Here is a 72089-nt window from a genome sequence, read left to right as displayed (position 1 = left end):
CTGATCATGTTTTAAATCTAGGAAGCGCTTCCCTCGTGGTGTGACATCAGGATCGGAAAGAGTTGCAGTCACAGGCCACCTCTGTTCAAGCAGGCGGCTGATCATGTGTAAAGTACTGTTCCATCTTACGGATACATCATTTATTAGTGTGTGCTCAGGGGTACCCATTTGTTGCTGCTTTGCTTTAAGCTTTGTAGTGGCCAGCTCACTTTTTTTAAAATGTTCCACAAGGCACTTTGCAGCCCTCAGGGTCTTGCTGATTTGGGGATCATCCCTCAGGGCATGGTTGACAACTAACTGCAATGTATGACCAGCACACCTGAGAGAAGAGATGCCATGCTTTTCTTCCAAAATACGCAGAGCAGCGACAACATTTGCAGCGTTATCATGGACAACTACATTTACATTGGCCATGGATATCTCAAACTTTTCAGCTGCTTTTTCCACCCAGTTAGCAATGTTTTCAGCTGTGTGCCGATCTTCAAGTGGCATAGTGGTCAGATTGTACGATGTAAGATTCCAGTCTTCATTGATGAAGTGGCATGTGACACCCAAGTATGCCTCTGTGGCAATGCTGGTCCATGCGTCTGTGGTGAGAGCTATTTTTGATTTCACATCTTTGAGTGATGCTTTCAATCTTTCAAAATTCTCCTCATATTTCTTCTCCATCAGCTTAGTGAAATGGGACCTGGAGGGAAGTGTGTATCCTGGGTAAAACGTGTTGATCATCTCACGAAATCCTTGACCGTCTACAATGGAAATTGGTCTCATATCTTTTACAATCATGTTGAGTATGCTATTGGTATATGCAACGGCCATTTGGGGTGAGCAAACAGTGACATCCTTTTTATGGAAGAAGAACTCCTGTACACAGCTTTGCCTCTTCCTGAGAAAAAAAAAAAAAAAGACACAATAATAATTAACATTTAGGAACCTGAACCAAGTTTAACCAACATGAATGCTCAATGCTGCTAATAATGTACTTGTACTGCATATTTAAAAGAGGGCACGGGTAGTGTAGTAAATGTCTGTCTGCAATTAAATTAATATTATATTGTTGCTGCTCTGTGTATTGGAAGAAAAGCATGGCATCTCTTCTCTCAGCTCATACATTGCAGGAAGTTGTCAAACCATGCCCTGAGGGATCCCCAGATCAGCAAGACGGCTGCAGTGCAAAAAGTGCCTTGTGAATGTGAAACATTAAAAAAAAACATGAGATGGCCACTAAAAAGAAATTAGCAAAGCAGCACAGCAACAAATACCCCTGGCCCCTGAGCATGCACTAATAATGATATATCTTACTTACTAGCAGTAGCAGCATGAGCGCAATAATATATTAATAAATATTGACCACAAATTACTCCCAAAATGAACAAAATACTAGTAAGTAAGTAGTAAGTACTTACAAAGATGGCTCGTCCGTTTGAGGCCGTAGTGCGCCAGGATGTTTTCTTCTGAGGTGCTCGTGCATCGCAGTAGTGCTGCCGTGGTACGCCAGTTCGGTTTTGCAGAGGGAACAAAGGACCATTTTATCTGGCCTCTGTTTAAAGAATTCCCATACCTTTGAAAGTCGTGGTCTGGATTTTCGTGCTGCACCGGAACTTTTTTCCCCATTCCCGGGAGTGGGAGTGGGAGCAGGAGCAGCAGCTGCCGCCGCCATTACCGCCATTTACCCACGAGATGACACGTGCGTGACGCGTCGACGCCATTTACGCACGTCGACAAATTTTCTTAGTCGATTAGGTCGACGCGTCGTGGCAGCTCTACTGGCTACGCCTACTTTCTTCAAGTCTACTGTGGTGGAGATTTTGAAATATAATATTTATAGCAAGGAGCTTAAAAGAAACCATTCTGAAGACCTTCTAATTAAATCTCCATGCCCCGTTTTATATGTATGTGTATGTGTGTGTATATATATATATATATATATATATATATATATATATATATATATATATATATATATATATATATATATGTGTGTGTGTGTATATATATATATATATATATATATATGTATGTGGGGATATATATATATATATATATATATATATATATATGGGAAGGTATGACTTAATATTTTCAGGTTTATGTGTAGGTGTGCAGAGGTTTTTTACTGTCTCCTATCTCGTGGGAACCATTGAACGTCCCCAGGTGTTTATTGTATAGTTTATTGTACTGTTTATTGTTTAGGTCTATTGTAACCATATGGCCTAAATTATCTTTGCAGCCTAAGCAACACTGTACTTGTAACATCACTTGAGTTATATGATAAGTTCTAATTATTCTAAAGGTTTCTTTTCTGTATAAATAAATGTAATTGTTTATCTTTTCGCACTGTTATCATTCGTTTTTATTCTTATATAGACAAAGGTTTAATCACTTATTTCTTGTAGCATTAATCATTTAAGTGAGATATAAAAATAGCCAGAAGACTACCAACAGGAATTCTTATATTCCCTGGCTTAAGTCGGTTCCAAAGAGCCAATATACGAGGCTCAAAAGGAACTGTTCTGATCAGTGTGAATTTCTTGCACAAGCTGAGACCCGAACCTAGTCTAGTGAGTCTTTGACTAATACATTGGCATCTGTAAAGGCCATGAATAGGGATGACCTACTCCTAGGCCATCGTGCACAGATGGATCTTTTTCTACAATGGCTCAAAAAAGCATTGGACAACCCAGAGTGAAGAAATTCAGTGGTTGCCAATCTGTTATCTTTAATGGGGTTATTGGTCAAATATCTTTTAATTTTGAATTTTCTTACAAATTTGTGCACATCCATATAAATTTGAAATTTTTTTTTGTTCAATAAGTTTTTATTAAAGGCATAATGTACATCACAGTAGGATACAACCGACCAATTCAACAGAACATTTGTGTACATACAACATTATGGCATTTGTTTACTGGCAACGATTATAAACGTATTGACTAGGTAGGCAGCTCCTCTAAAGAGCTATGTAGCTCAACGAGTCATGTTATTGACCGTGCCCTTATTTGTAGAAGAAAAGATAGAGAGAGAAGTGCAGAATCAAGAAAAGTGTGGAAAAGCAGGGAGGATGGGGGAGGGAGGGTGGGGTAGGTGTCCAGCCAAGAGTGTGCCTCATATCCCATACTACCAAACTTTGTTTATTGTTCCTAGACTTATTTTATTTTTGGGACATTATTTCGGCATAGGTGGCAGAAAACTTGAAGATGAGCCAGCAAGACCATATCTTGGATGCCAATTCAGTTTTGTTCCTAAGTTTAAGTGTGCTATTTTCCATCTGGTATATCTTATCCACCACCATCAACCACAGTCTGATGGAGGGGATTTTCCATTGTTTCCAGAATTTTGGAATACGGGCCTTTGCGGCATTCCGTAAGTGGGGGGGGGGGGGGGGTGATAGATCTCTTATATGATCCCACTGGCTCATCTGTACAGTGGAACAGTATCTTCCAGGAATCATTTTGCAGCTTACTTCCCTGAATATTCTCTATCCAATAGATGATATTGAGCCAATACGGTCTAATGAATGGACAGGCCCACCAGACATGGGTGTGAGAGCCTATGTACCCACAGCCCCTCCAGCATAGCTCTGGAACAGCTGGAAAAGTCCTATGGAGAATAGCTGGGGTGTAATGCCACCTTGTTAACATTTTATAGTTCATTTCCGTTGTCTTGGAGGATATAGATGAAATGTGGGACAGATGTAGAATCTTGGCACGTTGGTTGGCTGTTAGATGGCCTTGTAAGTCCCTTTCCCATCTATCTAAGAACAAACGTTGAGGCGTAGAGGTTATCCTTAATAAGGCCTGGTAAAAGTTAGATATAGTTTTGATGGGGGGTCCCCGGCAAATATCTCCTCCACTGGGTTCAAATCCTCTTTAGAATGCAAGGGTCTGGGAAGGGAATTAACAAATTTCCTTAATTGATGGTATTTCCAACGACTCATGAATGAGAATGGTTCTTTCGGGGCAATATCTGAAATAGGTAGTAGTCCCAAGGTATTTACCACCTGAAAGAACATGAGGGGTGAGTCTGAGGTCCAGTTATTAAAACTTGAGTCCAGCTTTCCCAGTGGAAAGTAGTCGTGCCCTGTTAGCTGCATGAGTGGAGAGTTGTGGGGCCACTTATGTGTTCGGCACAAGGAGTCCCATGCAGCGAGGGAGGATTTGGTAAGAGGAGAGGCAGTCGATGGCAACTTGTGGTAACTGTTGGGTATCCATATTAATGGATACAGTTCTTTTCCACACAAGTCTATTTCCAGCTTCACCCATAACTTTGACTCCCGGTGGTGTTTCCAGTCCAATAGGCAATTTAGAATTTTAGCAAGATAGTACTTTTTAAAATCTGGGAGTGCCAGACCACCCGTTCGTTTAGTTTGTATTAACCATGAATAGGCTATTCGCGGTTTTCTACGATTCCATATGAACCTACCTATTATAGATTGAATACGTTTAAAGAGTCCCAAGGGGACTCTATATGGGATCATCTGGAATACAAAGAGTAGCCTGGGCAATATGTTCATTTTTACTATCGCAATCTTCCCCAGCCAAGAATGTGCTAGTTGAGACCATTTTTGCAGGTCAGACCTAATTGCATTCAGGACAGGTATGTAATTTTTGCCAAATAGGGAGGCGAGGTTGGGCGTGAGATATATCCCAAGGTACTTTAGGGCTGACGGTTGCCATTGAAAGGGGAGTGTAGATTGTAAGCTCACTGCTTGCCTATGTGGGACTGATATGTTCAGTCTTTCTGATTTTGATAAATACATTTTAAAATTAGATATTGCGCCGAATTTGTGGAAAGCTACCATGAGGTTGGGAAGTGAAAATTACTGGTTGCTGTACGTAAAAGAGGATGTCATCCGTGTATGCAGCGTATTTATGTTCCGTCTGTCCTATTTTAACTCCGTGAATATTAGGGTCATTGCGTATTATGTTTAAAAAGGGTTCTAGTGATATCGCAAAAAGGATAGGGGACAGGGGACAGCCTTGCCGAGTTCCGTTATGTAAGAAAAAGGTGTCGCTCAGTGTGCCATTGATTCTCAATTGTGCTGAGGTGGTTTGGTATAGTGCAGCTATTTTTGTTAACAAATTTGGTCCTATCCCGATATGTGAAAGTGTGGCTAATAGGTACTTCCAGTCCACCCTATCAAATGCATATAAGTTTGAAATTTATTCAAACTCTTGGGTGGCAAAAATTTGAGGCCCTTATCCAGAACAACTTTCTCTGGGTCTTTAGTGATTTAGTCCTGATAAGTTTTTCGTCAAGATAGGGGGTTGAAATGGGGGCTAAATATACCCCCAGCTTGGCAAACCTTTTTATGGCCAAGTGGGAGGAGTATGTCATCTATGCTCAGCATAGACCTCAATTAGTCTTGTGGGCAAGGTATATTGATGAGATCCTCCTCCTATGGGATTGTGATTGCCTGGAATTGCAGGAATTTATTATTACATGTCTGAATGTCAACCATAGGGGAATACACTTGAGTTATGAGATGAGCCATAACTCTGAAAATCACTGTCAAAGGGGATAGACTGGCCACGCCTACTTTCTACAAGTCTACCAACAGGAATTCTTATATTCCTGTCGATAGTTGCCACAATGTTTCCTGGCTTAAGTCGGTACCAAAGAGCCAATATATGAGGCTCAAAATGAACTGTTCTGATCAGGGGGAATTTCCTGCACAAGCTGTGACCCGAACCTAGTCTAGTGAGTCTTTGAATAATACATTGGCATCTGTAAAGGCCATGAATAGGGATGACCTACTCCTAGGCCATCGTGCACAGATGGATCTTTTTCTACAATGGCTCCCTTTGTGACTACTTATTCTTTACAACATAGGAGCATTAAGCAGATAATCTATAGTTATTGGCATATTGTGAATAAAAAATAGAATTTTGAAGGCAGTGTTACCTGCTAGACCACAGGTGGTGTTTAAAGAGGCTCCTTCAATAAGGAATAGAGTGGCCCCAAATAGCCTGAATCCGCCCACTAATAGAAACAGTTTTTTCCATCAATTAACTGGGTTCTATCAGTGTAAGAAATGTAGGGTGTGTTCTCTGAGCGGTTGTACTCAAAGAAGAACCACCAGCTTTATTTCCACCAGTACATGGATGATGCAATATACGATTAAACCATTTATTACTTGCTCCACAGTGGGGGTGGTCTACTTATTGCAGTGCCCATGTGGCCTTCAATATGTAGGGAGGACTAAACGCCCCCTACAGGTTAGTCTTAACCAGCATATTACCAATATCAAAACTGGATTTAAAAATCACTCAGTGTCCAAACACTATTTGCTTGTACATAAAGACCCTTCCAAGACCATTTTTTTGGGCATTGGCAAATTCCGTCCCCACTGAAGGGGTAACTCACTAGTGAGGGAAATATCCAAATTAGAAATGTCCTGGATTTACAAGCTCAAGACTTATGCCCCTTATGGGTTTAATATAGATGTTGACGTGGATACTTTCACAGACAATTCATAATGTCTACAGTGTAAACTTATTCTGAGTCACGTGTGTAGCCCTGATTATCTAGGACAGTGATGGCGAACCTTGGCACCCCAGATGTTTTGGAACTACAATTCCCATGATGCTCATGCACTCTGCAGTGAAGTTGAGCATCATGGGAAATGTAGTTCCAAAACATCTGGGGTGCCAAGGTTCGCCATCACTGATCTAGGATATTCATTTAGTTGACTTAATTTTATCCTATATTAACACATTTTTGGTATATTATTATTTATTTTATATTTCATGGGGGTACTGGTCTTATTATCACACATTTAATTCACTTAATATTTGAATTTTTAATTATATTCAATTCATATTCCACATTCTATAGAATTATTCACACTTAAATCCAATATTTGGTCTTCATATAAAATATTTACATCATGTTAGGGTTGTTTTATGTTGCATTACTTATATAATTCACATACGGTAAATGTAATAATTGATTAACATTGGGTAATTAAAAAGTGTATCCATATTATTTATCCATATTATTTAGAAGCTACACATCCACCTATCATGGTCCGTGAAGGGGTTAATGAGGTGGATTATTGCTCCTCATCAGGCTATGTTTTCTTTTGGTGGTTTAATTTGTTTAAAGCGGTAGTAAACCCGCAATTTTTTTTTTTTTTTTTAAACCTGCAAAGCAAAATGCATAATGAGCTAGTATGCACCGCATACTAGCTCATTATGAAATACTTACCTTAGAACGAGGCCCCGACATCTGGCCCGAGGGAGCCGACATGCTCCCTCGGCGTCTCTTCCGGGTATCGCGGCTCCGGCGCTGTGAGTGGCCGGAGCCGCGATAACGTCACTCCCGCGCATGCGCGCGGGAGATTTCAGTCCGGCCGCACGAGCGCTGCCGGATTTTCACGGAGAGAACCCCCTTGTGCGCATGCGCCGCTGCAGTCAGCGGCGCATACCGAGGGGAATATCTCCTAAACCGTACAGGTTTAGGAGATATTATTTTTACCTACAGGTAAGCCTTATTATAGGCTTTCCTGTAGGTAAAAGTTAAAAAATTGACCATACAACCACTTTAAGGTGAGGTTTTTAGTACTCTTATTCATTTTTAGTTCTGTTCTATATTTGTATATATATATATATATATATATATATATATATATATATATATATATATATATATATATATATATATATATATATATATATATATTTTTTTTTTTTTATATATTTTTAAAACCAAGTAAATGTAAGCGCATTACTTTTCATATTTTTAAAAAAGCTAGACAATAGTACACTATGACCAGTTTTTCTTCCTGGGTCTTTTGCTGAAATGCATATGGACTACACAGTGGTGCCAGTGTGTGAAAGCTGATACAGTCATCTAGCCTGTGATATTCGTTCCTAAGATCATCCGTGCACATAAAGGCCTTGGCTGGGCTATAGCCATATGCCTATTTTGCTTGCTATCTGGTAAGCAAGTCATTCTTAAGGTGACGGTGTAGTTTTTTTTTTATGTGGTGCCATTGAGAAATCTTACCACTCCGAACATAGATATATATTGTGATGATATTCAATCAAGGTTCCTCTTATAATAATTGGGACTATTCCTAGCTTGGCTTCTCATATTTTTTTATCTATTGTTGTGCATCTCACTTTAAGCTGCTGCCTTCTTTGATTTATGTGTTAACACATTAGCGCTGTCTTTTAGCCTATTTACAAACACAATTTCAATTTTTGTTAAAATATAAAAGACGATGTTACGTCAAGTGAATAGATACCAAACACATCAAGACTTCACACGCCTGTGAAATGGCAACAAACTAGAGTACCTAAAAAATTGTCCACAGGCGGCACTTTAAAGGCCTTTAGGCCCGGTTCACACTATCACCGCATCTGTCTCACAGCAGGGGTCCAGTGTCTCCTGGTTCACGGCTTCAGGTCTGATTTCAGACCGTATATTGGGCTGAATTCGGACCTGAAACGGACCAAAAGACACCTTTTTGTGCAAAACGCACCAGACATGCTGCAAAGTGATGTGAATCAGCTCCAATTGAGAGCCGGTTAAAATCTCCTGCTATTGCGCATTGGATGCGGGGAGTAATGGTGAGAACCTAGTCTTATAGTTTAGAGCAAATCGTGAATTATGGCTCTAGAATTATTGCTCTCATTCCGGCATTCACAACAATGCCTTGTATAAGTAGTACAATCACTGTTTACAGTGCCTTGAAAAAGTATTCATACCCCTTGAAATTTTCCATATTTTGTCCTGTTACAACCAAAAACGTAAATGTATTTTATTGGGATTTTATGTGATAGACCAACACAAAGTGGCACATCATTGTGAAGTGGAAGGAAAATGAGAAATGTTTTTTTTTTCCACATTTTTTACAAATAAATATGTGAAAAGTGTGGGGGGTATTTGTATAGCACCCCCCTGAGTCAATAATTTGTAGAACCCCCTTTCGCTGCAATTACAGCTGCAAGTCTTTTTGTGGATGTCTCTACCAGCTTTTCACATCTAGAGAGGGACATTTTTGCTCATTCTTTGAAAAATAGCTCAAGCTCTGTCAGATTGGATGGAGAGCGTCTGTGAACAGCAACTTTCAAGTCTTGCCACAGATTCCTAATTGGATTTAGGTCTGGGCTTTGACTGGACCATTCTAACACATGAATATGCTTTGGTCTAAACCATTCCATTGTAGCTCTGGCTTTATGTTTAGGGTCATTGTTCTGCTGGAAGGTGAACCACCACCCCAGTCTCAAGTCTTTTGCAGACTCTAACAGGTTTTCATCTAAGATTACTCTGTATTTGGCTCCATCCATCTTCCCATCAACTCTGATCAGCTTCCCTGTCCCTGCTGTAGAAAAGCATGCCCACAACATGATGATGTCACCATCATGTTTCACAGTGGGGATCATGTGTTTAGAGTGATATGCAGTGTTTTCTGCCACATATAGCGTTTTGTTTTAAGGCCAAAAAGTAACATTTTGGTCTCATCTGACCAGAGTACCTTCTTCCACATGTTTACTGTTTCCCCCATGTGGCTTTGCAAATGGCAAAAGGAACTTCTTAGGGCTTTCTCTCAACAATGGCTTTCTTCTTGCCACTCTTCCATAAAGGCCAGATTTATGGCGTGCATGACTAATAGTTGTCCTGTGGAGAGATTCTCCCACCTGAGCTGTGGATCTCTGCAGCTCCTCCAGACGTACCATTGGCCTCTTGGCTGCTATTCTGATTAAGGCTCTACTTGCCCAGGCAGTTTAAGTGGATGGCCATGTCTTGGTAGGTTTGCATTGTGTCATACTCTTTTCATTTTCGGATGATGGATTGAACAGTGCTCTGTGAGATGTTCAAAGCTTGGGATATTTTTTTAATAACCTAACGCTGCTTTAAACTTCTCCACAACGTTATCCCTGACCTGTCTGGTGTGTTCCTTGACCTACATGATGCTGTTTGTTCCCGAAGGTTCTCTAACAAACCTCTGAAGGCTTCACAGAACAGCTGTATTTATACTGAGATTAAATTGCACACAGGTGGACTCTATTTACTAATTAGGTGACTTCTGAATGCAATTCGTTCCACGAGATTTAGTTAACAAATCTCTGAGGACTTCGCAGAACAGTTGTATTTATACAGAGTTTAAATTACACAAGTGCATTTCATTTACTAATTAGGTGACTTCTGAAGGTAATTGGGTCCACTAGATTTGAGCTAGGGATATCACAGGTAAGGGGGCTGAATACAAATGCATGCCCCACTTTTCACATATTTATTTGTAAAAAAAATTGAAAAACATTAAATATTTTCCTTTTACTTCACAATTATGTGCCACTTTGTGTTGGTCTATCACATAAAGTCCTATGTTTTTGGTTGTAACGTGACAAAATGCGGAAAATTTCAAGGAGTATGAATACGTTTTAAAGGTACTGTACATATATGTGCTGGACCTACGCTCATGTTTGCATTTGAGCATATGAGGGGATGGGGGTGTTTTTACTTTTTTTTTTATTATTATTATTTTCATCAAATTTATTTAACTGTACACATTTGTTTTATTTATTTAACTTTACTGCTAGCCTACCACAAGTGGGCTAAAAACTGAGCCGGTGACCTTTTATGGAGACATCGGGGTCTATTAGGCCATATTAGGTCAATGATGTCACCAGCATTTCTTCCCCTTTGTGTACATGCAGTTGCGGAACAAGGATGCTTGTGACATCATTAACCTAATATGGCCACTTGGTCATATAAGGTCAAGGCACCGACCTCTATGTTAATCCGCTTTTCCTACTTTTTATTCCTCAGACTTCCCAAATCCTGCAGTGATGTAGGGATTGAAGAAAGAAACCAGTACAGGGCAGACAAAGCACTCCCGAAATGTCAAAAAGGCGTTTGATATTTTTGTGTCAAAACACAATACCTTTACTTATTTTGTTAGGGGTCACGTGACTTTCGTAGTGCCTCTTTTTGAACTTACTGAAGGGGTGGGCGATGGTAAGTACTTCTGGTGACTTCACTCACTTGTCTCAAAGTTGAATCTTCTTCCCTCTACTAGTTGAATAGGTCTGTGGTCACAACATGTGTCTCCACAGCAGCCTGAAGTTACCCAGTGATAAGTTGCCTATGCCATGGGTGAGCTCTGCCACACCTTACATGGAGATGAGTTCAATTATATTTAAAATATAAACTCTAAGCAACAGCTAAATACATAGATAAAATACATACAGTATTAGGGAGCTGTTTTACATGCTAAATGAGTTGTATTTCTGTCCATCAAGTAATGAGATCAACACTGCACTTCCATATACATATGTACAAAATAAAATTACCAGTTACGCTTACCGGAAACTGCATTTCTAGGAAATCTTCCAGGACGGCACACCTGAGAGATGAGAGGCTCCTCCCTACAGGAAACACAATCAGTTGACAGCTGTTTTAAATCCCCACCCTTCCCCTTGAGCCTTAGTTTGTAGAGAAGAAAATCCTGAACCCAGTTTATCAGGGAAATCATTCCTCATAGGCACTCACCATTTAGTATTCAACAATTCGCCCTCCTCCAATGGGTGGGGAAGTAGGCCTGCCGTCCTGGAAGATTTCCTAGAAATGCAGTTACCAGTAAGTGTAACTGGTCATTTTCTCTAGTCATCTTACAGGGCGGCACACCTGAGAGGATATGCAAGTAACCTCAGGCCTACCTTAGGGTGGGAACACTGCCGCCCGCAAGACCTTCTTGGCAAATGCTCAGTTCTGCAGTGAGCTTTACTTTCACTCCATAATGCCTGATGAAGGTATCTTAGCTGGATCATGTGGCTGATCTGCAATTCTGCTCCACCGATGTCCCTGCCTTCTCCGCTTTGGATGCAGGATCTAGGTGGAGTGGGCTCTTAAAGATGGAATCAGAAAACATGTTAAACTTGTAGGTTAGCAATGTTGCCTGTCTCAATCATCTAGCAACCATGGCCTATTGGGCCTATAAGTGCTACTTAGAGCCACTAAAAAGACTAATCAGAGACCTGTCTTGTAAGACAAGGACACTGCATTGATCTATAAGAGGGTCTGTCTCAACACTACTCTGTTCAGGGGAATAAATCTAAACAAGGGCTCCTTGACAGACAACCCTTATTATCTTCACATCAGTAAAGACTAAAAGGAAGCTTACTTAAAGTGGAAGTAAACCCTCCTATCATTTTCAGCCAAGGAAGCTGCCATCTTGGCCTCTGTTTAATCTTCAACTGCCATGATGCTGCACATGTGATCAGTTATGACACCAGCCATTGGATGGTGTGACAGTTTGGTTGAGGGCACAGCCAATGTGACAGTTAGCATTTCCGAATGTAACTGTTTTTTGAAACTATTAAATCGTTGGGTTTACTTCCGCTTTAAGTGTAATAGATTAACAGAAGCTTGATCCCTGCATTTGGAAGTCACGCCCAACCCATGGCTTCCCTTACACCTGAATGTCTACATCAGGAGATGAAGTCCATGGCAGGAGTAGTACACTCATATTGCTACATCTGGTTCTGCGAGGAGGGTGATATGAAGGTTTTGTACTGAGCCGTAACCTATTCGGTCAGGACAGGTATACAGGTCAGGTGATAAGTTCTTAAACTTCATCCTCGGGCCATAATACTCCTCTGAACAGAACTTCCCAAGTTCTTACTAAAAAGGGCGATTTTTATAGCCTTCCTCCAGTGACCTATAACCCAACCAAGCTTCAACCTCAGGAAATGATTCTTGCATCTCTGAATGTAAGGGGCTGGGGCTTTCTGATGTCTGCAGCCATAACTCCTGGCTCCTCCATTGAAAAGGAAGGTCTGCAATAAAAGGCGATAGATGTGTTATTAATATCACAAATATAAAGGCCATAGATTGTGCGCAAAGCACAAGAAATAGATTTCGACAGAAGGGACATCAGCAATAGACAACAGTGTTGTGTATCTGAGTGCGGCTAGCTAAACCGACATATCAAATATGAACGTAAGAGACCCAAATCTCAACTTCAAGGCTGTGTATCTGTATATTATAACAAGCTAAAGCTGTATAAGCGATATGACCTGGTGTCACGGTCTGGAGTCAAGCTCAGAGGCCAGTAGCTATAGCAGCAGAGCAGGTATTCACACAGGCCACCCTGGCTGATGACACGGGTTCACCTGAGGTGCGGGGTCTAAGCACTAACCGGTATTCACCAGAGCACCTAATGGTGGAGATGGGCTTTGCTGCGTGTTAGTGCCAGGTCACGGTCCTCTGGATAGCCCCACCAGGAGGTGAGCATGCCGGGGTCTGGTAGCAGATATAGCAAGTAGGGATCAAGCAGAAGCGTAGTTGAGAAACAAGCCAAAAGTCGATAACAAATAGTTGCAGGTTGGGATTCAGCTGAAGCGTAGTCGAGGAACAAGCCAAATGTCGGTAACGAATAGTAGCGAAGATACGGTTGGCAGCAGGAGAGACAGGAGCAAGAAATTGACTGGTGAAGGCACAATATTCTGGCAACCAGGAAGTGCAGAGACATGGCTTAAATCAGGAAGTTCATGGGAGGAGCAAAGGGTTCCAGGTTCAAGACAAACAAGATTTAAGACATGATCATTCAAGGAATTGTCCAAGGAGCTGTACAAGGAGCTGTCCAGCATTCCAGGTGGCTCAGCAAGCAGGGTCACTGCCAGACACACCCGAGGTCCCAGGTTCAAGCCTAGGTCCTAACACCTGGAAAAAGACACAAACAGGTCTTCACTGTTTGGTTTTCTGATGTGCGGCCAAAATGTAAAACCTAAAAGACACAAGCAAACCTTAATGCTGCGTATTTTTGAAGTGCAGCTAGCTAAGCCATAACCAATATAAATGCAGAAGGGATGGGAACCACCTTTTTTCACTGTAGTATTTCACTGATGTACAACAAAATAAGACAAGAAATATAAGACAGAAAAACACAACATAACCTTCAATGTTGCGAAAAGACACCAACTCCCATGTTGTGCATTTCTGATGTGCAACAGGGTAAAATAATATGAAACACAAGACACTGTTTACTGTTATGGAATTCTGAAGTGCAGTCAGATAGAACCAAAACTGAGAAAGGACACAAGTAACCTGCAGCATTGTGTTTTTCTGAAGTGTAGTAAGGTAAGGCAATATGAAATAGAGGCCACCAACAAGGTTCAATGTTGAGTATTTCTGCTGTGCAGCAAAACAGAAAACAGAAAAAAAATCAACCTTCCCAGCTGTGATTTTTCTGGTGTGCCACAAAAAATGCAATAACTCAATGATGTCTATTTCTGTTGCACAGGAAAACATAAAACAAAAGGGATAGATAACCTTAAGGCCCCCTCCACACCCACGCGTGTTGTCCCGTGACTTGGGACTAAAAGTTTCATGACCCCCACGCCATTTTGGCTCATCCCTAACCAATACTGATACTATTATCAATATCGGTGCAACCCTAGCAGCAATATAATAATTCTGAGCACAAATGTCACTGCCCTCAATGTGTATCTCTGCTGTGTCGCAAACCAAACCAGAAAGGATAACTGACCTTCACTGCTGTGTGCTTTTTGATATGCAGCCAACAAGGCAGTAAATCTATGAAGTAAAACACACAATCTTCAGATGCCACAACCCTAAGCCTAGGTTCACACTGAAGTGACTTGGCATGCGAATCGACATGTCAAATCACATGCTGGCAATAGCACCATCCGAATCGGCGTGACGCAGACTTTCCGGCGCCGCACCAATTCCCAAAGACAGTTTCTATACTACCCCTGGTCCAGGACTCAATGTGTATTTCTGCTATGCAGCAAAACCAACCACTCAGGACAAACAACATTCACTGCTGTGTTCTTTCTGATATGCAGCCAATAAGGCAGTAAATACAGGATAAAAAAGAAACAGTCTTCAATTTTATGTATGTCTGGTGTGCAGGAACAGGGCCGCTGATAGAAATCACAGGGCCCCGTACAGTCTACCTGATGGGGCCCCCTTCAGCCCCACCCCTGGTCCCTCATTCAGCCCCACCCTGGCCCTGCCCCTGACCCCTCCCCAGACACCGCCTTGAAACAAAGTGCAAGTTTGTCTTCAAGTGATATCTTTTTTTCTCCAGCCAGTTACAAGTTTTATTATCCAAAATAAATACTGTGATTATACAAGAGATGGTCAGAGACTGCAGACATGATACAAGAGATGGTGTCACATACCTTACAGCGGAGTCAGACTGTTGAGGGTGGCCTCTTGCACGGTTCCAGTCTCCACACCCCTGGAGAAGGGAACAGGGAGCGTGAAGACGGCGAAAGGGTGCAGGTGCCTGCAGATTGAAGTTGAAGGCCTGAAGATGCTGGGTCCTCACGGAGGAAGAGGTGCAGGTTGATCACCGGAGGAATACAGCGGAAGCCAAGCAGGTGTAAAGGAAACACTGCACGTCTGGAACAAGCAAGGTCGGCAACTGGCTGGCAACGAGGTACAGGAACGAAAGGCAGGTGCGTACTCAAGGACGAGCAAGGGTCTGGTAACGTGCTGGCAGTGAGGTACAAAATCAGGAAGCAAGCCGAAGTGGAAAGTCCAAGCCGAGGTCAGTAATAGTCCAGGAAATAGTAAACCAGGAGTATCCAAGGAATAGGCGAATGTGCCGGGTGATCAGGAACAAGGTCACAGGAACCAACAACGATCAGGTGTCTCAGGAATAGCTGAAGACGATCCAGCACTGGTATCATGCCAGGATCCCGTTTATATAGGGTGAGATGTGCCAGGATTGGTGGAAGTACGTGAGTACGTACATACGTTACGTTGGCACGGGTGCGTCCACGTGTTCGGATTGGCGTGCGTCCGTTCGTTCCGGAACTCGTACGCCTCTGACGGGGACACCGTGCATGGCGCCTAGAACGAAAGTGAGCGGCTGCTACACGGGGACGGACATTCACATGGTGAGTTCCCTGACAGATGGTCAGAGACTGCAGGCATGATATCAGAAATGGTCAGAGACTGCAGACATGATACAAGAGATCAATGCAGCCTCACCAGTGCCCATCAATGCAGCCTCATTGAGCCCATCTTCACCCTCACTGTTCCCATTTCAGCCTCATCAGTGCACATTAATGCAGCCTCACTGTGCCTTCAATGCAGCCTCATTGTGCCCATCTGCAGCCTCACTGTGTCCATCTCCAGCCTCGTCAGTGCCATCAATATAGTCTCACTGTGCCCATCTGCAGCCTCACTGTGCCCATCTGAAGCCTCACTGTATATAACAAAATACGGGTCCCTAAAGACTGGTGACCCAAAGAAGAGTGAGGCTCACTGAGGAACAGAACACCAAAATCTCAAAAATAAGATTTCATTTATTGAAAGTTTTAGAAGACTTAATTTAATATAATTTACAAAATACACCTATAAATCACTAAAACACGCTTGGAGGTCTAATAAAAAAAAGCCACCATTAAATAACTATGATGTGTCCGCTGTTATTGATCGAATAACATTGTTCGATCCCAACAGGCACAGACAGAGAGGAAACATATACACAAAAAAACAGTGCTTACATCAAAACATAAAACAAAAAACATACACGTCCAGACGCCAGTGGGATTGGAGCTGGTCCAATGTTGGTGCTGGTACTGTGCAACAACTGTATGCTAATTAGCAATGTGGGACCAGCATCAAATCCCCCCAGTTCCTCAAGACAAATAGAAGATAGAAATAGCCAGGAAGACAGCAATTTATAGCAAAGCCATAGAGATGGTCTCAATGATAATAGTAATCCCACCCACTGGAATCCAAAAAGCAGAGTTTTGAAATCACTAAAAGTCATTAATCATTCGCTGTTCATGAAGGAACAGCCTATTCATATAGTATGGTGAGTCTGTCACAACAGCACGGATAATGATTAGACAATCCAGTGGAAACACAGAGGGTGTGCAAAGTATCAGTGGTACTGAAAGTCAATGCGGAAACTTTTCATATTGTTAGCTTTTCTTTTTCAACATCAAGCACTTTTAGCAGTAATAAGCTTATTACTCAACTTCTTGTATATAGAGTCTTTTATGCTGAGGGATATATAGATGTATTGACAGTGCTATTTAATACCAAGCTGGAATGGGATGTACTTACAGAGCTGGAATCAAAATCATGTTGCTCCGCTTAGCCAATATATGTCATCCATAATGTAAAACAACACAGAGATAACTCAACAGGCTGTGGCTCTGCGCGTGCTGGTCACGTTATTGGCAACAAACTTTATCCCATGCAGCTTCCTGTGTACTTGCCGTCAGCTCGCAACCCAATCAGGGATCCTTGCTGCTGCACCGCAGCATGGCGTCCAGGCGGAAATTAGGTCAACGCGTTTCACAGTAAACAGTGTGTAGCTTCATCTGGACATGAGGACAGTCCCATGCAACATCTATTACATACATAATTAGTAGACCTCTTTTCCCTTTTTTTGAAGCCTCACTGTGCCCATTTCAATCTCCTCAGTGCACATCAATGCAGCCTCACTGTGCCTTCAATGCAGCCTCATTGTGCCCATCTGCAGCCTCACTGTGCCCATCTGCAGCCTCGTCAGTGCCATCAATGCAGCCTCAATGTGCCCATCTGCAGCCTCACTGTGCCCATCTGCAGCCTCGTCAGTGCCATCAATTTAGCCTCACTGTGCCATCTGCAGCCTCACTGTGCCCATCTGCAGCCTCATCAGTGCCATCAATGCAGCCTCACTGTGCCATCTGCAACCTCACTGTGCCCATCTGCAGCCTCACTGTGCCCAACTGCAGCTTCACTGTGCCCAACTGCAGCCTCACTTTGCCCATTTGCAGATTCACTGTGCCATCTGCAGCCTCACTGTGCCCATCTGCAGCCTTGTCAGCACTCTGATTACACAAAGCAGTTATCTCCCGCTGTGTTATGGATCTGGGGTCTGAACTGTTCAGTGGCCATCCACTCACTGTAACAAAGCCCGCCTCCTAGACCGTGATAGATGGAACACTGATCCAATTTCCCGGCATTGGATCAGTGTTCTGTCTATCACAGTTTAGGAGGCGGGGCTTTGTTACAGTGAGTGGATGGACGCAAAACAGTTCAGACCCCAGCTCCATAACACAGAAGGAGATTCCCCATGAATGAGTGGAGAGAGATAAATCACTCCGCCAGAGAGTTGAGCTGCGACTTGAGCCAGCACTGACATGCGGAGGTGACCTTCCACCCGAAACATAAAAAATAGTCCCTCCTACACAACCACAAGAACATTTACAGAGGGACTCAGAAAGTAAAAAAAAATAAAAGCCCGCAAATAAGTCGGAGTGGGGGGCGCTGGTTGGAGATTTTTTTTATTTATTCTGCATGCATTCTGCTGTCAGCGGCCCTGTGCAGGAATATAACATAATATGAGCAGAGATGACACAGATCTCAATGATGTGCATTTCTGCCGTGTAGGGAGCTCATGTCGCATGATGTGTGAAAAGCAATGTCTCCCTATGGGAGCCATCTTAACTGGACTTTTGCTAATGCTCCCTGCACTACTTTGGTCCGACCTTGATCCTACTTCAGCATGACAAACTTGACAAAGGAGCGCGGCTACCGTACCATTCGTAGTGCACACGCTCATAAACACGTTGCATTCTTGTGACGTCACAGCCCTGTGCCACGCTGTTTTATGTCTAAGCCTCATTTTGTAATCCACACCGCTCGACTGTTTCCCATCATCGCGGTCACCAGACAGGATTTTGGAGTTGCAGCGTCGTTATCCACAAGCTCTTACGGTTCAATGCCCTACTCTTCCCTAGGATCTGATGTGCTGCACTTTGCCAGCGAGAAGCGGACTTTCTGTGACCTGTAGTCCCACCTGCTCAGCCCAGAGATGCACCCAGCTAAATTTTCTTCCATGTGAGTGGATATTGTTTTAATAATAAACTGTTTTTGATATATACTCAGAGGCACCCCTCTCCTTGTTTTCAACATGTATCAGTCTGGAAAGGGTTACAAAGCCATTTCTAAGGCTTTGTGACTCCAGGGAACCACAGTGAGAGCCATTATCCAGAAATGGAGAAAACATGGAACAGTTGTGAACCTTCCAAGGAGTGGCCGGTGTACCAAAATTACTCGAAGAGCACAACAACGACTCATCCAAGAGGTCATAACAGAACCCAGAACTACATCTAAAGAACAGCAGACCATGCTTGCCTCAGTTAATATCAATGTTCATGATTTAACAATAAGAAGGAACAAGAAAGGCTTGTCTCACATTTGCCAAAAAACATCTTGATTATTCCCAAGACTTTTGGGCAAATATTCTGTGGACCGATGAGACAAAAGTTGAACTTTCTGGAAGGTGTGCATCACGTTACATCTGGCGGAAAATGAGCCCAGCATTTCATAACAAGAACATCATATCGACAGTCAGACATGGTGGTGGTAGCATGATGGTCTGGGGCTGTTTTCCCGCTTTGGGACCTGGATGACTTAACATCATTGCTGGAATCATTAATTCTGCGCTGTACCAGAAAATCCTGCACTCTCGCCTAGCAGTAAGAAGGGTCGCTGGTTCGAATCCCAACCACGACACTACCTGCCTGGAGTTTGCATGTTCTCCCTGTGCCTGCATGGGTTTCCTCCCACAATCCAAAGACATGCAGGTAGGTTAATTGGCTTCTGTCCAAAATTGGTCCTAGTATATGAATGGGGACCTTGGATTGTGCGCTCCTTTAGGGTAGGGACCGATGTGAGTGTGCAATGTACAGGGACAATTGTAGACACTCACTCAGGTTGAACTGGATGGACTGATGTCTTTATTCAACCTTACCAACTATGTAACTATGAAGAATGACCGGCCATCAGTTCCTGACCTTAAGCACAAGTGAACTTGGGTTATGCCGCAGGACAATGATCCAAAGCACACCATCAAGTCCACATCTGAATGGCTCAAAAAAAAAAACCATTAAGCCTTTGGAGTGGCCTAGTCAAAGTCCAGACTTAAAGTGGTTGTAAACCCTCTACTATACCCAGTGAAGTGAATAGCCTCAGATGATACACAGAGATGAAACAAATCCTTCTACATAAGTTTTCATCTATATCTGCCGTCTTTCTCCCTTTCTACACCCTTTGGAAAGTGCAGCTCGTGTTAGTAATCTTGTTTCCTCATTCAGTAGTGGGTGTGGGGTCTGGGCATAAAGGAACATGCAGGGATGTACTGTGAATAGATCAGCTCTCTGCTAATCTACCTCTAATCTCTGCTTAGAGCAGTGATTCTCAACCAGGGTTCCGTGGAACCCTAGGGTTTCTCCAGAGTTTGCTAGGGGTTCCTTCAGCATTGGGCAATTTCTGCCTTTCAGATAAGTTCCCACGGACACCATTGATCTGTAAGGAGGTAATTCTTCCAAATGACCACAAGTGTAAGGAACATTCTTTCCACTGACCATCACACTGATGTATCATGAGTTATAGATTTCAAATTTTTAGCAGGGGGTTCCCTGAGACCGGAGAACTATTTCAAGGGTTCCTCTGTGTTGAAAAGGTTGAAAACAGCTGGCTTAGAGGAACGGAGCAGTAGAAAGTAATGGCACTTAGCGCTTTGGAGAACGATAAGTAAGCACTACAGATATATTTGACCAGATCAGATTCCATGAATGAGGTTTACAACCACTTTAAGCCCTGACATTAAGGAAAAAAGTTTTTTGAGAGAGAAGGAATCTGAACAGCACGGATACCACGTCCCAGTAATTATGAAAAGAAGAATAAAGGGCCAGAAAAGGGGCTGGGGAGTCACCAACCCCTGGGACTTTTAGGGTATCAAATCACATAACATTACTAACATTACTGGGGAGTCACCACCAGGGGTTGGTGACTCCCCAGCCCCTTTTCGGCACTTTAAGCCCTGGTTCACATTGATGCTACTTTGAAATTGGGCTACTTCTCTTGAAGTAGTCCAATTTCAAAGTAGCAAGGTCAGTGCGATTTCAGGTGCTACTTGATAGACATCTGTGTGGCTTCACGCACAGATGTCTATTGAAGTCGCACCTGAAATCGACAAAAGTAGTGCAGGATCTACTCTTGCAAATCGGGTGAGGCGCCACAAAATCAATGTTTCACCGATTGGAACAGTGCCATTGCCCCCAGTAGGCTTGCGACTGATCTCTCAAATCACATGACAAATCGCTCCAATGTGAACCTAGGCTCAATCTGATTGAGATGCTGTAGCATAACCTTAAACAGACCGTTCGTGCTGGAAAAAACCTCCAATGTGGCTAAGTTAAAAACAATTCTGCAAAGAAGAGTGGGCCACAATTTCTCCACAGCGATGTGAAAGACTCATTGCCAGTTATCGCAAAACGCTTGATAGCAGTAGTTGGTGCCAAGGGTGGCACAGCCAGTTATTAGGTTTAGGGGGCAATTACTTTTTCACATAGGGCCAGGCAGGTTTGCACAGCTTTTTTTCTCTTAATAAATCATCATTTTAAAACTGGTTATTCTTTTTACTTGGGTTTTTTTTTTCTTTGTGTAATATTAAAATTTGTTTGGTTATCTAAATCATTTAAGTGTGACAAATATGCAAAAACAAAAAAATCAGGAAGGGGGCAAATACTTTTTCACAGCACTGTATATGTGATTTCAAGTTTCATCTAACCGTATTTTAATTTCCAGAATGTCTTAATCCGGGAGAGGAGAAAAAAAAATACATTAAAGCATTGTTTAATGATGACTAAACGTTCGAAGCATTATATTTCAAGAGTATGTATAGATAAACCTAATCCCGTTGACTGTGCGTGTACAACATAAATGTAAAGTCAAAGTCACATGCAACATCTTTTCATGTAAAAATGAATGGATATTGTTAGAGCGGACAGGATTACATTATGCTAATATTGTCGCTCATAACGTGTGAACCGCTCATATAATTAGCGTTATTGAGCAGAGTTTTAAATGTAAAAGATTATAGGCAACACGAAATAGGATACCAAGTCCGTTTTGTTTTGTGATGTAGGTATGAAAGCTGTAAGAAAACTATGGTGATAATAAAGGATAAATTACACTTAAGAGTCAGTTAGTTATAATATTCCTAACTGCATTGAAATTTAGCTTAGGGGAGGCATGATGACTAAAGAAAATGTTATGACCTTTAGAGGAATATTAAAGAAAAGTTGTACTTCTTCTTACCTATATATGCAAAATATATACAGTGGTGTGAAAAAGTGTTTGCCCCCTTCCTCATTTCCTGTTCCTTTGCATGTTTGTCACACTTAAGTGTTTCGGAACATCAAACCAATTTAAACAATAGTCAAGGACAACACAAGTAAACACAAAATGCAATTTGTAAATGAAGGTGTTTATTATTAAAGGTGAAAAAAAATCCAAACCATCATGGCCCTGTGTGAAAAAGTGATTGCCCCCCTTGTTAAAACATACTATAACTGTGGTTGTCCACACCTGAGTTCAATTTCTCTAGCCACACCCAGGCCTGATTATTGCCACACCTGTTCACAATCAAGGCATCACTTAAATAGGAGCTGCTTGACACAGTAAGGTCCACCAGAAGATCCTTAAAAGCTACACATCATGCCGAGACCCAAAGAAATTCAGGAACAATTGAGAAAGAAAGTAATTGAGATCTATCAGTCTGGAAAGGGTTATAAAGCCATTTCCAAAGCTTTGGGAATCCAGCGAACCACAGTGAGAGCCATTATCCACAAATGGCGAAGACATGGAACAGTGGTGAACCTTCCCAGGAGTGGCCGGCCGCCCAAAATTACCCCAAGAGCGCAGCGACGACTCATCCAAGAGGTCACAAAAGACCCCACAACAACGTCCAAGGAACTGCAGGCCTCACTTGCCTCAGTTAAGGTCAGCGTTCATGCCTCCACCATCAGGAAAAGACTGGGCAAAAATGGCCTGCATGGCAGAGTTCCAAGGAGAAAACCACTGCTGAGCAAAAAGAACATCAAAGCTCGTCTCAATTTCTCCACAACACATCTTGATGATCCCCAAGACTTTTGGGACAACATTCTGTGGACCGATGAGACAAAAGTGGAACTCTTTGGAAGGTGTGTGTCCAAGTATATCTGGCGTAGAAGGAACACTGCATTTCATAAAAAGAACATTATACCAACAGTAAAATATGGTGGTGGTAGTGTGATGGTCTGGGGCTGTTTTGCTGCTTCAGGACCTGGAAGACTTGCCGTGATAAAAGGAACTATGAATTCTGCTGTCTACCAAGAGATCCTGAAGGAGAATGTCCGACCATCTGTTCGTGTACTCAAGCTGAAACGAACTTGGGTTCTGCAGCAGGACAATGATCCTAAACACACCAGCAAGTCCACCACCGAATGGCTGAAGAAAAACAAAATGAAGACTTTGGAGTGGCCTAGCCAAAGTCCTGACCTGAATCCTATTGAGATGTTATGGTATGACCTTAAAGAGGCCGTTCATGCTCGAAAACCCTCTAATGTAACTGAATTTGGACAATTCTGCAAAGATGAGTGGGCCAAAATTCCTCCAGGACGCTGTAAAAGCCTCATTGCACGTTATCGCAAACGCTTGGTTGCAGTTGTTGCTGCTAAGGGTGGCCCAACCAGTTATTAGGTTTAGGGGGCAATCACTTTTTCACACAGGGCCATGATGGTTTGGATTTTTTTTCACCTTTAATAATAAACACCTTCATTTACAAATTGCATTTTGTGTTTACTTGTGTTGTCCTTGACTATTGTTTAAATTGGTTTGATGTTCCGAAACACTTAAGTGTGACAAACATGCAAAGGAACAGGAAATGAGGAAGGGGGCAAACACTTTTTCACACCACTGTACAGTGCCTTGTGAAAGTATTCATATGCCTTGAAATATTCCACATTTTGTCACGTTACAACCATAAAACATAAATATTTTATTGGGATTTTATGTGCTAGACCAACACAAAGTGGCACATAATTGTGAAGGAAAATGATAAACGGTTTTCAATTTTTTTTACAAACAATCATCTGAAAAGTGTGGAGGAGCATTTGTATTCAGCCCCCTTTACTCTGATACCCCTTAACTAAAATATAGTGGATCCAATTGCCTTCTAAAGTCACGTAATTCGTAAATAGAGTCCACCTGTGTGTAATTTAATCTCAATATAAATACAACTGTTCTGTGAAGCCCTTAGAGGTTTCTTAGAACACCTTAGTGAACAAACAGCATCATGAAGGCCAAGGAACACACTAGACAGGTCAGATATAAAGTTGTGGAGAAGTATAAATCAGGGTTAGGTTTAAAAAAATATCCCAATATGGAGCGCATCCATCACACTATAATGGACACCATGCACAAGCATACTGCTAAATGGGCCAAGTGGCCCACCAACAATGATTCCGCTAGAGTGGGGCCTTTACAGGGTCCCCCTCCGGTGATGGTTTAAAATCTGGATGGAGCTCACTACCGGCGGGATGGAGCATAGTCACCTTTTCCCTCCGCTTTAATTTCTGAATATGCACTGTCACCTGGGGAGGGCCACCGTTATTCACTGAGCAGTACTTAGACGAGTTATTGAGATGCAGAGAAACGATTTGAACAGGCTCATATTTGAATAGTCAGCGGTTTAGTTTACCATTTATTTCAAGTTAAGTTAATTTGAAGCGGACAACCCGTCCTTTAATATCGGCAATTCTGTAACTTGACTGGTTAGAGCTAGTCAAGTAGGATCAATTACGGGTTTTCCTTATGGTTTCTTTTTTTTCTTTGGTCGTTTATTACTAATGATGCTGCTTAATTTCTTTTGTTTTCTACAATGGAATGTACCAGTATTTTGATCTATATAACAGCATTGTATCTGCCTTTGTTATATTGTTTGCTGCATTATGATAAAATAAAAACGTTTGTAATAAAAAAAAAAAATATCCCAAGCTTTGAACATCTCACAGAGCATTATTCAATCCATCCCCCGAACATGGAAAGAGTATGGCACAACTGCAAACCTACCAAGACATCGCCATCCACTTAAACTGACAGCCTGGGCAAGTAGAGCCTTCATCAGAATAGCAGCCAAGAGGCCAATGGTACATCTGGAGGAGCTGCAGAGATCCACAGCTCACGTGGGAGAATCTCTCCACAGGACAACTATTAGTCATGCACGCCATAAATCTGAAGAAACAAAAGTATAGCGCTGACACAATAGTTCCAAAAACCTTACACTGAATTTTAGATTTAAAATAAGTGAAAATACCTAAAAGAAAAACTTTGCACTCTTTTAGGTATTTTCACTTATTTTAAATCTAAAATTCAGTGTAAGGTTTTTGAACCTATTGTGTCAGCGCTATACTTTTGTTTCTTCACATTTATTATAACTTTGTTTGTTTGAGTATTAGCTGCTAGCCTTTTCTTAGTAGCAGTGTTTTCGCTTTTTTGTATTTACGCCATAAATCTGGCCTTTATGGAAGAGTGGCAAGAAGAAAGCCATTGTTGAGAGAAAGCCCTAAGAAGTTCCTTTTGCAATTTGCAAAGCCACGTGGGGGAAACAGTAAACATGTGGAAGAAGGTGCTCTGGTCAGATGAGACCAAAATGTTACTTTTTGGCCTTAAAGCAAAACGCTATATGTGGCAGAAAACTAACACTGCATATCACTCTAAACACATGATCCCCACCGTGAAACATGGTGGTGACATCAATCTCCCTGGTCAGGATACACCAGTCAGAGACTTGTAATAAATGCCGGTGACGTCATTTATGTTTCCAAACGAGGCTTGAAACACACGCCGGCGGCGCCATTTTACATCACCCGGAAATGAGCTTAATTGATTGCTTGGAGCCATAATTTAATGGGGGAGCCCACTGCTGTATATATAGGCAGTAAAAACAGTGGATCAGTAGCCCAGATGATGTCTCATAGGATGAAATGCGAAGGATTGCTGATGCCACTGTTACTGCCCTTGTGTAAAGCGCTTTTTCATCACAAATGTGAGTGTAACTCTTTTATAATAAATAAGCCGGGATTTTAATAGAATTACGCTATGTGTCCTCTTATTCTTTTTCCTCCTTGGCAATTAAACTTTCAAAACATGTTATTTGGCGTTTTATAATGGTTTTCCGGAGTCTGTCGCTGTGGAATATTGATACTATCCAAGCTTGATCGACCCAGTGGGTATATGCCCATTTGTGTTCAATTGTTCCGGTAAGCCTCTTAAATGTCTGTGGTGGAGGATCATCTACTATTTTCACCTACTGAACAACACTAGCCAGATTATATCTTCACGGGTTGATTCACCATCTCGGTTTTTCCCTTTGGAGTGATTTTGGATTTTTTATTAATGGGATCTTGGTTATTTCTAATCTCTTTTTGACACTTATTTTGGTTTATGCTAATTTCATTGTTACAATTTGTGTTATATATAACACATGCTTCATTTGTATTTTTATAAATTTTATTGGTCGCTATTGATACGTGATTTTTTGAATGAGCGCTGCACTTGTTTATTTTCACAACATACTTTGCAACATTGATCCTTTGCTGTGCCGGCTGCTTGTGTACAATTTAAAAGGACAGCGCAATATATTTAGTATATATTGTAACGTACCAAGACCTGGCCGTCCACCTAAACTGACCGGCCGGGCAAGGAGAGCATTCATCAGAGAAGAGCCAAGAGGTCCATGGTGACTCTGGAGGAGCTGCAGAGATCCACAGCTCAGGGGGGAGAATCTGTCCACAGGACAACTATTAGTCGTCTCTCCACAAATCTGACCTTTATGGAAGAGTGACAAGAAGAAAGACATTGTTGAAAGAAAGCCATAAGTGGTCCTGTTTGCAGTTTGCGAGAAGCCATGTGGGGGACACAGCAAACATGTGGAAGAAGGTGCTCTGGTCAGATGAGACTAAAATTTTACTTTTTGTCCTAAAAGCAAAATGCTATATGTGGTGGAAAACTAACACTGCCCATCACCCTGAACACACCATCTGTCACGTACCTGATCGTAGAGCCCGGTATGCAGGGAAAGGCTTTTCTTACACCTCTGACTTGAGAACCCCTGATAGAGCAGACAGGAAGCTCGGGAGTGCAGATTGACACAAGTGCCTGCAGGATCGCTGATGTAGGAGCTGGTCGGAATTTCCAATGAGGCTGTGGAGAGACTCTCAGCAAGGAAGATGGCTGAAACGGCAGGCAGGCTTGAGACTGGATGAGACTGGAAGCGGGACTCAGCAGGAGGTGTTCTGTAGATGGGAACACAGACAGGTACAGACAAGCTGGGTCATACACTGGCGGACAGATCAGGAAAAAGTGCGGTACCTGGAGCACAGTCAAGGTACAAGCTGAGTCGGTAACATGTGGACAGAAGAGTGACCAAGGGAGAGACAGGAGCGAAGTCAGAAAAAGCTGGGATCAGAGGCAGGCAGAAGGCAGGAGTAGTTAGGAACAAGCCAAAAGTCTACTGGAACAGATTTTCAGGATCAACGGGTAGCAAGGGTCACAGGGAATGCTTTAGACAGCAAAGAACCTTGGCATCAGTCTCCTTTAAATAGTGCATCTTGCTCCAAGAACTGTCACAACATGCGTGAGTGCTTGCCCTTCCTGACACCATCCCAACCAAGAAACATGGTGGTGGCAATATCATGTTGTGGGGATGTTTTTCTTCAGCAGGGACAGGGAAGCTGGTCAGAGTTGAGGGGAAGATGGATGGAGCCAAATACAGAGTAATCTTAGATGAAAACCTGTTAAAGTCTGCAAAAGACTTGAGACTGGGGCGGAGGTTCACCTTCCAGCAGGACAACGACCCTAAACATACAGCCAGAGCTACAATGGAATGGTTTAGATCAAAGCATATTCATGTGTTAGAATGGCCCAGTCAAAGCTCAGAGCTAAATCCAATTGAGAATCTGTGGCGAGACTTGGAAATTGCTGTTCACAGACACTCTCCATCCAATCTGACAGAGCTTGAGCTATTTTGCAAAGAAGAATGGGAAAAAATGTTACTCCTTAGATGTGCAAAGCTGGTAGCGACACCCCCAAAAAGACTTGCAGCTGTAATTGCAGCGAAAGGCGGTTCTACAAATTATTGACTCGGGGGGGGCTGAATACAAATGCACACCACACTTTTCACATATTTATTTGTAAAAAATATTGAAAACCATTTATATATACATTATCTCACAAAAGTGAGTACACCCCTCACATTTCTGTAAAGATTTTATTATATCTTTTCATGTGACAACACTGAAGAAATTACACTTGTCTACAATGTAAAGTAGTGAGTGTACAGCTTGTATAACAGTATCAATTTGCTGTCCCCTCAAAATAACTCAACACACAGCCACTAATGTCTGAACCTTCCTGACATATGCGCACACCGCCGTGCACAGGCGCGCGCAGATGCACTGGAGGTGTTCTGACAGGGGCTGAGGTCACATGTCATATTCTTTGGCCACCATCTTGGGTACTGGCTAGCCCTTCCTGACAAGTGGTAAGCAATCCATGCACTGATGGTGTGGGAATGCCAGATAGGACCAGGAAAGCCAGTCCGGTAGAACAGCCATGTTCTGAAGGAGTGGGCAGAGAGATGTAGTCTGGAAGTTAGATCATACACGATTGGACAACTAAATGAGGAGACAAGAATCAGGCTAGGGTTATACAGTAGTAGCAGGAGTGAAGTCGGGAGACAAGCTAGGTCAAACACAGCAGATCAAGCAAGAGCAAGGTCAACCAGCCAGCTGGGGTCACAATTTGAAGATTGTCATAGGATATCCAGGAACAAGCTGAGACAGTAACCAGGTAGTTAGGCAGCAGGGTAACCAGGAAGCATGGGAACAGGGATCACGGGGAGCTGGAGGAACATCCAGTAAACAGCACACATAATGCCACCTTTAAATATGCAGCTTGCCGCTATTCTTGGGGTTGGACGTGTACGGGCGTGCACCAATGCGCGCTGACTTGCATGCCCATGCATGTTGCAGCACATGAATGCACCGCTGGTTACTGGCCAGAATTCGTCCATGAGCTCGCACAAGCGAACAAGCATTGGCTGTACAAGCACTAGTTACCTGACATACAGGAAGAAACAGAGTGGAAGAGGCAGCAATCGCCAATGTTCTTTGAAAGATGTGTAGGATGAAGGTAATTATTTTCTGTAAGTCAGGGGTTTCCAAACTATGACCCACATACCACATCTGGCCCGCTACAAGATTATAGCACACAGCAATTCTGGCCAGGTGGGAGTGGATATGTGGTTTATGTATCAGAATACAGAGACCGGTGCATCCAATGGCAACTAGACATGTGCACATTGAAATATTTTGTTTCGGGAATTTCGTTTTTGTCCGAAAAATAAATACATTTAGTTAGTTCCGAAATAAATTTTTATTTATTTAGTTTTGTTAAAAAATGCATTCGCCCAAAAATCCGAAATAATTAAGGTTGAGTCTGTCATTAAAGGCTTATGGTGTCTCTCTCTAAGAAGATTTGATGGAATAGCTTGTAAGCGGAAGATTTGACGGAGCAGCTAAACTGTATGACGCTGCAATCGTAGATTTCCGGGCGAATGTTCCGCCTACAAGCTATAGTAGAATTCTAATGTTGTATGACACTAGTAATAATTATATTTATTAATCAGTCAACCAATATTAGAATTCTACTATAGCCTATGGGCGGAGCATTTGACCATAAGTGCCCACTCGCAGCGACTGCTTTGTCGAATCTTCATGTCGAATCTTTCCTCTCTGTCGAATAATCTTGGACTAATAGAGTTAGGTTAGGCACATTCGACCTTTTCTGCTATTGTCTCTATAATGTCAAATCTTTTCTCTCTATGTCGAATCTTTTCTCTCTATGTCGAATCTTATCCCTCTATGTAGAATAATCTTGAACTAACAGAGCTAATGTTAGGCACATTCGACCATAGGTTTGATGGACACAGATTGCTATTGTCAGCGTCATGTCGAATCTCCTATCTATATCGAAATGTTGTCACAATGCAAATGAAAATAAAGCATTTGTTTATGTCGGATCTTTCGTTTTTCGGATTCTGCACATTTGTTATCGTTTGTTAAAACGATAACGAAAATACCCGAAATTCGGACGAAAATGCATTCGGACGGAAACGAATGCACATGTCTAATGGCAACCAGACAACCCTAAATACAATAAATGCTGCGCTAAAAGGCACCTATTTGAATAGGTGAAAGAAATAAGTAATGTGTATAAATAACAATATAAACGGGTGAATACAAAAGTTCATGAAGTGTTTGAAAACAGTCCCAAAAAATTATTCACTCTGGTGCGTCTCAAGCTGAATTACAAGTCCGCAGATGACATTCAGGGTGAATTATCCTACCAAGTTCTCCGCCCTTGGCGACTCTTGGAACTCAATTATAAGCAAGTAGAAGAAATAGGTACCCTTACCAGATGAGTTGGACACATCCACCTTATAGTAGTGTGTCTTGCGAGCTTATGGGGGAGGCTCCAGCCACTCACCCCAGTACACCGACCCGATATATTGTCCTCTCAGGGTTCCTCGTGGTCTGCGGATAGGAAAGGTGAGTGGGATTTCCGTGCCAAACGCTGCGATCGAACTTGATGCCAGATGTCCCGCAAAAGTTCACCATATTGACCAGTTATCTGCTCCCCACATTGCTATTTTTTATGTATCACGTGATTTTGTAATTTTAATTTTGTTCATCGCAAAAAAAATTTCAATAAACCATCATTGGTTGTATTTCACCATGCGAAGCGTATTTTATGCTCTATTTCCTTTATGGTGAACTTTTGCGGGACATCTGGCATCAAGTTCGATCGCAGCGTTTGGCACAGAAATCCCACTCACCTTTCCTATCCGCAGACCACGAGGAACCCTGAGAGGACAATATATCGGGTCGGTGTACTGGGGTGAGTGGCTGGAGCCTCCCCCATAAGCTCGCAAGACACACTACTATAAGGTGGATGTGTCCAACTCATCTGGTAAGGGTACCTATTTCTTCTACTTGCTTATAATTGAGTTCCAAGAGTCGCCAAGGGCGGAGAACTTGGTAGGATAATTCACCCTGAATGTCATCTGCGGACTTGTAATTCAGCTTGAGACGCACCAGAGTGAATAATTTTTTGGGACTGTTTTTAAACACTTCATGAACTTTTGTATTCACCCGTTTATATTGTTATTTATACACATTACTTATTTCTTTCACCTATTCAAATAGGTGCCTTTTAGCGCAGCATTTATTGTATTTAGGGTTGTCTGGTTGCCATTAGACATGTGCATTCGTTTCCGTCCGAATGCATTTTCGTCCGAATTTCGGGTATTTTCGTTATCGTTTTAACAAACGATAACAAATGTGCAGAATCCGAAAAACGAAAGATCCGACATAAACAAATGCTTTATTTTCGTTTGCATTGTGACAACATTTCGATATAGATAGGAGATTCGACATGACGCTGACAATAGCAATCTGTGTCCATCAAACCTATGGTCGAATGTGCCTAACATTAGCTCTGTTAGTTCAAGATTATTCTACATAGAGGGATAAGATTCGACATAGAGAGAAAAGATTCGACATAGAGAGAAAAGATTTGACATTATAGAGACAATAGCAGAAAAGGTCGAATGTGCCCAACCTAACTCTATTAGTAATTCAGCTTGAGACGCACCAGAGTGAATAATTTTTTGGGACTGTTCTCAAACACTTCATGAACTTTTGTATTCCCTCGTTTATATTGTTATTTATACACATTACTTATTTCTTTCACCTATTCAAATAGGTGCCTTTTAGCGCAGCATTTATTGTATTTATGTTATGTGGACTTGGTTTGTTTGTATGCTAGCAGCTGGGCTGTGTTCCTCACAGAATATTTTATAGTTTTTTCACTTTTCTTTTCACTAGTTTATGTTTGAATTAGCGCTGTGTTTTTTCTTTTGTTAACCAGACAACCCTGAACCTCCCCTGGACCCCAATGTAGGTTTTTCCCCTCCCTCCCTTGTTGGTTGCTAGGAATGCCGGTATCCTGTCCCTCCAGGCTTCTCCCCTGAATGCTAAGGAGGGCGTTATATTATGTAGGCCGTCACTGCTGATCCATCCTTCTTAAAATGCTTTTGGCTTGGCTTTAATGCTAATCCTCAGGCCCCTGACTTTCCTCTAGCTCAGGGGTACCCAACCTTTTTAAGAGCGGGGGCCAATTAAGCAACTTGGTAACCAGTCGCGGGTCACAATGAGCGGAGTGAGTGGGTGACAGGTCACGGCTACCCTACAGGCCCTCTGATCCGATCCACCCAGATGAAAGGGGACGAATTCCCTTCTATTTTTTTTTATCTGATTTTTAGGATCAGATTGGAGACAGGCGGGAGTAAGCAGACAAAAGTCTGTTTACATCTGCCGCTCTGTAGAGGTAAATCGAGGGTCCGATTGGGTAGGGGCGATCGTGTGAAAATGGCCTAAACTGCTTTCACACTGATGTGCTGTGGTTTACCAAGACCGCGGGTGCAGCGTAGTGCACCTGTGTCTATCCTGTGGGTTAACTGAACTTTGCCATAGACTCTGCCTGTGGCAAAAGCCGGTGTTGTACAGGAAGCATCGGCTTATGGGGCTCTGCTCTACAGCCACTTTCTTCCTCTACCACCAGCTTCATTCACAACACCGATGCTGTGGTATGACGGCTCGGCAACCTGCGATCTGGTCTTGCTAACCGGCCATTCCAGAGCAGGAGGTTGCGGGCCACATCAGAGGGCTCTGCGGGCCACATGTGGCCCCCGGGCCGCTGGTTGGCCACCCTTGCTCTAGCTGCATGCTTGATCTGGGTTAACGAGTGTAATGCCAGAGACAGCCAGATAACCAGCATTTTTAAGAAAGAGGCCAAAAGTGACAGCCTATGTACCCTCCTATGACAGGTTTCCTTGAGGTACATAGCCAAGACCAAAGAGCTGTCCAAGGATGTCAGGTAAAAGATTGTAGAATCTACACAAGGTTAGAATGGGCTACAAGACCATCGCCAAACAGCTTGATGAGAGGTTGACAACAGTTTGTGCGATTATTTGCAAATGGAAGAAACACAAAATAACTGTCAATATCCCTCGGTCTGGGGCTCCATGCAAGGATCTCACCTTGTGGAGTTTCAATGATCATGAAAACGGTGAGGAATCAGCCCAGAACTACACGGAGAATCTTGTCAATAATCTCAAGGCAGCTGGGACCATAGTCACCAAGAAAACAATTAGTAACACACATTACACCGTGAACGACTGAAATTCTGCAGTGCCCGCAAGGTCCCCCTGCTCAAGAAAACACATGTACAGGCCCGTTTAAAGTTTGCTAATGAACATCTGAATGATTTAGAGGAGAACAGGGTGAAAGTGTTGTGGTCAGATGAGGCCAAAATCAAGCTCTTTGGCATCAACTCAACTTGCCGTGTTTGGGGGAGGAGGAATGCTGCCTATGATCCCAAGAACACCATCCCCACTGTCAAACATGGAGGTGAAAACATTATGCGCTGGTGGTGTTTTTCTGCTAAAGGGACAGGACAACTTCACCACATAAAAGGGATGATGGATGGGCCATCAAATCTTAGGTGAGAACATCCTTCCCTCATCCAGGGCATTGAAAATGGGTCATGGATGGGTATTCCAGCATGACATTGACCCAAAACACACGGCCAAGGCAACAAAGGAGTGGCTCAAGAAGAAGCACATTAAGGTCCTGAAGGGGCCTAGCCAGCCTCCAGACCTTAATCCGATAGAAAATATCTAGAGGGAGCTGAAGGTTCGAGTTACCAAACGTCAGCCACGAAACCTTAATGACTTGGAGAGGATCTGCAAAGAAGAGTGGGACAAAATCCCTTCTGAGATGTGCTCAAACATCTACAACTACAAGAAACATCTGACCATTGTGATTGCCAAAAGGGGTTTTGCCACCAAGTACTAATGTTTTGCGAAGGGGTCAAATACCTATTTCACTCATTAAAAGGCAAATAAATTTATAACTTTTTTGAAATGCGTTTTTCTGGATTTTTGGGTTTTATTCTGTCTCTCGCTGTAAAAACGAATCTACCAATAAAATTATTGACTGATCATTTCTATGTCAGTGGAAACGTACAAAATCAGCAGGGGATCAAATACTTGTTTAGCTCACTGTAACGACATCTATGTAACTGCAATCTTTTACAACACCTGATGGTGGAGACATTACCATAATCTTTTTTTTTTTTTTTCCAATCCAACACATGTGCTTTAAAATCTAGATTCAATCTGAGGAATTTTCCCTAAAAAAATAAAATGCACCACAGTCTTTAATGTAATTTGTAATTATATTTGTTTTATAATAAACAAACTGTATAGTTTGGTTTAGGTCTTACATATCAAGCCCAATATAGGACAAATAACATAAGAAAAAAAAAATTATGAAAATTAACAAGTTGTTGAACTTGCTTATGGTAAAGACATTCATGGTATGATATTTGGTAACACAAGAAAACAAAAATTACTGATAAACAAAAAAACTTTAAGGTGTGCTTAAAGTGGAAGTAAACCCCCTTATCGCTTTCAGCCAAGGAAGCTGCCATCTTGGCCTCCCTTTAATCTTTAACTGCCATGAAGCTGCACATGTGATCAGTTATGACACCAGCCATTGGATGGTTTGACAGTTTGGTTGAGAGCACAACCAATGTGACAGTTAACCTTTCCGGCATGCCACGTTTTTTCAAACTGTTAGATGGATGGGTTTACTTCCTCTTTAAAGTGGTTGTAAACCTCTGGCATGAAAAATGTGCAAAGCATTATTCCTCTGTAGCACCCTCTAGTGAGTTCTAGGTAATAGTATAGGTTTACAGGTTTGCTGTTAGTGTAGGAAAAATTTTTTTTGGCTCAGGACCAAGCATGAGCTGGGAATCTGGTTCTGGGTTACTATTGGTCAGGGCTGAAGCAAGCAGAATCTCTGGTGCCTCCCCCTGTTCTCTGGAACATTGGAGAATGTTCTAGACATAGTGGGTGGAGACTAGGAGGAGCTGCTTGGCATTTTTATAAGGTCCACAGACAATCCCCAGACGGACTGAAAGGAAGCAGGCCACTTCATAAAAAGGCATGAATCATGCCAGCCTGGGAGTTGGGTGGAAGATGGAAATGGAGTGCTAAGGAGGCTGTAGGTGGCCCTTGAGGGTGCCCCCTTAGTCTTGGGGGAGGGGGGTACCTCTGGCCTGGGGCTCGGGTGCTGGAAGACAGGAGCAAATGAAAGGACAGCAGGAGCAGGTCAGCACATCCAGGAGAACTCCTGAGGAAGAAGTTTACCAAGGTGGGCTGGTGAGTGTCAATAAAAGAGGTTTGTGCTGGTGGAGAGTCAGTCTGGAGGAGAAGTTAGCCTGGAGGGCTAGTGAGTGGGGCAGCTGCAGCCAGGAGGGCTGGCAGGGCCTGAAGAGGTGGTGCTGGGATCAGTGACCACAAGGAGGAAGTGCAAGAAAAGTGTGAGCTGTGTCACTCTACCTGATCTTCAAATATAGGGGCTGTCAGTCCCTGCCTGTATTTGGTCTTTGCTACAAAACTAATACATAGTGACATTATTATTATTATTATACAGGATTTACATAGCGCCAACAGTTTACGCAGCGCTTTACAACATTAGGGCAGACAGTACAATTACAATACCATTCAATACAGGGGGAATCAGAGAGCCTTGCTCATTAGAGCATACAATCTAGGAGGGAAGGTCAAGTTATACAAAAGGGTAATAGCTGTGGGGGATGAGCTAATGGAGAAAATAGCACAGTTGTTAGATGGAGGAAGGATAGGCTTCTCTGAAGAGGAAGGTTTTCAGGGATCACCTAAAAGTGGATAAATGTGGAGACAGTCTGACAGATTGGGGTCGTGAATTTCAGAGGATGGGCGAGGCTCGGGAGAAGTCCTGGAGGCGCATATGGGAAGAGGTGATGAGGGAGCTAGAGAGCAGGAGGTCTTAGGAGGAACGAAGAGGGCAATTAGGTTGGTATTTTGAGACTAGGCTGTGGATGGTTTTGTAACTTATTGTTAGTATTTTGAATTTAATTTGTTGGGCAAGTGGCAGCCAATGGAAGGATTGGCAGAGAGGGGTAGCAGATACTGATGAGTCTGGCAGCAGTATTCATGATGGACTGAAGGGGGGATAGTCTATTTAAAGGTAAGCCAATGAGGAGGGAGTTGCAGTAGTGAAGGGGAGTAGTCGAGCCAGAGGACATAGCTGGTCCCTGCAAGTGTGCGCTGGAGAAAGAAAAGAAGCTCTATATAGACAGCATATGATTGAGTGTCCCTGAAGAGTTTTTCTGAAGTCAAGTGGGCATCCCATAAATTCCTATCCGCAGTTAAGTTAATTAACCCTAAATAAAACACAAAAACAAAGCTGCGGACTGTTTTCTGATTTTGGAGTGACAGTGAAGATTCACTGTGCCCGGTGCGCAGAGTGGGAGATCCCTATTCACCAGTGGCACTTAAGGGGGTGCGCTAAACCTCTATAGTGTGTATTTGCCTTGATCCAAAGCAACAAGTGTGATTTCTGACTCCTACCTCCTTCATCTGCTATTTGCATGAATCATTTCTGACAGGCTGTTCTGACTCTAAGGGGTCGAGAGGGCTCCAGCACACAGTAGGTGATTGACAGCTTAAGCTGTGCATGTTTCCCTATTAGACTATGTAAAGGGGAGAGTGTCCATTTGCTCCATTCCTATGCATCAGGGTTGTCCCAATACCAGTTTTTTAAGACCGAGTACAAGTACTGTAAACTTTGGGGATAATAGTTCCGCGGGACCAAGTGCATAAACCGTTCAAAGGTGAAACCAAAAGACTTTTATTTATAATTAAATCAAAAATAAGGCTTTCTTCAGCACACAGATCAAAACGTAAATTAAAGTCCACTTATCTTCAGCACAAAAAACAAGAATTAACCACTTTCAGACCGGACCAATTTGCTGGTCAAAGACCAGACCACTTTTTGCGATTCGGCACTGCGTCGCTTTAACTGACAATTGCGCGGTCGTGCGACGTGGCTCCCAAACAAAATTGACGTCCTTTTTTTCCCACAAATAGAGCTTTCTTTTGGTGGTATTTGATCACCCCTGCGGTTTTTATTTTTTGCGCTATAAACAAAAATAGAGCGACAATTTTGAAAAAAACGCATTATTTTTTACTTTTTGTTATAATAAATATCCCCCAAAAATATATAAAAAAACATTTTTTTCCCTCAGTTTAGGCCGATACGTATTCTTATACATATTTTTGGTAAAAAAAATCGCAATAAGCGATTATTGATTGGTTTGCGCAAAAGTTATAGCGTTTACAAAATAGGGATAGTTTTATAGCATTTTTATTAATAATTTTTTATTAGTTTTTTTTTTACTAGTAATGACGGCGATCTGCGATTTTTATTGTGACTGCGACATTGTGGGGGACACATTGGACATTTTTGACACATTTTTGGGACCATTGTCATTTATACAGTAATCACTGCTATATAAATGCAGTGATTCCTGTGTAAATGACACTGGCAGTGAAAGGGTTAACCAGTGGGTGGCAGTGTAGGGGTTAAGTGTTCCTAGGGGTGTGTTACTAACTGGGGGGGGGGTTGGGCTTTCATTTAGTGTACACTGATCTCTGCTCAAATCACATGGAGCAAAGATCAGCGTCACTAGTTGCTAGGCAGAATGGAAAAATGTTGTTTACACAGCATTTCCTCCATTCGGCCGCTCCGTGAGACGATCGCGGGGATGCCCGCGGCGATCGAGTCCGCGGGTCCCGCGACCGGACTCACGGGGGTCCCGACCAGCGCGGGAGCGCGCCGATGGCAGGGCGGCATTGAATATTGGACGTACCTGTACGCCAATATGCCTGCCCGTGCCATTCTGTCGACGTACATCGTCGTGCGCTGGTCGGGAAGTGGTTAAAGAAAACACCTACAGATCTGTAACCGGGTCTTCGCCCCAAAATTTTCAGAGTCTTTATAGAAATCTTTTGCAGCCTCCAAAACAGCAACACAGCTCATCAGACAGGTGTTAATCTCTTACTCCTCCTCACCACCACCTCTTCACTACTTCCTCTCTTATGAGCTGTCTTCTTGGAGGCCTTTAACCCCCTTGTGCAGAATCCCTGTGGTCAGGGAGGGAGGCTCTTTCCCACCCAAATGTCACTTCAGAGCCCCCCAAATTCCGGGTCCCAACTATCTCTCTCTTAATATAGAGAGGACCGCAAGTCAGTCCTCTCCTGATGACTATCCCCGGAATTTCTCACTTATTTTGGATGACCCCCTGAAGTGTCTGTCACCGCCATCTTGCTACACCCCACACTCGTCCACACTAAGGATACACTAAGAAGGGGGAAAACGGACATGTTGTTACACCCACCGGAGTTTTGCATTTTACACGTATTTATAACAGTAAAGTAATAGGGAAAAACAGTACTTAGAACACCATGTGACTGGTTAGATTAGAATTTTAAAAGCAGCGAACCTCTGTCAGATTAGTAAACCTGTGAGATGAGCAGGGATGCCGCTGCTTTTAAAATTCAACATCTAAGTAGTCAGACAGAGCTCTAAGTCCTGTATTTCACTATATAAACTCACTTTACTGTTATAAATACGTGTAAAATGCAAAACTCCGGTGGGTGTAACAACATGTCTGCTTTCCCCCTTCTTAGTGTATCTTACTGTGGAAGAGTCTGGGGTGTAGCAAGATGGCGGCGACGGAACATCACTTCCGCAGCAAACTGCGATGGGTCGCCGAATATGTCATTACACCGACAACACGGAGTGTCACTTCCATTACCGAATGTGACGGCTCCGGTCGCCAAGCCTTGCACTCTGCACTACATGCTTGAGAACTTGGAGGACTCACGCTCTGCTCCACTCTCCGCTCCGCCCTCCGACTTCCTGTGTCTCCCATCACAGGTATCGGCTAAGGCATCGGGAGCATTTGTGCATGTACAAGTACTCGCGCAAATGCTCGGTATCGGTCCCGATACTAGTATCGGTATCGGGACAACCCTACTATAAAAAAAACCTTCTCTGCTGCAGGATCCCCCCCCCACCTTATTCTTACCTGAGCCCAATTTAATCCAGTGATGTGCAAAAGAGCAGCAGCTCTCGCTGATGTCTCCTTCCTCATTAGGCAGATTGATAGCAGCGGAACCGAGACAATACACTTCTCCATGCAGACTTTACTGCAATCACATCAGATGCTGAACAAAGCAGAACAGTCTCTGGCAACTCACGTTTTTTGTTATGCAAGGATCTGGAACTCTGCCATCTTGTGCACGCACCGATCCACCAATTGTGACCAGGTTGGGGTTTTGTAGCTCAGTGGTAGCACCAAAACTGTGGGTTTACTTAAATCATTTTCAGGGCTTTCCTGTCCACTTTTATTTAAAAGAACATCAAAAGGTCACACAGGTATGTCTTTCCATGCAGGGGGACCCCACCATCAATGCAAAAAACATGACAGTCAGCCTCCTGGCTCTCTTGTGGCTGCTTTACTGCTCTGAATAGTACCACTTATGCCATGTACACACAACTGGACTTTTCGATGGACTAGGTCCGACGGTCTTCCCGACGGACTTTCAGCGGAGTTCCAACGGACTTTCCGAGCAAACGGACTTGGCCACACACAATCACACCAAAGTCCGACGGATTCGAACGTGATGACGTACGACTGGACTAGAATAAGGAAGTTCATAGCCAGTAGCCAATAGCTGCCCTAGCATTGGTTTTCATCCGTTGGACTAGCATACAGATGAACGGATTTTTTGACCGGACTCGAGTCCGTCGGAAAGATTTGAAACATGTTTTAAATCTAAAGTCCATCTGATTTTTAGACAGCAAAGGTCTGATGAAGCCAGCACACGATCGAATTGTCCAGCAGATTCGTTCCTAGTGCGTCAAAAAGTCCGGTCGTGTGTACGCGGCATTAGTCTTCCTGACAGTTGATACCTTTTGGTCCTCCCAACCATCAGACATGTCCCAGGGCCATCTCCTACATTTGATTCAGCTGATATTCTGCAAGAGGTTCAGGGATCGGACAGCTGAGGACTGGGGTAAATTAAACATGTTGGGAACTCCATTTTATAGTGCTGTATCCATAAAGCCTTGTTGATTTGTACTTGCCAATTGTTATGTTTAAGAATTTTATATTGTGCTCTTTAAAATAAAAAATGTCATATATTATAGCTGATACTATTCCAATTTATTTTGCACCTTAAAAATCCCAATTCCTCCTCTTACATTCCAGGGATGTGGTGCTAATATTAAGTTGATTTGCCCGTGATCATAAAGTCCTTTTTTCTCCGAGGACTGGGGTAAAATAATTTTCTCTGATGAGTCCCCGTTCCGATTGTTTGGGGCATCTGGAAAAACCTTGCCCGGAGAAGAAAAGATGAGAACTACCATCAGTCCTGTGTTAGGCCAACAGTAAAACATCCTGAGGCCATTCATGTGTGGAATTGCTTCTCAGCTAAGGGAGGGGGCTCACTCACAATTTTTCCTAAGCCATGGATAAAGAATGGTCCAAAAACATCCTTTGAAGGCAACTTCTCCCAACCATCCAAGAACAGTTTGGTGAGGACCAATGCCTTTCCCAGCATGATGGAGCACCTTGTCATAAGGTAAAAGTGATTTGGGGAACAAAACATCAAAATTGTGGGTCCGTGGACAGGAAACTCCCAAGACCTTAATCTCATTGAGAATTTGTGATCACTCCTCAAGAGGCGGGTGAACAAAAAAAACCCACAAATTCTGAAAAACTCCAAGCATTGATTATGCAAGAATGGGCTGCCTTCAGTGAGGATGTGGCCCAGAAGTCAATTGACAGCATGCCAGGGTGAATGGCAGAGGTCTTGAAAAAGAAGGGTCAACTCTGCAAATATTGACTCTTTGCATAACCTATTGCAATTGACAATAAAAGCCTTTGACACTTATAAAATTCTTGTAATTATCTTCAGTATACCATAGTAACATCTGACAAAAAGATCTAAAAACTCTGAAGCAGCAGACTTTGTGAAAATGTATATTTATGTCATTCTCAAAACTTTTGGCCATGGCTGTACAATATGCAGAGCGCTATACAGTAAAACCTTGGATTGCGAGCATAATTCCTTCCGGAAACATCCTTGTAATCCAAAGCACTTGTATATCAAAGCAAATTTCCCCATAAGAAATAATGGAAACTCAGATAATTCCTTCCACAACCATTTATTCATAGGTCTTTCAGTTTATAGTCCATATAAAAAGATTATAGTAATGTGATAGGTTGTGTAACCATAAAATGTCCATCCACAAATGGCAGCCTCCACCAGGGGATTAGAAGCAAAATCCAGCAGGAGCTACAGAGTATAAAAGAGAAGAGAGGCACCTCTAAGTGTAGCAATATGGTTACATTTAATAAAGGTACAACATTTAGCAACTCACATGGATGATGATTAAAAGAGGCACATTTAAGTATGCAGGCATCTGGGATAAAGCTTTCCACATAGACCATCCCCCGCATCGCTGGCTCTCACCGCTGTCAGTCTGCAATTCGGGCTGGGAAGACTACCCTGCAGTAGAGCGATCTGAAAGCGAGGCTTGAAGAGCTTGTGGAGCGCAGCGTGGAAGGTATGACGCCGATGGCGGTGCAAAGGATAATGAGTTAGGAGGATGTGAGTTGCTAATTGTTGTACCTTCATTAAATGTATGTGCCACACTTATGCCCCGTATACATGATCGGATTTTGCGACAATGAATGAATGAATGAATGAATGAATAACTTGTATAGTGCTAGATATGCAAACTAAATCACCTCAGGGCAACAAATGTTGGATGTAAGATTATTGGAGGAAAGTCAGACTGTGTGTATGCTCCAAACGAACATTTTCTGCCAACAAATGTTTGCTGTCGGACTATCCGATCCTGTGTACACAAGTCTATCGGACAAAAGTCCACGCATGCTCAGAATCAAGTACGAGCCAGAGATATAACTAGCGTTCGTAATGGAGATATCACGTACGTCTTGTACGTCACCACGCTCATAATTGTTGGCCAACATTTGTGTTACTGTGTGTATGCAAGACAAGTTGAAGCCAACATCCTTCGAACAAAAATTTATGGGCTTGTTGTCGGAAAGTCTGATCGTGTGTACGCGGCATTAGAGGCGCCTCTCTTCTCTTTTATACACAGTTGTGACTTGATGGTACTTGGATATCAAGTCAAAATTTATGAAAAAATTTTGCTTGTCTTGCAAAACGCTCTCAAACCAAGTTACTCTCAAACCAAGGTTTTACTGTATAAATACTTGTAATAAATAAATGAACTATATGATGTGGAGCAATCCACAGTAGCAAATCAAAGTTCACTGAAGACAGATCAATGAAAAAATTAATTGTAATTGGTTGTTGAGGGCTAATGTATTTCACACTGCTTTACTAAACAACCTTTAATTGTATCCCCTATTTGTATAAATGTAGCAATTATTCATTCAGCGAATGGAGCACAGATTAGGAAATCTAAAAGTGCGAGTCACTTACATGTCTGACAGTAAGTTTTGTACAGTCTCTAAAGTTCTAAAGTCCTAGGTACCATTTTGTTTTAGGCATTTTTTTTTTTTTACAAATTAATTGGCTTTTCATTTTGATATCACTATCTGCGTCACGCAATTAGCCAGATAAGCCTTTTGGGTAACCAGTGATGAATTTCCATCCACAAGGGCATCGGCTATGAGTCACAGTGACGCAGAAGTGAATCAGCAGACTGAGGGCACCAAGTCTTTTGGTAAGATAGATCTTTGTATTTGGTTTTTTACAAAAGAGACTAAGCAGATTAATTTCCCAAAATCCCCGCAGCTGACCAAACTGAACTTAACCGAGAAGCAAATTCATTTCGTACATTCAAGAAGATGAAAAAAAATAAATGGTTTAGTGTCAAAGATTTAGGATTAGGTTCCAAGGAAGTCCTTTCAGGTTCATATTTTAAGGAAACGTTTTCTGCTTATAATTATTTGTATTACACATAAATATACAGCAGACTCCATACAAAACTGAAAGCATATAAGGAGCGCAGCTTACTTGCTCTGTACGCAAAGTGTAGCTCTATCCAAAACTTATTTTTTTTAGTTTTGCCCAGAACTGGGAAGGGCTGGAGCCTTTGTTCTTTTTTTTTTTAAATCAAATACGTTTTTATTAAAGATTGAAATGTTACATGCCATAGAATATTAGACAATGTCAAAGCACAATAAGGCAGTCGACGTCGGTAGGGATGAGCTTTGTGTTCGAGTCGAACTATGTTTTCCAAAAAGCTTAAAAATAGATTTTTTGACTGGAGCTACACTTTAAAAATGTACCAGTTGAAAATTACAAACAGATTCTACTGAACACAACAAATCTACACAGTCCCTGTCTTGTTTGCACCGCCTGTATACTGCTGTTCTGAGTATATAGGGTCTGGGGGCCACACGTATTTTTTTAATATGGGTACGGGGTTCCCCTTAATATGCGTACAAGACCCAAAGGGGCTGGTAATGGGCAGGGAGGGCTACCCATGCCATTTTTCTCAATGATTTTCATCCATATTGCCGGAACCAGATATTACATTAAAACCGCAAGCAGTTTTAAATGACGTTATTTCCGTTAAATGTCATTTTGTGCAGGGACTGTTCTAAACACGGGAAACACGTGGCACTTCACAGGCATACTATAGACACCCCCCAGGCACCATATTTAAAGGAATATTTCACTTTTTTTTCACTTTAATCGTCATTAAAATCAGTGCTCCCGCCAAAACGGCCATTTTTAAAAACATTTTAGGCATTGACCCATGTCCCCTGGGGCAGGAGCCAGGTCCCCAAACCCTTTTTAGGACAGTATCTTGCATATTAGCCATTAAAATTAGCACTTTTTATTTCAAACGTTTGAGTCCCATAGACTTCAATGGGGTTCTAAAGTTCGTACGAATTTGGGGTCCGTTCGAAAGTTCTGGTGCGAACCGAACCGGGGGGTGTTCGGCTCATCCCTAGACGTCGGCCGTACATGTTACAGTGGTCTACAAGGGACAATTATACTATCGATTTACACATTACTAGTGGCAGTATAGAATAAAAGCATAGTTAAAGAAAAATATAAAACAGAAAACGAAAAAAAAAAAAACGTTCAGAACACATAACACACACGGGCTATATGATTGGGTATGTTCCTTGAACCCCAGACACCTGTCACTGTTTGACAGGGTGCAACCCCATCTGCTGTCACACCCATGAACAATCGGTAAGTAATAGTTCTCCAGACCATAGGTTCTGTCACATCTAGATTATCCCTGTAACAATCTATATTTGATCAGCTGATGAGGCGTCAGTCCCGGAATATCCAGCCAATCCTGCCACATTGTGTAAAATTTGTGTGGTGCATTCCTGTGTTGGTAGGCCAACTTTTCCCTGATTAGCATTTTGTTCACCTGATCGATCCAATGTTGCCTGGTGGGGACCCTGGGAGTAATCCATAACTGCGCTATAAGTTTTCTGGCTACATAAAGTAGTTGGATTATTGCTGTATGGGCAGCTGGAGTCAACGTCTCCTCATCCAGGGCTCCCAACAGGCAAACCACGGGATTCTTTGGAATGATGATTGGAGCCTTTGTTCTTTATGTCTATGTCCCAACTGGGAAGATGGTTCTGAGGACCAAAACATTGTGGACGATCCATATTATGGTTGAACAGGATTGGGGAGAAGCTTTCAATGCGAACAACTGCTCTGGTGACAAATGTAAGAGGTGGAAATTCTCCTCATTTTGAAGATTTTGACTCACTCTATGTTACATAGTTACATAGTTAGTCAGGTTGAAAAAAGACACAAGTCCATCCAGTTCAACCTTAAAAGCAAATAAATAAAATAAAAAATAATCGTACAATCCAAATACCCAATTTTATGCCCACAATTGATCCAGAGGAAGGCGAAAAAAAAAACCCAGAAGAGCATGCTCCAATTTGCTACAGCAGGGGAAAAAAATTCCTTCCTGATCCCCCAAGAGGCAATCGGATTTTCCCTGGATCAACTTTACCTATGTTAGTACCCAGTTATATTATGTACATTCAGGAAAGTATCCAGGCCTTTTTTAAAGCAATCTACTGAGCTGGCCAGAACCACCTCTGACTGGAGTCTATTCCACATTTTTACAGCTCTAACTGTGAAGAAACCTTTCCGTACTTGAAGATTAAATCTCTTTTCCTCTAGACGTAAAGAGTGCCTCTGTGTCCTCTGGGTTGACCGTACAGAGAATAACTCAACACCAAGTTCACTATATGGACCCCTAATATATTTGAACATGTTGATCATATCCCCCCTTATTCTCCTCTTCTCAAGAGTGAATAAATTTAGTTCCTCTAATCTTTCCTCATAGCTGCGCTCCTCCATGCCTCTTATCAGTTTGGTTGCCCTTCTCTGCACTTTCTCCAGTTCCCCGATATCCTTTTTGAGAACTGGTGCCCAAAACTGAACTAATGAATGTTGTGTCACTTGGAATAAGAAGTGCAAGAAAATCCATAACCTGAAAGAGTTTTTAATCCTTCTCCATTCTGTTCAAAACTGAACAGACCTAAAATAAAATTACATGGATTTACATTGGATTTATTTTTTAGATTTATTAGTATTCTCACCAACTGGGGAAGAAATAGGAAACTTCAGCAGGTGTCAAGCCAGGGACCCAGCCAGCCGAGGTGATGCTTGTAGAGCAGCCTTGTGTGTCAAGCCAGGGACCGAGCAGGCCAGTGGGGTGAAGCTTGAGACGTATCGTGAGTGCCAAGCTAGGGACCCAGCAGAAAAGCAGGGGTGACGCTTGAGGAAGATACTTAATTGAAGATTGGAAGAGCTCAAGGGATTCGGTGGCAGTAAATCAGCTAGTCTAGTGAGAGAAACTGGAACTCAGTGGGTTGGGAACTTACAAGAAGTGACTGTAGACAAAGTTTAGGAGTTTGTGTTAGGAACTGTTCTAAGACTGTTGCCATAGGAGACAGCATTCCTAAACATGCAGATGTGGTGTCTTTCTACATGGCTGTCTACCTGTAGAAGTCTCAGAGTCTGCTAATTAACATTGCACCCATGGCACCCATGAATCTATCCTGCATTACACCCACTATGGCTTACAACCCACTCTATATGGAAGGATGTCAGCGTCTCTTGGCTCTGGAGGTTCTCATTGGACTAAAGGAGGCTTGGGATCTTGCTACATATGAAACAGCGGTAAAATATTAGGGCTGTACTGAAATAAAAGCAAAAGTGGGTATACAATTTAATTAACTTACATTGGTCATCAAAATTTCACATGCTGGTGGAGTAACTCTTCCTCTATAGTATCTCTTTTTCTTCTTCATTGCAGGTGAATAATGGATTCCAAGCAGAAGCAATGTACCGCCATTGAGTTCCTGAAAAAAGAGGAGTGCAAGCTGTCCAACATCCACAGAAGGCTACAAAATGGAGGTGACACCATTGACCAGAGCAATGTGCACAGATGAATGATGAAGTTGAACCACTTGCGCTCCGGAAGGTTTTATCCCCTTCATGACCAGGCATTTTTTGCTATTTAGCACTGCACTACTTTAACTGGTAATTGCATGGTCATACAACGCTCTTCCCAAATAAAATTTGTGTAATTTTTTCACACGAATAGAGCTTTCTTTTGTTGTATTTGATCACCACTGGGGTTTTTATTTTATAAATGAAAAAAGACCAAAAATGTTGAAAAAAATATCCAATATTTTTTTACTTTCTGGTATTAAACATATCCAAAAAAAATGTAAAAAAATCTAATTTCTTCATAAATTTTGGCCAAAATGTATTCTGCTACATGTCATTGGTAACAACAAACCCCCAATAAGTTTATATTGATTGGTTTGTGTGAAAATTATACTGTCTACAAACTATGGGATATACAGTTAACTGGAATAATTTTTTGTTTTTTTATAGTAGTAATGGCAGTGATCAACGACTTATAGTGGGGCTGATAGTGATTGTGATAAGCTGACACTAACTGACACTGGGTGGGAACTGACTAGCTGACACTGACATTACCAGTGACACTAATACAGTGATAACACTATACACTGACACAGTACTAATGACACTGGCTGGGAAGGGGTTAACATCTTGAGGTAATCAAGGGGTTAAGTGTGTGCCTAACAAGTATGTGCAGTTTTTTACTAAAACCTATTTAGAAAAAAGTGATCATTCCCTCTGTACAGAGCCCTGTGTTGTTTGTCAACACAGGGCTCCGGGTTGTGATTGGACACAGCCGATCAGCAGGTCCTGGCCAGGAATCATTGGCCGGTGGCCTGCTGAAAAAATACCCCTATGATTAGACATTGCAGGTCCCAGATTCGGCAGGGGGGAGCATGTGTGCGCCCTGTACACATAAGAGGCCAGCAACATCACTGTGCCTGTAGGAGCCGCCCACCTGCAGTATAATGTGGATGGGTGGTCCTAAAGTGGTTAAAGAAGAGGAGACCAGTATTGAAGACAAACTAAACATTGGGAAATCATTATTGTCAGACAGCCAACATGCGTCCTTAGTCAAGAACTTCAAGGGGCCATAAAAGGCCAACAACTCCAACAGTCTTATAAGAGGCCAGCGATGTACAGGTACATTGATGTGCCTGTAGGAGCTGCCTGTCTGCAGTACAATGTGGGTGGGCAGTCTGAGTGGGCTCCTTGGTCAGGAATTCCAAGAGACCATAAGAGGCTAGCGACTCCAAGAAACTCATAAGAGGCCAGTGACGTACAGGTACATTGATGTGCCTGTAGGAGCCTCCTGTCAGCAGTACAATGCGGGTGGGCAGTCCTAAAGTGGTTAAAGAAGAGGAGACCAGTATTAAAAACAAACTAAACCATGGGAAATCATTATTGCCAGACAGCCTACACGCCTCCTCGGTCAAGAACTTCAAGAGGCCATAAGAGGCCAACTACTCCAAGGGGCTCATAAGAGGCCAGCGATGTACAGGTAGGGTGAGTGGTCCGAGTGGGCTCCTTGGTCAAGAACTCCAAGAGGCCATCAGAGGCCAGCGACTCCAAGAGGCTCATAATAGGCCAGTGACTAGAGGTACATTGATGTGCCTGTAGGAGCCACCTGTCAGCAGTACAATGCGGGTGGACAGTCCTAAAGTGGTTAAAGAAGGGCAAACAGTACTGAAGACAAACTAAACGATGGGAAATCATCAATGTCGGACAGCCTACACCCCTCCTTGGTCAAGAACTTCAAGAAGCCATAAGAGGCCAGCGACTCCAAGGGGCTTATAAGAGGCCAGCGACTCCAAGAGGAGGATGTACAGGTACATCGATGAGCCTGTAGGAGCTGCCTGTACGCAGAACAATGCTGGTGGGCCATAGAGGCCATAAGAGGTCAGCGACTCCAAGAGGCTCATAACAGGCAGTCGCTGTGCCTGTAGGAGCCGCCTGTCAGCAGTAAAATGCGGATGGGCAGTCCTAAAGTGGTTAAAGATGGAGAAACAGTACTGAAGACCAACTAAATGATGGGAAATAATCAATGTCGGACAGTCTACATTTCTCCTTGCTCAAGAACTCAGTGATGGCAAATTGCTTCTGCTTAGAATCCATTATTTACCTGCAATGAAAAAGAAGAAGAGTTGCTAAAGAGGAAGAGTTAAGCCTCAGACACACGATCCGACTTCCATCTGACTTTTACATGGATTTTTGTCCGAATGGGCATTGGCCGTGAACTTATTCTGCATACATACGGCAGAACATTTTCATCCAACTTTCACCAACTCATGTGGTTTTTCAGCTCTTTACCGCCAACCTTTGGGTAACTTCTGCTATTGTTGGCTGATGTTTAGCATTGGTTCCAAGCATGCATGTTTGCGCTTTGGACTTTAGTCCAATGGATTATCCTCCATCGGACATTTGTTGGCGAAAAGTTTGAGAGCATGCACAGCGAACATTTGTCAGTTGAAAAAGCAACAACAATTGTCCGATGGAGCATACAGACGGTCGGATTGTCCAATAAAACCGTCAAACTGCTGTTGTCGAAAAGTCCAGTCGTGTGTATGGACCTTACAAACGTGAAATTTGAACAACTTATGTAATTTGATAAAAAAAAAAAAAAAGTTATGCTGACTTTTCTATTACTTTTAGTACGGCCCTTATATAATAAAAAAAAGCCAAATCTGTAATGATTTTAAAATTAACGTTTCATCCAAACCCATCATGGATGAATAAGCCAGTAACTTGTAAATTGTATTATCTGTAGTATTGCTTTGACGCTTTTTGGCTTCTTCCATATCCAGGCGGGAAGGCAGAGTCTGTATTAGAGCACTAAAATACCTCACATTTATTACCATGAAAGAAAACGTACTTTGCATTAAAAACATCAGTTCTCTTTGAATTCACCCATATATCCCTAATAAAACAGATAAATCAATCTTTGTCATTACGTGTATAAATATTAAATGATCAAATCCAATTGTCTTTGATGTTGCTGTCTTTACAGTGGATACAAGAATATAAAAAATCCATAAAAATGACAAAAAGCTTTTTCATGTCTGCATAAAATAAATAGTAGGTTTTATTGTTACTTTTGTTGAATCTTGTAATATGATTACACATATTTATAGCCATGAATAAAGAGGAATACATCCATGCACTGGCTTTGGGTTTGAGAGGATCTGGCTGTTTTCTTGTCCAAGGGATGTCACAGAATATCCAAACAAAGCAAAAAATGGCAACCGCTCAGAGCAATTCATAACTAGCGAAAGGAGAGCTACACATCGAATGAACAATTCACAGAACAATACAAAAAATATTCAAGTTATTCTCTAGAATGGCCTTTTTCATCCTTTGAACCCTGAAGGACCATTTAAAGAATTTTGAAAGTCCTTGGGAACCCCTTTTCAAAAGGATTCTGCCTACAGCTCCTGGTACATTACCGCTATCGATATGATAAAAAAAGTTTTAAATAAAAGAATAAATAATGTGTCGATCGCACTGTATGTTATATCTGCATCCACATAGATGGTCTAGACCAGTGGCCTCCAAACTGTGGCCTGGGTGTTGGATGCGGCCCTTTGCCTGCCTTTATGCGGCCCTTGGGGCACTATTCTCCCACTTATACGAGATACTATTCTCAGGGCCGTCTTTAATATTGATTGGACCCTGGGCAAAAATCTTCTTAGCCCCCCCCCCCCATGCAATTTCGCTCTCCACTTTCTCTGAGACATACAATAAATAGCAGCTAGACTTAAAATCAGTTTACTGTATCAAATCAGGCAGCGATTGCAATTGGTTGCCAGAGGTTACAGCATATCATTACTGCTTACTGACTGGTTGCTAGAGGTTATAGCACTCCTTAAGGCTCACTGATTAGTTGCTAGAGGTTACAGCACATTTCTGCTTGTTGATTGGCTGCTAGAGATTACTGTACAGTAATACTGCTCACTGGTTGCGAAAGGTTACAGGACATCGTCTCCTCACTGCAGGGGGGCATGATATACCTATGAATGCTGCCTTTATTTACATATCAATGCTGTTGGCCTCAGCTATTTACATATGCATGTGACTGCTATTTACATATGAATGCCAGTATTTACATGTAAACACATGTCATCTGTACACAACAATAGGGCAGAGCTGGGCAGCATTAGTAGCAGCACAGGACTAAAACTTCAAGGGAATGTAAACTGGGATAGTTTGCAAGTATGAGGCAGCTGCTTTGGGCCCCATAACGACAGGGCCCTGGGTAGCTGCCCCTTTTGCCCTGCCTTAAAGACGGCCCTGACTATTCTGCCAGCTAACATCAGCAATGGGGCACCATTTCTCCCATTGTCACCAACAATGGGACACTATTCCTCCCAGTGATACCAAAGATGGGGCACTATTCCTCCCAGTTATACCAACGATGGGGCACTATTCCACTATTCTTCCACTTTATATCAAATGTGGTGATATTTACTCTCACTGATGCTAGGAAAATGTACACTCTGCTAGCCACAGTCTGCCCCCCCGAAGGACAATAAACTGGCGTTTTGTTTAGAAAGCTTGAAGACCCCTGGTCTAGACAATAGGAATGTACTCTGCAGATGGCTCAAACAGGGCCACATAGACAAAGATGATACAAAGGCCAAGATAGTGTAAAACCGCTGGGCAACTGTCAGGGATGGCATGACCGTGCAGCAGGAATTGCACATCTCGCACAAGCAAGCACGCGCACGTGCGCCTGTCACCAATGTTGGTGCCAAGGGGGCTATTTAAAGTGAATACATCAAAGACTCCTTGCTGTTTGGTCTGCAGCTTCTGTGTGTCCTGGAACCTGTTATCCGCGCTGAACTCTGATCCTTGACGCGGCTTGCTCTTACTAACCCTGTTTGCTTGATACCCGACTCCAGCTTGTTTCTTGGACTTCTCTTCTGCCTGCTGCTCTGCCTGATTCACCAGAATGTTACTGACCCGGCCTGCCCGACTCTGCATTTACTCCTCTGCTCTGCGAATTGCACCTGTTCCTGTTCCATCTGCGATCCAGTCTGCCACGGTTCTGGTCTACCGGTCTGCCTGCTGCACCTCCAGCCACGAGCATCCAGCCATACTGATACTGGACTGATCCTAGGCACTCCTGCGTCACAGTGCTTCTGTGGCTGCTGTTCCAACCTCAGGAGCTCGCAAGCCGGGGGGGCAAGAGATGCTTTCCTCTACACGTCAGGCTCACGATCCAGGTATGTGACAGCAACGGTTGTTATAAAACATCATTGGGCACGCACAAAAAAATTCAGAAAGACAACCACTACAAGCACAGCTGCACTCAGCCAGCCAGCACAATGACGTCATTGATGACTCCGCCCTATGTGTTTCGTAGTAACCAATGTTGTCAGGGGATTGGAGATTTTTTTGTAAGTACTCCATGGTGTTTTATAATTAAAGTTGCCTAGCGGTATTACACTATCTTGGCCTTTGTATATTCTTTGTCTATGTGGTGCTAATCATTGCTTGAGCCCTCTGCTGAGTACTTTTCCATTGCCTAGAGAGACCATCTATGTGGATGCTGATATAACATACAGCATGACTGACCATTTATGATTTGGGATCAGCCAAAGAGTCCAGTAAGCAGTGTGCGCTACTGTTGGTGTGGGGAAGAACGTTTGGCGGCAGTCACAAGCCTTTGTAGGCACTGTAATTTTGGATTTGAACTTTGGCGCCTTAAGGTAATGGACTTCATTCATTCAGTTTATATTTAACAATTCACATTATGCACATTGCACTTTTCATATGTTTTGCTTCTTAAAGGGATAGCATACTTTTTTTGTATATTTAAAAACCGTTTAGTATTCAGATGGTTTGTGTGCAACTTGCCCATTGTATTTATTGATTTTTTTTTATTACATTTAAAAAAAGAAAAAAATTCATTTTTTTTTAATCTAAGCGCAGAGTCTCTTACATTATTATTATTATTATTATTATACAGGATTTATATATAACGCCAACAGTTAGTGCAGTGTACCTAATAGTGATGGACGAACTTCCGACAGGATGTTTCGCGAACGCGAACTGCGAACGCGGCCAAAAGTTTGCAAACCGCAAAGTTTGCGGCGGACCCCATTGACTTTAATGGCAGGTGAACCTTAAAAAGCTCCAGGTCATATTTTCAGCCACAAAATACTTACTAGCTGTGCACACATAGTCCCACAACATGGACACTGACATAACACATGTATTAAGTGAATCTGGGATTGACAACGACAAGCATTCTTTTTTTATCTGTGAAATTTTGACAATTCAGGAGCGCATGAAGGCCATGGAGGAGAGGCAAGGTCAGGGCAGGCTATGAAGGGGGTGCAGGAGATGATCAGTGCCACTGTCAGGGCAGCGCAGTCCTGTGCCAGTGTCCCAGTGTGCCAACCTGTGCTTGAGCCCCTACCTCTGCCTGGCCCTTACCCCCACCTATGCAGGGCTCCATTGCGGTGGTCCGGAGGTACCAGTCCAGTGTGGATCCTCAGCCATGGTGCTGGCACTGCCTGCTGATTGGCTTCTCCACTGCTATCTCCCTCACTGACACCAGCACTGAGATAGAACACTGATACCAGCACCGCGATAGAGACTGAGCACTGACACCAGCACCGAGATAAAGAGCACTGACACCAGCACCGTGATAGAGAGCACTGACACCAGCACCGAGATAGAGATCACTGACACCAGCACCGAGATAGAGATTACTGACACCAGCACCGAGATAGAAAACACTGACACCAGCACCGAGATAGAGAGCACTGACACCAGCACCGAGATAGAGAGTATACAGAATATAATTTGTATCTTTGAAAGAAAGTATGTTATACGTGTACAACCCTATATACTGTACACCTATACCAGTCCTTAAAAGGACCTTTGTGGACCTAATAGTAATAGCTAGTGATTAAACTCCTGTTTGAAGAGGTTGAGCAGTGTCATATTTTTGGGGCCCAGCAGCAAGTTGCTGGTATCAGTGCTGCTGTTAGTGCTCTCTATCTCGGTGCTGGTGTCAGTGCACTCTATCACAGTGCAGGTGTCAGTGCTGTATATCATGGTGCTGGTGATCATCTCCTGCACCCTCTTCTTTGCCTACCCTGACCTTCCCTCGCCTCCATTGTCTCAAGAGTCCTGAATTGCCAGAATTTCACATATAAAAAAAGAATGCTTGTAGTTGTCGATCCCAGATTCACCTCATACATGTGTTAGGTCACGGTGCTGGTGTCAGATCACTCTATCACGGAGCAGGTGTCAGTGCTGTATATCACGGTGCTGGTGATCATCTCCTGCACCCTCTTCTTTGCCTACCCTGACCTTCCCTTGCCTCCATTGTCTCAAGAGTCCTGAATTGTCAGATTTTCACATATAAAAAAAGAATGCTTGTAGTTGTCGATCCCAGATTCACCTCATACATGTGTTATGTCATTGACCATGTGGTGGGACTATGTGTGCACAGCTAGTAATTATTTTGTGGCTGCAAATATGACCTCTAGGTTTATAAAGTTCACCATCCCTGTGCTGTGCTGACTTCCTCCTGGGGCTGTACCTCTGCTGTGCATATTATGAGGGGCTCCCACCATCCCTGTGCTATGCTCATTATGAGGGGCTCCCACCATCCCTGTGCTGTGCTGACTTCCTCCTGGGGCTGCTTATTATGAGGGGCTCCCACCATCCCTGTGCTATGCTGACATCCTCCTGGGGCTGCTTATTATGAGGGGCTCCCACCATCCCTGTGCTGTGCTGACTTCCTCCTGGGGCTGTACCTCTGCTGTGCATATTATGAGGGGCTCCCACAATCCCTGTGCTATGCTCATTATGAGGGGCTCCCACCATCCCTGTGCTATGCTGACTTCCTCCTGGGGCTGCTTACGGTGCAGGTGTCAGTGCTGTATATCACGGTGCTGGTGTCAGTGCTTTATGTCACGCTGCTGATGTCAGTGCTCTCTATCACGGTGCTGGTGTCAGATCACTCTATCACGGTGCAGGTGTCATTGCTGTATGTCACGCTGCTGATGTCAGTGCTGTATATCATGGTGCTGGTGTCAGTCCTGTATATCACGGTGCTGGTGTCAGTGCTTTATGTCATGCTGCTGATGTCAGTGCTCTCTATCACGGTGCTGGTGTCAGATCACTCTATCACGGTGCAGGTGTCATTGCTGTATGTCACGCTGCTGATGTCAGTGCTGTATATCACGGTGCTGGTGTCAGTGCTTTATGTCACGCTGCTGATGTCAGTGCTCTCTATCACGGTGCTGGTGTCAGATCACTCTATCACGGTGCAGGTGTCATTGCTGTATGTCACGCTGCTGATGTCAGTGCTCTCTATCACGCAGCTGGTGTCAGTGCTGTATATCACGGTGCTGGTGTCATTGCTGTATGTCACGCTGCTGGTGATCATCTCCTGCACCCTTTTCTTTGCCTACCCTGACCTTCCTTCTCCTCCATTGCCTTCATGTGCTCCACAGTCCTGAATTGTCACAACAATTTCACATATAAAAAAAGAATGCTTGTAGTTGTCGATCCCAGATTTACCTCATACATGTGTTATGTCATTGGCCATGTGGTAGGACTATGTTTGCACAGCTATTAATTATTTTGTGGCTGCAAATTTGATCTGTAGGTTTGCAAAGTTTGCCTCCCATTGAAGTCAATGGGGCCCGCCGCAAACGTTACGGTTCGCGAACTATCGGCCGCGTTCGCGGTCCGCATTCGCGAAACGTCCCATCGGAAGTTCGTCCATCACTAGTCCTGTACCCCATGATGGATGTGTCATCATGTGTCAAAGTTCTTTCACAATGTAAACGCATATGTCCACCGCGCGGACAGCGCCAGAAGTTTGTCGAATCGTGAACACGCAAAATTCGCCGCAAACCGACCGCCGGGTGAACCGCAAGGCCATCTCTAGTACCTAACACCCAGGAGAAAATTATTTAGTGATATTCCTAAAAAAAGAATAAAAACTTTAGACAATAGAGGTAGGCAGTAAAAAATGGAGGTGACCTCAAATATTAGTGGTCAGTGTAGAAGTGACCACTTAACATTGGGAGCTAGTGGAAAGTTGCATGCTTGCATTGGTGGTCAGCATACGTGGGAGATCAATCCGCCATTGCTCATTGCTCAAGGAACCCTTAGCAACCTCAGGAGGAACCTTGGTTGAGAAACCGAAAAATGTATATTTAAAGCTGAAAGTAAGGTATAATAATTTTTACATAGTATCATTGGTCCATCGTGGACCAGTGTAAATCTGTACGTGCCATACCTGTGGGATCCCCATGGAAACTGGAAATCACTGCAGTGGGTGTCACTGCTAAAGTGATTACTGTTAGTGTCCCGTGTTGCCATTCACGGGAACACTTTTCTCAATCAATGCAAAGTGTTCTCTGATTGGATGAGGTAGAGAGACAAGACAGTGATGTCACAATCTCCTGTTCCTGTGTTCGTTAAGCAGCAGTGCAGCTACTCAGCATGGGACACAGAAGCGATCGCTATAGTAGCAGTGCCCACTACAGTGATTTCCAGCTTCCACTGGGATCCCACAGGTATGGAACACTGATAAACGGAACCAAACTGGGTTTGGTTTGAGGAGGGTTTGATGAGCTTCAAGGAAGTTTGAAGGCATGTGGCCTGGTATGGTTAGGGGGGTGCGGGTGGGGTTGGGGGGGGGGGGGCTGAGTGTTTGGATTGAGGGCCTGGTATGGGTTTTTAGAAGGATCCTACATATTTATTTATTTATTTTTGCTTGAGGTTCCACCTTAAAATCTTTATCAGGCCAAAAGGTTCTGGTATGGATTTCCTGGGAAACCTCACACACTTTTAAAAAATTTCTTATGGGGTACTTACCTAAAATCTATACTAGACTCAAAAGCCATGGTATGAAAAATGGGGGGGAAGGGGGACCCAGGATGCATTTATTTTTTAAAATTAAACTATCACTGCCTCTTTGCTTACCTGGAGGGGGATTCTTGGCCCTGTAGGTGAATGAGGCCAGTGACATTATTGCTTGTTAATGACTCAGCGGCACTTGCTGGCATCCAAGCTTGATATACCAGTGTAATTATGTAAAAATTGCCTTGCCTAATTGTTAGCTTTAAAGCTGAACTCTAAGCCAATTAAGAAAACACAATTAATCTAGCACTGTACTCAATAAATCACTAAATGTCTTATTTTATTTTTTTGCAAGCTGTGTTAGTATTTAAGCTTGACTTGGTATCAACCTTTTGCAGCCTCTGTACAGCAGAGTTTAGAGAGGGGGAGGTATAATTATATCATATTTAATCCTTCCTGTTCATTTCTCTCACTGTATCTGCTGGTCGTGTACAAACACTTCCATCATACCCCCTAGAAGTAAATGTATGAAGATGTCTTTTGTTGATTGTAACACCATGTAACGTAATCTGATGACACCATATATATATACACAAACAGAGATTTTTTACCCCCCTGGGACTTATGATAGAGAAATCATGAAATAGATCAACATATATCATTAAAAAAAAAAGTATGTATGTATTATTTTTTTTTTTATGTTGATCTATTCAATGATTTCTGTATAATATCGTAAAAAAAAAAAAAATTACATACATACCTTATTTATTGGTGTATAACACGCGCCAGCGTATAACACGCACCCAAAATTTAGGAGGGAATTTTAAAGAAAAAAACTTTTAGGAGGGAAGTTTAAGGAAAAAAACTTACATTTAAATGCCCATCAATGCAGCCTTATCAGTGTCATTTGCAGCCTTCCATTGCAGCCTTGTCAGTCATTTGCAGCCTTGTCAGTTTCTTTTGCAGGCTTTCCGTTTAAAAATGGCCCCGCCGAGATACAGGGCAGATGTCCTCGGCTATTTTCGGCAGCACTCGGCCCGTTCTCGGTGGCTTCCGAAACCCGCCGAGAATGGCCGAAAATAGCCGAGCTGTCGAGAACGGCAGAAAAGGCAGAGGAGCTAACAATCGGCGGGGGTTGGAATATAACACGCACCCACGATTTACCCCTGATTTTTTTTTTTTTTTACGATATATGTTGATATGTCAATATATATATTGTAGACATGTCACTGGAGAAGTGGTTGAGGGGGTGTACATCTCACCTAGGTTGCTACACAGTGTGAGATGGTAAGTCCAGGATGGATCAGTTTCTCAGCAGCAATATGCTGCTGAGTTGTTATTTAATCTTGCCGGGCCTGGGTTTATATGGAATGGCAGGTAGGTTTGGTAGAGGGGCCTGTCATTCCACACCCCCCATCCCTCGTTCCAGTTCTGGGTTTTGGATCAGGTGAGCTTTAATCCTAATTAGCCTGGGAAGGTAAAGGCTCTGCGGGCCTGCAGGTGATTGCTCTCAGCCAGGGAAACGAACAGTCTGTGTGTTTGAGGAAGCTGCAAGCACAGCCACTGCTGGAGCTAAAATCCACCCTGCGATATCCAGGCGAAAGACGCTGTGTTTATAAGTGTCAGATAGGTGAGAAGAACCTGTTAGTAAGCGCCCAGCTGGGCTAGGTTGTTTGTTTTTGTTATTATTTTGTTCCTGTTATACACAAGAAGCACGGTGTTGCTGTATACTTTGTTTGTTGGACTGTTTGTACCACGAATAAACGCCAAGGTCTGCTTTATAAAGTCCAAGTCTGCTGTGAACTGTGTCCAAACACACCCTACCCCGGGAAGATCCCTTACAATTGGTGGAGGTAGCGGGCAACACGGTTGCTAGGGGCAACGGTGTGGACAGACTTGGCTACAGCTGCTTATGTCCTGGGTGAAAGCTGCAACTACACTCCAAGAACAGTCCAGCAACATGGAGGAGATGCTGAGGCAGTTTATGCAAGTGAGTTTGCAACAACAGCAGGCTCAGACAGAGGCCAATAGACGACATGAACAGTCCATGGCTGCACAACAACAACTTATCGAGCACCTGATAGCAAATCGAGAGGCGCCTGTGGTTGCTAATCCACCCACAGTGATGGGAGCCGCTCCAGAGATTTTTTTTGGGAGAAGGACTGTGCAGAAAGCGCTGCAAAAGATGACTGCTGAGGACGATGTTGAAGCCTATCTAACAGTATTTGAGCGCGTGGCTGAGCGAGAGAAGTTACCAGCCGCTGAGTGGGCAGAGGTAATTGCGCCCTATTTAACAGGTGAACCTCAAAAGGCCTACTATGACCTCAGTGAGCAAGAGGTTAAGGACTATACTCGGCTAAAAGAGGAGATACTTGCCCGACTAGGAGTTACTACTGCAGTCCGTGCCCGGAGGGTACGCAACTGGAGCTACAATCTGGACAAATCAGCGAGGTCCCAGATGTATGACCTAATCCATTTGGCAAGAAAGTGGTTGGAGCCAGACACTTCTACTCCTGCACAAATCCTAGAGAAGGTCGTGATGGATCGCTACCTCCGAGCGCTTCCTACTGACCTGCAACGCTGGGTGGGACAAGGTGATCCTAAGAATGCAAACGAACTTGTCAACCTTGTGGAGAGGTTCCAGGCGACTGAGGACTACCTCCGTGATGTTCCTGCAGCATCTTCACCTCCCCGGAGCGCCAGATCTGTGCCGTCAGCTGGTAAGAGACTTCCATCTATTGGGGGAGTGTGGAGGGGTGCTGATGGAGGGAAAAGGGCTCAAGTGGTGTCTCAGGGACAAAAGACTGGTGATGGTCCCGGATGGCTAAGGGGCTCTGAAAAGGACTCCTTGCCAAAGAGACCAGGCCCTATCCAGTGTTGGAGATGCCATGAGGCGGGACACGTGTCGGCCCATTGCCCTCTTACCACTGAACCCATGGAGTGTGACGCTAGCCGGCGTCAGTCGCTGTTTGCGGAACCATCTTGTGCTGCAGTTCCTGGACTAGAGACTGAACCGCAAATCTGCAATATTACCATCAATGACCTTCCCGTTGAGGCGTTAATGGACTCGGGAAGCCTCGTAACCTTGGTGCATGCTAGCCTGGTGGCTGGGGACTTAGAGTCTAAAAAGCATATGAGTGTTGTGTGCATACATGGTGATACAAAAGTGTACCCTATAGTGCTGGCTAAAGTCGGGACTGAACAAGGCACCGTACAATATGAAGTGGGTGTGGTAAAAAACCTCATGCATAATGTAATATTGGGGCGCGATTTTCCATTATTCTGGGCTCTCTGGGAAAAAAGAAAAATCCCCAAAAGGAGTGGGGATACCTCTAAGGGGGTTGCTTTGTCCCCTGTGAATGATAGAAGTGTGCAGGATGAAAATGATTGTTCTCCTTTGCAGGTCCTGGCTGGGGAGGAGGAGGCTCCTCCCACAGAGCAAAATATACTAGACTTAGAGGTGTCTAGGGATAATTTTGGCGCTGCACAATTACAGGACCCCACTCTCAAAAATGCGAGAGAGCAGGTTGCTGTTATGAATGGGGTACCTCAGGAACCAGATGCTGAAAAAAGATTTCCACATTTTTCGGTGACTAATGATCTTTTCTATAGAGTCAATAAGGTTAAGGATGAGATTGTGGAACAGCTTCTGGTACCTAAGCCGTACCGGCGTCAGGTGCTTGACATGGCACATAACCATGTTCTTGGGGGACACTTGGGGACTGACAAAACGCGAGAGAGGGTTCTCCAGAGGTTTTTTTGGCCGGCGATATATGATGACATTAAAAAATACTGCGAGTCGTGCCCCACATGTCAGGTTAGTGCCCCAGTGTCACATTTTCGCAGTCCTTTGGTTTCGCTCCCTATTATAGAGGTGCCTTTTGAGCGTATTGCCATGGATTTAGTGGGTCCCGTGGTAAAGTCAGCTAGAGGACACCAGTATATTTTGGTAGTCATAGATTATGCGACCCGCTATCCTGAGGCTGTACCCTTAAGAAACACTGCATCTAAAACAATTGCACGTGAGTTGTTTTATATGTTCTCTAGGACTGGGATCCCCAAAGAAATCCTAACTGACCAAGGTACGCCATTTATGTCAAAACTGATGAAGGAATTATGCAAACTATTTAAAGTCTCACACATCCGTACCTCTGTATACCACCCCCAGACGGACGGTTTGGTGGAGAGATTTAATAAAACTTTGAAACATATGTTGAAGAAAGTGGTGGGAAAAGATGGTCGTGACTGGGATCATTTATTACCCTACCTCATGTTTGCTATTAGGGAGGTGCCCCAAGCATCCACAGGGTTCTCACCATTCGAGTTGGTCTATGGTCGTCACCCTAGGGGTCTACTGGACATTGCAAAAGAGACATGGGAGAGTGAGTCCACCCCAGACAAGAGTGTTATTGAGCATGTAGCACAAATGCAGGACCGTATAGCCACTGTAATGCCCCTGGTAAGGGAACACCTCCAGAGAGCTCAAGAGGCCCAAAGTAGAATTTACAACCGGTCCGCAAGAATCAGGACATTCAACCCAGGCGATAGGGTCCTTATACTAGTCCCCACTGTTGAGAGTAAATTCTTAGCGAAGTGGCAAGGTCCTTATGAAATTGTTGAAAAGATCAGTGAGGTGAACTACAAGGTGCACCAACCAGGTAGAAGGAAGCCTTTCCAAGTTTATCACATAAACTTGATCAAGCCCTGGAAAGACAGGGAATCCTTGGTGGCGACAAATACTGTTAATAATTTGTCACCACCAATCCCTCCAGTCAAAGTAGGTGATGCTCTATCAGTGTCACAGAAACAGGAGGCTCTGGAATTTTTACAGAAAAACAAAAACAAGTTCTCTGACCTCCCAGGGCGTACCCACCTCATCCATCATCACATTGAAACTGAGCCTGGAAGCAGAGTAAACCTAAAGCCCTATAGGATACCGGAGGCACGTAGGAAAGCTGTATCTGACGAGGTAAAACGTATGCTTGATCTGGGGGTAATTGAGGTGTCACAGAGTGAATGGTCCAGCCCGATTGTGCTAATCCCAAAGCCCAATGGAACTTGGAGGTTCTGTAACGATTTCAGAAAGTTGAATGAGATCTCCAAGTTCGATGCTTATCCTATGCCCAGGGTAGATGAGTTGATTGAGAAGTTAGGTAACGCCAGGTACATAACCACCCTCGATCTCACAAAGGGCTACTGGCAGATTCCACTTTCTGACGAGGCTAAAAAGAAAACTGCATTCTCCACCCCTGATGGGCTATTCCAGTATGTAGTGATGCCATTCGGGTTACATGGAGCGCCTGCAACTTTCCAGAGGTTGATGGACTTGATTCTGCGACCACATCGGGATTACTCAGCCGCCTACCTCGATGATGTGATCATTTTTAGCCCTGATTGGGAAAGTCACCTCTGTAAGGTACAGGCCGTGTTGGATACCATAAGTGATGCAGGGTTGACCATAAATGCCGAGAAGTGTGCTCTAGCCCTAGAAGAGGCCAAATATCTGGGCTACATTGTTGGGAGAGGATTGATTAAGCCACAGCTAAATAAAATTGAGGCAATACAGAATTGGCCTAGACCCCTGACAAGGAAACAGGTTAGAGCTTTCCTGGGTATTACCGGTTATTACCGTAGATTTGTGCCGAACTTTGCCTCAGTTGCTGCTCCACTAACTGACTTGACAAAGGGCGGAAAGACAGCAATGGTCACGTGGACCCCAGAGGCCGAGAAGGCTTTCCAAAGCCTTAAGTCTGCCTTGTGCCAACCACCTGTGTTAGTTACCCCCAATTTCAGGCGAGAATTTCTGGTCCAGACAGATGCCTCTAACACAGGCTTAGGTGCAGTACTCTCACAAGTAGTGAATGGTGAGGAGCATCCGGTGACGTACTTGAGTAGAAAACTAACCCCGGCCGAGAAAAATTATGCCATTGTGGAGCGAGAATGTTTGGCAGTGAAGTGGGCCCTAGAATCTTTAAAGTATTACTTGCTAGGCAGGAAATTCAAGTTGGTGACAGACCATGCCCCCCTAACATGGATGAAGTTAAACAAGGAGAGAAATGCAAGAGTGACTAGATGGTTTCTGTCCTTACAAAACTTTAATTTCACTGTGGAACACAGGCCAGGGAAATTACAGGCAAATGCTGACGCATTGTCGAGGGTGAGTTGTCTGTGGGGACAAAAGGCTCAGCCCTCCGGTCTGAAAAAGAGGGGGGGGGATATGTAGACATGTCACTGGAGAAGTGGTTGAGGGGGTGTACATCTCACCTAGGTTGCTACACAGTGTGAGATGGTAAGTCCAGGATGGATCAGTTTCTCAGCAGCAATATGCTGCTGAGTTGTTATTTAATCTTGCCGGGCCTGGGTTTATATGGAATGGCAGGTAGGTTTGGTAGAGGGACCTGTCATTCCACACCCCCCATCCCTCGTTCCAGTTCTGGGTTTTGGATCAGGTGAGCTTTAATCCTAATTAGCCTGGGAAGGTAAAGGCTCTGCGGGCCTGCAGGTGATTGCTCTCAGCCAGGGAAACGAACAGTCTGTGTGTTGGAGGAAGCTGCAAGCACAGCCACTGCTGGAGCTAAAATCCACCCTGCGATGTCCAGGCGAAAGACGCTGTGTTTATAAGTGTCAGATAGGTGAGAAGAACCTGTTAGTAAGCGCCCAGCCGGGCTAGGTTGTTTGTTTTTGTTATTATTTTGTTCCTGTTATACACAAGAAGCACGGTGTTGCTGTATACTTTGTTTGTTGGACTGTTTGTACCACGAATAAACGCCAAGATCTGCTTTATAAAGTCCAAGTCTGATGTGAACTGTGTCCAAACACACCCTACCCCGGGAAGATCCCTTACAATATATATATATATATATATATATATATATATATATATATATATATATTGTATTTTAATTAGCATTAATTAAAAAGGACAGAGCTAAAAGCACATATCTGGAAATATGGTACTCTCGACACCTTTGAGACCTACGACCAGATCGCTTTCATTTTTCACATATATACACATGTATGACATATAACAGTGATGGCAAACCTTGGCACCCCAGATGTTTTGGAACTACATTTCCCATGATGTTCTACTACACTGCAGAGGGAATGAGCATCATGGGAACTGTAGTTCCGAAACACCCGAGCTGCCAAGGTTTGCCATCACTGGCAAATAAGTTATGGGTGGCCTCACAATATAATATTAGATTACAATTGGAACGTTACAACAAGCACCTTCATCCCAAATAAGTATGAGATAAATTGTTGAAAAGATCTGGTCCCCAACCAGAAATGTCAACCAAAGAGAAAGAGCGAGGGGACTATTACGGTGCGATTCACAAGGTATAAAACATTAACCACTTCCCGACCAGCGCACGCCGATGTACGTCGACAGAATGGCACGGGCAGGCATATTGGCGTACAGGTACGTCCAATATTCAATGCCGCCCTGCCATCGGGAGCGCGCCGCCGGCGGCGCGCTCCCGCACTGGTCGGGACCCCCGTGAGTCCGGTCGCGGGACCCGCGGACTCGATCGCCGCGGGCATCCCCGCGATCGTCAGACGGAGCGGCCGAATGGAGTAACACACCCCTAGGAACACTTAACCCCTACACTGCCACCCACTGGTTAACCCCTTCACTGCCAGTGTCATTTACACAGGAATCACTGCATTTATATAGCAGTGATCACTGTATAAATGACAATGGTCCCAAAAATGTGTCAAAAATGTCCGATGGGTCCCCCACAATGTCGCAGTCACAATAAAAATCGCTGATCACCGCCATTACTAGTAAAAAAAAAAAAAAAAAAAAAAATTATTAATAAAAATGCTATAAAACTATCCCTATTTTGTAAACGCTATAACTTTTGCGCAAACCAATCAATAATCGCTTATTGCAATTTTTTTACCAAAAATATGTAGAAGAATACGTATCGGCCTAAACTGAGGGAAAAAAATGTTTTTTTATATATTTTTGGGGGATATTTATTATAACAAAAAGTAAAAAATAATGCGTTTTTTTTCAAAATTGTCGCTCTATTTTTGTTTATAGCGCAAAAAATAAAAACCGCAGGGGTGATCAAATACCACCAAAAGAAAGCTCTATTTGTGGGAAAAAAAAGACGTCAATTTTGTTTGGGAGCCACGTCGCACGACCGCGCAATTGTCAGTTAAAGCGACGCAGTGCCGAATCGCAAAAAGTGGTCTGGTCTTTGACCAGCAAAATGGTCCGGTCTGCAAGTGGTTAAAGAAACAGACATAAAAATGTATATCAATTTATTTAAGTAAAAAAACATTTGACAATACAGATGGTCCACAAATGGTGTAAGAAATTACGTATTTCGACTAGTTTCGCTTTTCAGCTTCCTCAGGAAATACATATGTCTAAAAATATATGTAGAAATCACAGTTAGGTATACGGTTAACGGTAATATGTTATCAAAAGATACGATGGGGAAAAGTACAAAGTTACAATATGGAAGAAACATTGCACAGGGACTTACCCAAACACCCGTTCCCCCGAAACAGCTCAGGTAACCAGGGAGAGTCTCCCCCTGGCGACTGGGAGAGGTATTGTACCTGACACAAGCTGAGATCTATATATAGAGATATTTATATTGAATCATGGTTTATACTTGTCATAGGACTTTTCTTGGGTGACACCCATGCGTGAGCTTTATCTCCATCACCAGGGGTAAAACAGTGTAATTAGAAAAAATTAGATGTGCCATTGAAGTGAAACAAGCCATGTGCTGTAAGGAAGGACTAGAATAAACCCCCCGGGGAGGGGGAAAGAAAAGGAAAAAGATAAACAACAATGGAAGGGGGAAAGACGAAGCGGATTTGAAGTTATGAGGATAGTGGGGACAAAAACAAGTGAATTCAATATCCCACAGGTGAGAAATGTGCGGGTTCAATGCTAATGGTGGGAAATGAAAACGAATGAAAAAGTGAGACCCAATCACATGTATAAATTATATATGTCAAGAAATATATGGAGTTAATTAAATTAAATTGTACAAAGAGTGTGCTACTCACTGTAATGTGGCAGTGCACAAAGTAGAATTGGAAAAAAAAGATTACCAAAAGAAATACCCATGAATGATAGTAAAAGCACATTAGTGATTAGTAGAATGTTAGTGAAGCCCGGGTGTCAGGAACAAAAAGTCAATATAATTTAATTGAGTTACCAGTGGGTTAGGTAGTTTCATGTCTTTAAGACCCGGAGAAGGACATGAGGCTGTCCATCATCGGATGGACAAGGAACTCATCCTCATTAATGGGATCAGTATGCGAGATAGAGGAACGTCCAGAAATTATTAGGGCACTTAGGGTATAAATAGTATCTGCGTAAAACAAAAGCATGGTAATGCATTAATGTATATGTATTTCAACATGTAAGTGTGATTCCCTATCAGGAACATGCTCACTCACCACTCGCAGTGTGACCCCTGGAGGTTCTCCGGATCAGCTCGGCGTGTCAGGATACCGGTGGAACACCGCCATAAATACCTCTCAACCCCGCTAATTGACCCCGGCACCGCGTCGCCGGCGCACAGCGTCACGGGGTCAGGGGTTCTACAGCGCGCGGCGACAATAAGCGCGCACACGCCTGCCACACTCTATGCGCCCAACACCCGCCATGAGCAACATTGTCTCATGCAGGCCTGTGCAGCACCAGGTCCGAGCTGCGCACGCGCGGAAAAGTCGCGTGCACGTCTGTGCTTGCGTCCCACAGCCAATCTAAGTTAGCCAGGACACACGCAAGGGGAAAGGGGGGGGGGGCAGAGCACCACAAACCATGGTGCCCCACCCATCCCACCCCCAAGAACCCCACCAATCGCCGGGAGAAGGACCCACGACCCAAGTCTATAGGGGGGCCAGGTGAAGGAGGAAGAACCTGTAACAGTACAATAGTACATAGTATAAAGGCATAAATAAACTAGATAGACAATGGCATACAACAAATACAAGCTGTAAGGAAGTAAGTATCAAGACACAATAGTGTCACAGGTATTACCATAAAAAAGAATAAATACAAGGAGAGGGAGAGGGGAGGCCCTTCCCTATTTATGCCAGAATAGGGAAGACAGGGCATGCTGGCAAATAACATGTGACAAAGAAGCTACTGAAGGGTGGATGGGACCTTGAAGAATCTCAACGCATTTTGTGAACTAAGCTCGCTTCTTCAGGAGAAATGAAGGTGGAGATATATATATCATCACAGTAACCCCAATGAGTCCCATAAGGCCTTTGTGATATTTGCATAACTCCTCCCAAGAGCATGCAGTACCGTGGCAGGGTGCTGTAACAATTTCAGGACACTATGTACAGCACCCTGCCGACCCCTCCCAGCAGCCATGATCCACCTTCATTGCATGGAAAAGCACAGAGACCCAGTGATGACATCACAGGATCTAAAAAGGGAACGTATTGAAAACGGAAAGGTTTTAGATGAAAATGTTAACAGAATGTTGATAAGGGCTGAAGGAGGAACCAGGGAAGGAAAAAAATAAGCAGATTAAACTTCAGCTTTAAACCACACACATAAAGCCAGACTTATTTAGCCACTCCCACACTTAATAAGTAAGGTTGCTACTTTTGTTCATTAAAAAAAATCTGTTTTATGATCTCTCATCTTATCCTATAGTGTTGGCAAAGAGTCCAATTTTTAACAGCTTCACTAGTAAAACGCCACCTATGTGGCAGCATTATCATCAAGTAACATTCCATAATGGATGCTGCCTTGCATGCTTCTTATTTGACCTTCTTTACTGTCTCAGGAGGTATAAAAACATGCATGGGTGTAGCAGGGTGTTCGGCCCCTCTCTGGCAGGATGTCTGTTTTAATTTTCTTAGGCACCACTAGATGTCACTACACACCCTGCTTTTGTCTTGTTTCACTTATGTAGGACACTGGGTCAAGGGTGACACTAGATGCCCCCATATTTCTTTTAATTGGTTTGTGGATTGTCCCTTTTAGAGAGAGTCCCACCTGAGAAGTTGTTGGACAGCCCTTTCTGACAGTCTAGCTTGTCTACAATGCAATGAAACACTGTATCTCTTAATAGAGAACAAGTCTTCATTGCTGGATTTGTTCCAAAGTCTTTACAAGTAAAAAGCACAATATTTAAGAATATTCAGGTCTGGACATTCCTATTATTTAGAACATTTTCCCAATGCAAGAACCTGCCAAAAATGGAGAGTAGGGTTGTTGTTTAAGGAGTGCGCTTGGAGTGGTGGTGTAGACTAGACTTTGTCACTTTGTACACTTTGACTTTGTAATACTAGAAGCTCCTCATGTCCCCATAGGGTGAGGGTGTAGGCCAATATATTAGTGCCCACTGTGATGACCCCCAATGCGTGGGATATTATATCTCTGGTTTGAGACATGGAGAGCTCCAGCTATGCTGTTCGGGAGGCAATTAGAAGAGCCTTACAGAAGAATGATCTAAATTTTTTTTCATCATTGAGTTCTTGATGAACAAAGTACATGTAGCACTATATATCATCATCCTGGGGGCCCTGTAACACCAGCTACAATGTCAGACATGATACCCCCTCTTCCTTGACACACGGCCACCTAACAGTGCAACCAGCTAGGAGACACTTGCTTTCACAGTGAGCACCCGTCTTAATTTCTTCCCGCCAGCCACACACATATATACGTGGACTTTTGGAGGGTGGACTTTAACGCCGAGACACCACATACTGTATATGCAGCCCTATGTAAACACAAAACTGTACTGAGGACACACGCCATGCGCACTCCCAGCACGTTCACCAGCGGGGATCGGTGCTCTATCAGATTAGCCATACCCCCCAACTGTTCCTGATTTCAAGGGACTGTCCCTGATTTTGAACAAAGTCCCTCTGTCCCTCATTCCTCCTCATATGTCCCTGATTTTGGTCTGATCTATATCATTATTTTGGTCTGATCTAGATCGCTGTATATAAAATGCACTATTTATCTTTCAAAAAGTGTTTCCCAGTGCTAAACCTTTCATCCAATTACTAAATTGATGCATCTGTAAACTTCAAAAGCTAATATAAAGGCATAGCAGTGGTAAAAACAAAGCACGTGTGCGTTTAACTAATCATGTTCTTGTACAATGCTCCTTTAAGGGGGCGTGGCAGGGGGTGTGTCCTATGCCTACATACATTTGCTAATAGGTGTCGCCTCGCTCCCATCTCAAAAAGGTGGGAGGCATGGATTAGCAAATCCATCAGCTGCGCATGTGTTCCACAGGATTGCCAATCTGACAGAACAGCGGCATCAGACATCATACTACACCCAGCTACAGCTTGAATTTCTGAGTAATTTTAGCAAGAAAGTGATAGTATATAAATAAATATGGTTTACTGATATCTATGATGCTGTTTTGATGTTTCATTTTGAAAGTCTAGAGGTTTAGTACTGAGCAGTACGGGGAGTACCAACATGGCCACCGCCACCTTCACACTGCTGCCGTCCAGCTTCTTTCACAATATAACATATAACACTTCCGTTCGCTGATCTTATGGGTTCGCTAATCTGATAGAACACCGGAAAGCTCCCGATGCATAATTGCGATCGGGAGCTTTCCGATTGTGTGACTGCTGTGACAGCCAATTATAGTGGCCACATGGCTCGGAAGCCCGTCTCTGCCTCCCGCCATCTAGAAGTTCTCAAAGGGTTGGGAGACAGCGGTGGGAAGGGGTTAAGCCCCCAGCACTTACTGTCCGAAACCATGAAATCAGACCAAGACAGAAGTGCAATTAAATCACACTTGTTTAATAATAAAAGAAAATAGAACAAACATAGTCAAAACATAGCCAGAGTGCAGGAACCAGAATGGATAGTCAGACAAGCCAAACGTCAGGGAGTCGGAGATGAGCATAGTAAAACAGCAAGCAGGATCTGGAGCCAAAAGGCATGTCAGCCAAGCAAGTCTTTAACAGAAATGCAGGAGATAGTCTCTGTGATGTTGACCAGGGTGAAGGGAGAGATCCTCTGGGCTGGACGGCTTAAGTAGGCAGGACTGACAAGCAGGATATCATCAACAGCTGGGTACCTGTGAAGAGAGATAGGACCTGGCAATTAGCCAACAGCTGAGCGGCCAGCTCAGAGAAGGAAGTTACCAAGTCAAGCACCAGCAAGAGGAATGCAGAAGGAAGTGGGGTGTGTCAGCTTCCCTCTACAGTTCCCTTGCTGATGCTTGCCTTGGGCAAGTGCTGGGAGCCAGAGACAATCGTTCGATAGCAGCGCAGCCACATCATTGTTAGCTGTGGGGTCAGGGGGAAGGTCGCCTTGTCTGGCATTACAGTTAATGTTACAGGTTACCTGGGGAAATGGAACAAAGTGTTACATGAAATTTGTTACACTGGGAACTTAATGTAAAAAAACAATAGTAATAATTCTGCTTTAACCAGTTAAGGGCTAGCCGCCGCAGTTGTACTGCAGCAGGTTGGTTCTCCTGGGCGAATTGCCATCATTGTACGTCAGCCGCTTTAAGAACACTAGGGGGATGCCGCAGCCCATGCACGTGGCCAGCTGCCACAATTTCCTGCTCCTGAGAGAGACATAACAGGGATCTGTCAATGTAAACAAACAGATCCCCATTCTGTCAGGGGAGGAGAGACAGATCTGTTGTTCCTAGTGATTAGGAACAGCGATCTCTCTCCTTCTCCAGTCACTACACTGCCCCTACAGTTAGAAACACCTCCCTAGGAAATACTTCTTGGTATACTCCTTGATTGCCCCTAGTGTTAACTTCTTCCCTGCCAGTGACATTTATACAGTAATCAGTGGCTATTTTTAGCACTGATCCATAGGTGTGAGCACAGGGTATGCCAGGTTTGCCTGGGCACACCCTAATCTCCACATGTTGCGCAGATTTCCCCTTTTTAGACTCCTGATATTTCACCAAAGCCCCAAATGGGGCTCCTAAAAAAATTGTGGAAAAAAAATAATTGAAAAAATAAAATTGTAAAAATTAAAATAATAAAAATAAAAACTGACCCCATCCACTAGCCTACTGACACTTGTCTCTGTCCTAATGACACGCTGCTCCACTGATCGTTGTATAAAAGTCAATGGTCCCAAAAAAGTGTCAAATGTATCCGATCTGTCAACTGTAATGTCGCAGTCCTACTAAAAATCGCAGATCACCGCCATTACTAGTAAAATAATAATTTATAATAAAAATGCCATAAATCTATCCCCTATTTTGTAGATGCTATAACTTTTGCGCAAACCAATCAATATACGCTTATTGGGATTTTTTTACCAAAAATATGTAGAAGAATACATATCGGCCTAAACTGATGAAGAAATTTGTTTTCTTACTTTTTTTTGGGATATTTATTATAGCAAAAAGTAAAAAATATTGTTTTCTTTTCAAAATTGTCAGTCTTTTTTTGTTTATAGCACAAAAAAAAGTGCGTAGATGATCAAATACCACCAAAAGAAAGCTCTATTTGTGGGAAAAAAAGGACGTGAATTTTGTTTGGGTATAACGTCAGATGACCATGCAATTGTCAGTTAAAACAACACAGTGTATCTCGTCCAAGGGATCGGGGAGGGGCCGGAGCCCCGGATGCCTCCCTGTACCATAAAGCAGCAGTGCTCACGCGCATACTAGATTGGTTCCATCACTCTTCCACCAAGCTTTGGGTTCAATTGGAAAGTTATATGAACCCAATAGACCTCTCCGCCCTCCCATGGACCTTGCCCACGGTCCGGGGGGGGGGGGTCGGGCCCCCTCAACGACCTTACTCGCCACACAATCCATATTTGGGACCGTATGCTGACCAAAAGGGGCTTATCAAAATATATGGGGCCTATGACTCCCTTTTGTGGGACCCCGGCCTTTCCTCCAGCTATGGGTGTATCAAAATCCAGACCATGGCAAAGAGATGACCATAGGAGACTTGCCCAAGTCCTTCGGGCAGATCCCACTTTAAGGACAGATACCCCTACCAGTCTGACCTCCCGACATCCCATGCAGTGGATGCAGAGACAACAGACCACCTCCTATATCCGGACTTTCCCGTCCATTCCAGATATCCTTGCTGAACCGACAGGGTTTGAGAAACTGCTCTTGCAGGCAGAACCCACAACGCATGTGGTGTCTCAACTTTACTCCCTCTTGCTCAATATCTCCTCCCCTGACCTCCCTCCGTTTACGGTGGCCTGGGAGACAGAACTACAACACCCTATCTCTCCTATTGACTGGCAGAAATGCTTTATCATGACGCACAAAATATCCCTCGCCACTAAGACCCAGGAAAAGGAATTTAAACTGGTAACGAGATGGTTCAGATGCCCATCGACTGTAAACCATTTCAACCCGGGAGTACCAGATACCTGCTGGCGGTGTCTTAGCTCCCGGGGAACCATGCTCCACATATGGTGGGAATGCCCTCTGGTACAAAGGTATTGGCAACAGATATTCAAACTTTACTGCAAGCTGACCTCTCTACACCCCTCACCTGAGGTGGCTCTTTTATCTATACTCCCTGGTACATTCAAATCCATTAAAAAATATATTTTACGACACTTCCTGGCGGCGGCCAGGGTAGTGATCCCCGTCACTGGAGATCGACGGTCATGCCTTCCCTGGGGGACTGGGCTACGGAGGTGGACCGCATAAGGGACCTGGAACGTTTGTTGGCAGAGGAATGTGGTAAAAATGAACAGTTTACTCTCACCTGGACACCATGGTCCATGTTCCGATATCCCTCTGAGTTTATCTCCTGGGCTGAACAGGGCCTGGACGGCGTCGCCCTGGGACCATGATGGAGTGATTCTCGTCCCCTATCTCTAGACCCCCTCTTATATGTCCCTGATTCTTTTTCTTTTCTATATATTTCCATACACCCCTAGGAATACATCTAGCTAATGTACCATGGCTTCGACTTATCTAGTGTTCCTGAACTGTTGTAAGAACCCTAC

Source organism: Lithobates pipiens, unplaced genomic scaffold (assembly GCF_037356315.1).
Source record: "Lithobates pipiens isolate NorthernLeopardFrog02 unplaced genomic scaffold, aLitPip1_a1.2 Scaffold_18, whole genome shotgun sequence".
NCBI classification, from domain to species: Eukaryota; Metazoa; Chordata; class Amphibia; order Anura; family Ranidae; genus Lithobates; species Lithobates pipiens.
The sequence above is the reverse complement of the archived record's forward strand: the minus strand, read 5'-3'. Positions refer to the sequence as shown.